Source organism: Piliocolobus tephrosceles, chromosome 1 (genome assembly GCF_002776525.5).
Source record: "Piliocolobus tephrosceles isolate RC106 chromosome 1, ASM277652v3, whole genome shotgun sequence".
In the NCBI taxonomy this organism is placed as follows: Eukaryota; Metazoa; Chordata; class Mammalia; order Primates; family Cercopithecidae; genus Piliocolobus; species Piliocolobus tephrosceles.
This window is the reverse complement of record NC_045434.1, coordinates 86,695,818-86,767,906: the sequence shown is the minus strand read 5'-3', so window position 1 is coordinate 86,767,906 and position 72,089 is coordinate 86,695,818. Positions and strand designations below refer to the sequence as shown.

Here is a 72,089-nt window from a genome sequence, read left to right as displayed (position 1 = left end):
AAGGCTCTCTAGAACATTCTTTCTAGGCTGCAGGATGGAAATTAATAATAACAGAATAATCGGCATGGCGTTGTTAGCCAATCCAAAGTCCTCTGGGCTGAAGTGGGGGTTTTTCACTTCAATGACATCCAGCCTGGGTACCTTCCATCTCAGCATCCCCAGGCACAGACAGGAAGTGACATCACCCATTTACATGATGTCTGTCTTTGTGGCCTGGGCCACTGGGTGGCTCACCTCAGAGGCGGAAATGCCAGAGATGGGTGTTCTGGGCATGATTAACAAAGGGAAAACTGAGAGCGTTCCTACTGAAGCCCCTTCTCCTTTCAGCTCCCACCCAGGTGGCCTGTCCCCACAGACCTTGGAGTGGAGACTTGAGCCACCACCTGTCGGAAGTGGAGGCTTCACAGGCACAGCCAGAGCCGAGAACCCTGGTGCCCAATTGTCTGTGACTACAACTGGATCAAGGGTTTGACTGTGGCTATGGCTTAGTTAGGCACCACCTGCAGCTTCACAGCCAACGCTGATCCTGGGAAGCAATGGCCCTTCCAAGGTAGGGAAGGAAAGGGGACCAGGAAGCTCTAATCCAGGTGTTGGTGATCATGGTGCTGTGAGGGGAGGAGGCAATGGGGTCTCTTCGTGCTCCCTCAGAGTCAAGTAGAAATCCACAATGTTCCAACCCAGTGAGGTGAGCAAGAGCCTGGGGTTTAGGATCAAATCTCTCTCAGGTCCTAGGTTTAACCCTTACTCATTATTCACCTCGGCCAAGTCATTTGTGGTATTGGTCTTTACATCTCAGTTCTGTCATCTGAGAGACCTGAAAAATAATATCTTCATTCAATCATTGTTGATAGCATTAATTATGATAATTTCCAAAAGGCTAATTCAATAAATATTGCTCAATAAATCTATGAATACATGTTATCTAATTATGTTACCTTTCTGTTAAATTAGCACTTAGGAAGTGACTTCACGTGCAGTTTCATCTGAGGAGGAGTAACTGTTAGGATCTCTACTTTCTAGGGACCCCCTTCCTGTGTTTTCTTAGAAAGTCTCTTTTGCCAGTTTTCTTCCCCTCCGTCAGCATCCCTTTTTAAGTCAATTTTCCCGTCAAGGATTTTCAGTAACAACCTATTAGGCACATTCAGTAAAAGTGCAAATCCTGGGCCCATAAGTCAGTCTCTTGCTTCTTGCTGTGTTTTCTCCCCTTGTTTTGAAATAAAAGAATAAAAGGGCGACCTTCTCATTTAAAGTATATAAATCTGTCTCTTTTATGAAACTCCATTTAGTTCATCATCTCCACTCATGTCCATGGCCATGTCCTCCATTTTCTTCTCACAGGGATCCACTTCTGCTCAGATTTCCTTAAAACCCTGGGTCGTGTTCATCCTTACTCTCTGTCCCACTCAATATCTCCTCCTGGATCCCTTGGGGCTGCCTGATGCTCACCTGTTAAGTGATGTCCCCAGCTGAGGAATAAGGAGACCCATGTCCTCAGGAGGGAGGGTCATGTAATGTAATGAGCACCATCTGTGTCCCTGGAGAGGACACATGGAAGACACTCAGTGAGTGTCAGGGGATGTGTAGTCCCTGACACGTGGCCTGATAACTTTGAGTATTTAAACTGATTTCTTCCCACTGATGTCTCTTTTGCTTCTTCATGGATTCCCACACCCCCAGTCAGGACTCACCCCGCTGGCTCCAACACTCTCACCTGCTGGCTTCCCCAGGAGTCGAGAGCACTAACCAGGCTCCAGGCAAGAAGACAGAGTGAATGCCCTTTGTTTCATTCTTCTTTACCTGGTGACTTCTCCCTGCTGTCTAATAGGGCATTTGTTTCTCACCACGTCTTCCCTCTCTCATTCGTCTTATTTTTCTAAATTTTTTTCCAATTTCAATGGACCAGATTATAATGGTAGTGACTATAATGTTAATTCAACATCTTCCACATCCCTATGTAATTTCTTCCAGTAGATTTTTATATATAAATATATGCATTTATGTCATTTGTCATATACATTATGCATATTTGGCATACGTTTTTAATAAAATGTAGATATATGCATTATACCTATCTGTATGATCATTTCATCAATATCCCATGTTTAGTGCATCCAATTCTCCTCTCTCATATGTTCATTTAATGTTGATTTTTAGAATCTCCTCCCTCCCAGAACACAGTCTGTATCCAGTGTGATTTCCTTGCCTTTGCCTTGTCTACCTGGAAGCTATTTGTGTTTATTAATCCTAAGTTTTTTGAATATGTTTGTCAGTTGGGATCACCTTTTCCTCCTGGCAATCTTGTCATTACTGGGTGATGCATGAAAAATCAACAATACAGAAAATACCAAAATGTCCTTCTTGGTTTCCCTTTACCGCTTGGACTTTCTTGTTCAAGGCCACTTTCCTTCTCTGATGATCCTCTTGGGTGGAAGAGAAAGTCACAGTAAGATCATCGATGACAGTGAGCACTGTTGGGTGTGGTTTCATTTTCAGAACTGGGTTTAGAGCCTCCTGGAATGAAGAACCCTCCCCAGCTGGAAGGTGATGCTCTTGAAGGCTCAACTGACAACACACATGAGCATCAAGTCATTGGCCACATTCATGTCTCAAGTGTCCTAAAACCAAAGATGATCAAAAGAAAACTGCCGTTCAGGAAGTGGAGACTGGCATGCAGATTCCCTGGCCTGCAAGCTTAGGGTACAAAGGTAATCACATCTATGGCTCTTAGCTGCACTCACTTCTTATTTCCCTGCCTATGATGACAGCTCCTTCCCCCACTGCTTTTCTCTTCCCTATTTGTTGTCTCCAGCAGCTGCTGTCACCTCTGTCTGGTCTACCTCTGTGTCCCATGGGCTGCCACCCTGCCAGGCCCTTCTGGTCCCCATCGCCTGTTTGCTCTCTGAACTCTGCTCTGTTCCCACTACTGCTGTCCTGAGAGTCCCTTTCAAGGCCGCAGGAGAACCCAGCCTCCTTATCCCCCTCCAAGTGCATGATGTGAGCTGCTAAACACAGGATTCTGTGCATGGAATCACACAGTTTGAGTGATTTGCCATTCCTTCCTCCATCCCAAACTCCATTGCCCCTTTCTGCCGGAAGCATTGCTTTAATACGCCATTTATACACAGAATTTTCTCTTGGGACAGTATTTGAGCAACCCAAAAAATCAAACTTTAACCCTCACCTTGTACATGGGAATGAGAAATGTTAAAACTGAGCACTAAGAACCCCAAATCAGGGGAACCGAGTTTGCGCGCAAGCCGGGCAGTGGGCGCGAACAGGGCCTAGGGCGCCCGGGAGCCATGTCAGGCGGCGGCGAGGAGCGGGCGCGCCCGGCGCGGGAGCCGTCGGCGGCCGCTCGCTGCGGGGACATCCCGATGGATGAGCTCTCCCCGCCAGGCACACGGCGTAGGGGAGCCTCGCTGGCGGCGGCGGCTGCTAGTGGGGCGAGGCTGGCCGCCAATTCCCGGGGAAAGAGGCGAGGGCGTCTGAGCTAGGCCGATAGCGGCGGCCTTCTCTCACGCGCCCCCGCCAGCCGAACCAGGGCCTGCCCCCCCCCGAGCCAGCGCCTGCCTCCCGCGCCCGCCTCGCTTCTCCCGTCGGCCCAGGCCATCCGCTCCCGCCGCGCCCACTGCCCACCTGGTGGCCCCGGCCGTGGCCGCCGCCCCCGCGGCGGTTCCCAGAGCTCGTCCCGGATGCGCGCCCGGGCAGCTGGGGCTCGGTGGCCACAGCTGCCACGGGGGAGCGAGGGCGGGAGGGTGTATTTGCGCGCTGTGAGCAGGGGGTCCTGGCAGGGCTGCAGCGGAGGCACGTTGGAAGAATGACTCTGGAGTCCATCAAGGCGTGCTGCCTGAGCGAGGAGGCCAAGGAAGAACGACGGATCAACGACCAGATCGAGCAGCAGCTCCGCAGGGACAAGCGGGTCGCCCGCCGGGAGCTCAAGCTGCTGCTGCTCAGGATAGGAGAGAGTGGCAAGAGCACATTTATCAAGCAGATGAGAATCATCCATGGGTCAGGATACTCTAATGAAGATAAAAGGGGCTTCACCAAGCTGGTTTGTCAGAACATCTTCATGGCCATGCAGGCCATGATCAGAGCCATGGACACACTCAAGATCCAGTACAAGTATGAGCACAGTAAGGCTCATCCACAATTAGTTCGAGAAGCTGATGTGGAGAACGTGTCTGCTTTTGAGAATCCATATGTAGATGCAATAAAGCGTTTATGGAATGATCCTGGAATCCAGGAATGCTATGATAGACGAGAATATCAATTATCTGACTCTACCAAATACTATCTCAATGACTTGGACACGTAGCTGACCCTGCCTACCTGCCTACGCAAGAGGATGTGCTTAGAGTTCGAGTCTCCACCGCAGGGATCATGGAATAACCCTTTGATTTACAAAGTGTCATTTTCAGAATGGTCGATGTAGGGGACCCAAAGTCAGAGAGAAGATAATGAATACACTGCTTTGAAAATGTCACCTCTATCATGTTTCTAGTAGTGCTTAGTGAATATGATCAAGTTCTCCTGGAGTCAGACAATGAGAACCGAATGGAGGAAAGCAAGGCTCTCTTTAGAACAATTATCACATGTTCCTGGTTCCAGAACTCCTCGTTTATTCTGTTCTTAAACATGAAAGATCTTCTAGAGGAGAAAATCATGTATTCCCATCTAGTCGACTACTTCCCAGAATATGATGGACCCCAGAGAGATGCCCAGGCAGCCCTGGAATTGCTTCTGAAGATGTTTGTGGACCTGAACCCAGACAGTGACAAAATTATCTACTCTCACTTCACATGCGCCACAGACACTGAGAATATCCACTTTGTCTTTGCTGCCGTCAAGGACACCATCCTCCAGTTGAACCTGAAGTAGTACAATCTGGTCTAATTGTGCCTCCTAGACACACACCCTGCCCTTCCCTGGTGGGCTATTGAAGATATACAAGGACTGTATTTCTGTGGAAAACAATTTGCATAATACTAATTTATTGCTTTCCTGGACTCTGTGTGAGCATGTCCACAGAGTTTATGGTAAATATTATGATTTTATTTAAACTATTCAGAGGAAATACAGAGGATGCTGAAGTCCCAGCACATTTCCTCTCTATCTTTTTTTTAGGCAAAACCTTGTGACTCAATGTATTTTAAATTCTCAGTCATGCACTCACAATGATAAGGCTTTTTCTCTCTCTCTCTCTCTCTTTCTGTCTTTTTCTTTTCTATGGAGCAAAACAAAACTGATTTCCCTTTTTCCCCGACCCCCAATTCATACCTCCCTCCTGAATTTTTCCCCAGGTTACAATGGGCTTTATCCTAGATCCATTCTTGGTCAAGTTTTTCTCTCCACTGATACAATCAGGACACATCGTTCGATTTAAGCCATCATCAGCTTAAGTTAAGTTTGTAGTTTTTGATGAAGGATTATATGTATTAATACTATGGTTTTAAATGTGTTGCTCTGGATACACACATAGTTTTTTTTTTTAATAGAATATACTGTCTTGTCTCACTTTGGAGGACAATGGATGCCTGTCGAACCATTAAGTGTCATTTCTTTTAGATGTTTACCTTCAGCTTGATTGCTCAGAGAAGTGTGCAGAAGGCAGGATCAAAGATACACAGGAGTCCTTTCTTTTGAAATGCCACGTGCCATTGTCTTTCCTCCCTTCTTTGCTTCTTTTTCTTTTTTTCACCCTCTCTTTCAATTGCAGATGCCAAAAAAGATGCCAGCAGACACTACATTACCCTAATGGCTGCTACCCAGAAACTTTTTATAGGTTGTTCTTAATATTTTTGTTGTTGTTCAAGCTTTTCCTTTCTTTTTTTTCCTTGGTGTTTGTGCCACAATTTTAAAATGACTTTTATTATGGATGTGTGTTGCCAAAGCTGGCTTTTTGTCAAATAAAATGAATAAGAACTTAAAAAATAAAAGCTGGTATCTTAAAATCTAAGAGCGTAAGACTGTGGAGCCTAAAATGGCTGGCTGAGAATGAACCAGAAATGCCCATCACCAAACAGTTGGTAACTGTAAATTTGACTCTCATGGTCCATTCTTTTCTTTGTCCTTAAGATGAGATGGTTAGTGTCCCTGTCCCATGTTCAGTGTCCAGACCGGCAATGTAGAAAGTATCCTGTGTGGTTTAACAGGAAATCTGTTTGTGTCTCTTTATTTGAAACCAGTTTAAATTCAATTAAGTCTGCCAGGAACATTGGTTGATAGTATTATTCTGACACCTTTAATTTCCAAAATCTGAAGTCCCTGCTAGTTTACTACCTTCAAGATCTTCTTGAACTGGTAACTGATTAGGTTGAACTTACGGAAGATTTGTGGACTTAACTCAAAAGTAACTTCTCAGTGTTCTATAGAACATGTATTTGTGTAACTGAACTTTCTAGGAGAAATGTTTGGAATTCTATATGTGCAATTTTTCAACAAATGCAAAGAAATACAGCACATGTATTGATGAGCTTCTGTCAAGCAGCTTGAGTTGAAATTTGATTTAAGAAAATAAATCATGGTTGTTTAAAGCTGCTGGGACATTAGATTTAGGCCATGATAACTGGTCTCATTTTAACTATAGTGGTATTTGGCACTAGTCTAAACTTCCATATAAATTACTTTTTTGGAACAATAAAGGGGGAGGGAGAATATTAATGGCCTGTTAGATGAGTACCAAAGACACCAAACAGTAATGAGATGCTCTCATTCTTGATTCTCCTAGCCTCAAACAACACAGGTTACTTTTTTTTCCCTTGCTCAGAAAACACCTGTAATTTAACAAACAGACTGCCTGTAGGTATAGTGCATTATAAATGTTCTAATCATTGTACATACATCTCTCCTGGTATTGCAGCATCCATACTGACTTTGTAATCATCAATTTTTTGACAGATTGAATGTGCTGTATTGATATGTATCTATGTAATTATATTGTATGTCTATAGCTAATTCACATTTTGAATAATGTTATTTTATTTACTTTTTTAAGAGAGGAGAATATGAATTTGTCAGTTTATTTCTGACTAGGGAAAATCATTTGCACGTTCCTGAGTAGAAGTATACTGATTGTAAGACTCAAAGGTAATGTCATACCAAAATACATAAAATCGGTCAGAGCTTTTATACAAACACGGAAACCAACTTTGTGGAACTTTTGCCGTTTGATCTAGAAATGGAATATGAGTTTTTATACAATTCATATTCTTATTTGGCAAATGCACAGTTTAGTATTACCTCTCTGATGGCCTTTACTAGAAAGGCAGTTTTAGAACTATTGTGATCTACTAAGGACGTGTTTCAACAGCTAGAGACCACTGCTTGCCTGAAAAGGAGTTCTTAAATTTGGTGCAGGAAAAAAAAAAGTAAACAACAACATCTGAAGGCCTACAGTATGTATAGAGAAAACCTCATCACAAGATCATGAGAGTCACAGTTTTAGAGAATCAAGATAGTCTATTTAATAGAGCTATAGTAGATATAGTCAATTAAACCTGATCTCAAAGTTTGAAGAAGCTGAGCAAAACAGGGAAAGATTGTTATATTTGTCTTTATGAAATTGGGATGGAATTTGCTATGTAGAATTGAGGTTTGTGGCTTCACTGTTCCTGTAGGGTGCATGACAAGATCCCTTCTCTTGAGAAAGGAAAAAATTGATCACCCTAGCAGCAGTGATGCATAAAAACCTAATTTTAGCCACACTAGTCAATCGAAACTAAAGGATTTTCTTTTTTGTTTCTTTGGGGTTTTATTGAAGGGGCTAGGGGCGGAATGGGATTCTTTTCAGTTTTGTATAAAAACAAAGTTTACTCACGCTTTAGATTATATTGTGATTGCAAGCGTTATAAGCGTGTGCCACTGGCTTCCTATTGTTGATACTTAGGTGATGGAGGAGGCCTGTGGTGAGTTTTATGGTGACTTGGGCATGTCTTATTCAAAAACAAAAACATAAAACACAGAAACCTTTCTTCAGCACACCAAGGCAAGCAGCCGTTTCATGACTCACTTAACACATTGCAGTGTACTATTTTACAGTTGCATATGCAGTTAAAATGTATATTTTACAGATGATTTCTCCCTTTTTGCATGACATGGCAGTTCCAAACCCCAGAGAATTCCTTCCTTGTAAATTGGAAGTTTCTGCTAACCCTTACAGAGCTTAAATTCAGAAGTTTGTGCCTCATATCTGAAACAAAGGGAAATAACACACCCATTCAAAAGTAAATAAATCTCCTAGAAGTTTTGGTTTTTAACATTTCCATATAAAGAGCTCTGTTGAATGTCATGAATAGACTGGGAAAAAAAATCTTAGGAACCTGCATATGTTGTTTACTAACAGATGACAACTACAAAAGGAATTTGAAGAACACGTGAAACTTGTGTTTTTTTTTTTTGATAGATTAACTAGCAGGCCTATTTTTAAAAGGTAATTCAGCTAAAGGGCAATTTACTTTTTTGTACTTCACACTATCTTGATTGTCAAAGTGTACGAACTGTAATTTTAAAATTTATACTGCCACGTGATTGTAAATTTTAGTTGTCTTAGGTTAGGAATTGGTGAAAAGCTATGCTGGATTTGGGTCAAAATGACTTATTTGCAAAAATAAATAAATAAATGAATGAATAAATAATGGGAAGAAAGGGCTGTATAATGAAATACTACAAGACTCACATATTGGTTGGAAATTTCCCTCAAATCACCTACCGATTACCCTTGATTTCCCTTTAAGTTTCTCAAAATGAATGAAATGAAATATAGCAGAATGTTAACCCATATAAAAATAAAGTGTACCCAAATACTGTAATGTATATTGCCACTCTTCTTCAAATTAAATAAGAGTTTAAAACCACTTAATTAGTAATCAACATTTCAGTGGATACAAATAAGGTCTGTTTGGTATACATTAATATTTTCTTCCAAAGATAAATCTTTGGTTAGAAACACACACAAAAATAAAACTAATAATATTGAATGTTTATCTAGCTCTACATATTTCCAGCATATGTAGCTTTATAGATCTGCCCTGGTAACTGTGTCTTTGGGCTTTCATTTTGGCTCCATCAAATCAGCAAAAGAAATGGCTTAGTTGTATATGATTAGTTAGACATTTTTGGAAACAGACACCTGCTGTTTAGTAGATAACTAAGTACACAGTCTAAACTTGTCATTTGTTTTTCTCACAGAATAGCCATTTCCTGCTGTCTTCCGAACGATCACTGTCCTTTCAATAACACTCTCACCTCTAGAATCATACTTTCAAAGTGTGAATACACACCTAGCACATAGTAGGTGCTCAAATATTAATTTCCTCCTTGCCTTCCTTATCTACCCCGTGTTCTCCATTTCCCCATATGATTCCAACCCAATAGCAAATGACATTTACATGTTATGAAAACATCTATTGGATAAAATCAGATCTTGGATAAAGAAATTCTGACTTTTATATAAGCTTTTGGTAGACAGAAAAAACAGGAAGGTATTGGTCAGTAGAACATTTTTAAGTTCAGGAAAGAACGCTGGAATAATACTATGTAACTTTGTCCAGGTTAATTTGACTGAAACACATTTTTGGTGGATTTCTTTTCCTCAAAGAACTCTCTAAATTCAACTCCTTGCTGGATTCCTCACCCATCATCCTGTCGGAAACCCTTACTAGACCTATGTATTTAGGGAGTTTTGTCAGAAAACATTTTTAACATGCAGTATTTAAAAGAATATTTACTGTTCCTAAAATGTCATTCAAATGCATGTAGTGTCTATTGTTTGGGGATGGGAACTAGTTTTGTGAAAAACACCTAATGTTGTATAATAATGCCCCAATGATCTTGCTGGTTAAAAATACAGTATTTTTGGCCATAATTTTCTACTATAGTATTATTCACTGTTGAGTTTTGCTTCTGTTGAAGTTGCCCAAGCCCCTCTCAGAATGTTTTGGATTAGCAGGAGTATTGAAATACATCTTGTTGGGAACAGTCCCCCCAAAATCTGGCCATAAACTGGCCCCAAAACTGGCCATAAACAAAATCTCTGCAGCACTGTGACATGTTTATGATGGCCATGACACCCACGCTGGAAGACTGTGGGTTTACCAGAATGAGGGCAAGGAACACCTGGCCCACCCAGGGCGGAAAACCGCTTAAAAGCGTCCTTAAACGACAAACAATAGCATGAGCAATCTGTGCCTTAAGGACATGCTCCTGATGCAGATAACTAGCCAAACCCATCCCTTTATTTTGGCCCATCCCATTATTTCCCATAAGGAATACTTTTAGTTAATCTATAATCTATAGAAGCAATGCTTATCACTGGCTTGCTATTAATAAATACGTGGGTAAATCTCTGCTTGAGGCTCTCAGCTCTGAAGGCTGTGAGACCCCTGATTTCCCACTCCATACTCTATATTTCTGCGTGTGTGTCTTTAATTCCTCTAGCACCGCTAGGTTAGGGTATTCCTGACTGAGCTGGTTTTGGCAAGAGGTGCCCAATTTGGGGCTCGAATCCAGGTCAAAGGGTCACCACAGCGATGGTTGGAGAATGTGGAAAACTAAGCTGGAGAACACCTGAGTATTGTTAAGGCAATCCCCGTGGTGAGTAAGAAGGGGAACTGGGAAGCATCAGGATAACAATGGGACAAGTGTGGGTTCTGGTTCATTTCACCTTGGAACCTTTTCACACTAATGATGAGGAGGAAGGAGAGTATAACAAAGTAACAGAAGAGGTTACAGAGCAGGTTTGTTTGCCAGCTAAAGCTAAAGCGGCAAAGGAGGGAGAGGTTGATCCCTACCCTTCTGCACCACCTCATTATTATTTTGAAGAAAAAGAGTGGCCTGACCCTCCAGATCTTTCTTTTCTGGAGGACAATGGGAGAAAAACAGTTGCCCCAGTGACTGTTCGAGCAGCACCTCAAGCGACCACTCTCAGTTCTATTCAGGCAGGAATTCAGCAAGCTAGATGAGAGGGTGATTTAGAGGCTTGGCAGTTCCCTATTAGAATACACTCCCCCCTCCTCAGATCAACAGGGAAATATTATAGCTACACTTGAGCCTTTTCCTTTTAAATTACTCAAAGAATTTAAACAAGTTATTAATCAGTATGGACCAGGTTCTTCTTTTGTAATGGGACCGTTAAAGAATATTGCTGTTTCCATTCAGATGACTCCTACTGACTGGGATGCTCTTACTCGAGCTTGTCTAACTCCTGCTCAGTTTTTACAATTTAAAACTTGGTGGACAGATGAAGCTTCCATTCAGGCTGCTCATAACGCCCAGGCCCAACCTCAAATTAATATAACTGCAGACCAACTTTTGGGGGTTGGTGGCTGGGCTGGTTTAGATGCACAAGTGGTCATGCAGGGTGATGCCATAGAACAGCTTAGAGGAATGTGAATTAGAGCTTGGGAAAAAATCACTTCAGGTGGAGAACAATACCCTTCCTTTAGTGCTGTAAAACAGGGACCAAAAGAACCATACGTGGACTTTATAGCTTGGTTACAGGAGTCTTTTAAAAAGGTGATTGCAGTTTTGGCTGCTCAGGATATAATGTTGCAGTTATTAGCTTTCCACAATGCTAATCCTGATTGCCAGGCTGCTCCACAACCTATTAGAGGGAAAGCATATTTAGTTGATTATATCAAGGCCTGTGATGGTATTGGAGGTAATCTGCATAAAGCTACTTTGTTGGCACAGACAATGGCAGGACTGAGAGTAGATAAAGGAAATACTCCATTTCCTGGAGCTTGTTTTAACTATGAGACGCATGGTCATACTAAAAAAGAATGTAGAAAAAAATCAGCGAGTCAGGCCACCAGATAGGGGAAAAAAGAAAACTGCTGAGCCTGAAATATGTCCAAAGTATAAAAAAGGAAAACATTGGGCTAATCAGTGTCACTCTAAGTTTGATAAAGATGGGAACCTGATTTTGGGAAATGCCATGAGGGGCCCATCACGGGCCCCATTCCAAACGGGGGCATTTCTGGCTCAGACCATTCCTTCACCCCTGTATAATGTCTGTCCCCTGCCACAGCTGGTAGTGCTGCGGTAGATTTATGTTGCCCAAAAGCTGTGAGCCTTCTGCCTGGGGAACCCCCACAAAAGGTCCCAACAGGAGTCTGTGGACACTTGCCAGTGGGGACGATAGGATTAATTATAGGAAGGTCTAGTTTAAATTTAAAAGAGGTACAAATACATACAGAAGTCATTGATTCGGATTACAATGGGGAAATTCAAATTGTTATATCTACTTCTGTTCCTGAAAAGCAGAGCCAGGAGAGCCACAGCTCCTGGTTGTGCCATATGTGGGAATGGGGAAAAGTGAAATTAAACAAACAGGAAGATTTGGAAGCACAAATAAACAACGCAAAACAGCTTATTGGGTAAATCAAATTACTGATAAATGTCCTACCTATGAAATAACTATTCAGGGAAATAAATTTAAAGGTTTGGTAGATACAGGAGCGGACACTTCAATCATTTCTCTACCACACTGGCCGTCCACGTGGCCAATTCAACCCACTCAGTTTAACATAGTTGGAGTTGGCAAAGTCACTGAGGTATATCAAAGTAGTTATATTTTGCATCGTGAAGGGCCCAATGGACAACCTGAGACTATTCAACCAATTATAACTTCTGTACCTACAAATTTATGGGGAAGAGATTTATTGCAACAATGGGGAGCACAAGTTCTAATTCCAGAACAATTATATAGCCCTCAGAATCAACATATGATGCATAAAATGGTGTATGTCCCTAGTATGGGACTAGGAAAAAAATTGCAAGGTTTGAAAAAACCACTTCAAATGGAAAGACAAAGTTCCCACCAAGTTTTAGGATATCATTTTTGATGGTGGCCATTGGTAAGCCTCCAGAACCTATACCTTTAAAATGGTTAACAGATAAGCCAATTTGGTTAGAATTGTGTACAAAGAGTAAAAAGAAACTGGAGGCTTCAGAGGACTTAAAATTGGCCTTTAATAGTCATAGATTTAAAAGACTGTTGCTTTACTATCCCCTTAGCTGAGCAAGACTGTGAATGGTTTGCATTTACAATTTCTGCAGTAAACAACCTGCAGCCTGCTAAGCATTTTCATTGTTTCACAGATGGGTCTAGTAATGGTAAAGTTTCTTATTGTGGATCAAAAGGTAAAGTTTTCCAGATGCTCTATACTTCAGCTCAAAAAGCGGAGCTTGTAGCTGTAATTGAGGTATCGACTGCTTTTGATATATCTATTAATATGATTTCTGATTCATCATACATGGTTCATTCCACACAGTTAATTGAAAATGCTTAGTTACAATTTCACACAGATGAACAGCTGATGACAAAAACAAAAAAGGGGGAGAAATAGGGATTATGGGACAGCCCATACACAATTGAATCTAGCATTATTAACTTTAAATTTTGGGGGCCTGCCCAAAGGCCAGATGTTACCAGCAGTGGAACAGCATCTACAGAAACCAGCTGCAAAGACAGAAGCAGAACAACTGATTTGGTGGAGAGATCCAATAACAAAAAGTTGGGAAGTAGGTAAAATAATAACTTAGGGTAGAGGTTATGCTTGTGTTTCTCCAGGACCAAATCAACAGCTGATTTGGATACTATCAAGACACCTGAACCTTATCATGAGACAGGTGCCGAGGAAGAGATTCCAGGAGGATCCAGAGGACCTCCTGGTTGCAGCCATGTTGAGGCTGATGCTGAGGAGGACCCCAACTGTCACAAGCACCACCCACTGAACACAGCCACCTCTCTGTGGACAGATCAAGAAGCTGTCACAGATGGTGGAAGAAAACCTGAGGAAAGCGGGACAACCAGTCACAATGAGTAATTTAATGGTAGCAATGATAGCAGTGATCACCATTGCTGTGAGTATTCCTTCAACAAAGGCTGACATGGAAAACAATTATACGTATTGGGCATATTTATCAATCATGGCTGGCAATAATGCCTGGATGTAATCACTCTATGACACAGTTACACATGCTTTCTGGTCTCAGTATTTACCATAATAAATCTACTCCTATAATTGAGGCATACCGCCCTCAAAAACCTATTCATAAACAAAATTGAACCCAGTTAGAAAAAATGAATGTACTTGTTTAGGAAGACTGCATTGCAGAACAGGCAAAGGTGCTGCACAACAATTCCTATGGAATCATTATTAATTGGTCCCCTAAGGGGATGCTTAGCTTGAATTGCACCTCTCAGTCTGCATGTCACGGCCACACTATGTTCAGCTGGTCTGAACAAAACAGTTAAATGGTAGAAATGATAAGAAGTACAGCAAGAGTTCCTATTACTGAAAAACATGGCAGTATAGTGGCACCTCAACCTCAAATGATATGGCCCGTTGTAGGAGCTAAACATCAGAATTTGTGAACACTATTAATAACTCTTAATAAGATCAAAATTTGGGAAAGAATAGAAAAGCATCTAGAAAGACACTCTACAAACTTGTCTTTGGATATTGCAAAATTAAAAGAACAAATGTTTAAAGCATCCTGGGCACACCTGACCTTAATGCCAGGAACAGGAGTGCTTGAAGGAGCTGCAGACAGATTAGCAGCTAGTAATGCATTAAAATGGATAAAAACACTTGGAAGCTCTGTGATTTCAATGATGATTGTGCTTTTCATCTGTGTTGTCTATGTATAGTCTGCAGATGCAGATCCTGACTTCTGCAAGAAGTAGCTCACTGTGACAAAGCTGCCTTTCCTTTTATCACTTTGCAAATCAAATAAGGGGGACATGTTGGGAACAGATGTCCCAAAATCTGGCCATAAACTGGCCCCAAAACTGGCCATAAACAAAATCTCTGCAGCACTGTGACTTGTTGATGATGGCCATGACGCCCATGCTGGAAGACTGTGGGTTTACCAGAATGAAGTCAAGGAACACCTAGCCCACCCAGGGCAGAAAACCGCTTAAAGGCATTCTTAAACCACAAACAATAGCATGAGTGATCTGTGCCTTAAGGACATGCTCCTGCTGCAGATAACTAGCCAAACTCATCCCTTTATTTTGGCCCATCCCTTTATTTCCCATAAGGAATACTTTTAGTTAATCTATCACCTATAAAAGCAATGCTTATCACTGGCTTGCTGTTAATAAATATGTGGGTAAATCTCTGTTCGAGGCTCTCAGCTCTGAAGGCTGTGAGACCCCTGATTTCCCACTCCACACTTCTATATTTCTGTGTGTGTGTCTTTAATTCCTCTAGTGCCACTGGGTTAGGGTCTCCCCAACTCAGCTGGTCTCTGCACATCTTTCCTTCAAAAAAAAAAAAAAAAAAATCAAAACCTAAATTTGAACCTGGATCACAGATGAGAGTTCCCTGCTAGCCTGGAGTTAGGTGTATTCATGGATGAAGTTTCCAGGGACTCAGTGTCTGTTCCTCATGGACTTACTTAGCTGACATTAACTGGAGAACATTTATGACATTCCAAAGGGACCTCAGCCAAAGGTAGATGCAGAGGGCAGGGCAGGACTTTGAACCTGCATAGACCATGAGGTACATTCTCCTTTTACTCACATATCTACTTCTACAAACTCAGTTAGAGTCTAAAGCACAACTAAGGTGAATCTTGAGGTCAGAGAAATAAGAGAGCATTTAATGAATTAACTTTGAGAGAAGTGAGTCCAGGAACCAGCTTTATGTCTACACAAGATGATAGACAAGAACATTATCTATAGGACAGTCTTTGCCTCAAACCAGCCCAAGTGAGAGATTTAACTGAAATTGTCAGAAGAAAGACTAAAATCCATGGAGCCACAGAGAATGAAGGCAATCATGAGATAAATGAGGATAGGAAAGAAAATGATGGGAAATCAGGTTGGTTCATTCATTGTCTCTAAATCTGCTACCGTGTAATAAGCACCTGGTGAGATTTTAATAAAGATGAATGCCTTAAACTGACATCTTGAGATTCTCCCTTAAATGGTCTGGGGTGTGATTTGAGCATCAGTACCTTTGAAAATCTTCCATGATATTCTAATACACAACTGAAGATGATAAGGACCACTGGTCTACTCTGACCTCAGGTTTTCAACATGGAGATGACCACATGTGTGGCTACTCCACACAAATGCTGACCATCCATCAGACACTGATGGGATCTGTATTCACCTCTCAACAATAGTATTTGTAGAACATAGAAAAAAATCAAAAAGAAAAACAAGAAAATAGATGGATTAGATCTATAGTCTTTCTACTTAAAGCACACTTGCTTAATTTAAATACAAGTAAAATAAGAAATAGTTATTTATTTATTTTTTTTTTTGAGATGGAGTCTCGCTCTGTTGCCCAGGCTGGGGTGCAGTGGCCAGATCTCAGCTCACTGCAAGCTCCGCCTCCCGGGTTTACGCCATTCTCCTGCCTCAGCCTCCCAAGTAGCTGGGACTATAGGCGTCCACCACCTTGCCCGGCTAGTTTTTTGTATTTTTTAGTAGAGACAGGGTTTCACCATGTTAGCCAGGATGGTCTCGATCTCCTGACCTCGTGATCCGCCCGTCTCGGCCCCCCAAAGTGCTGGGATTACAGGCTTGAGTCACCGCGCCCGGCCAAGAAATAGTTATTATGCTGAAACCCAGTATACAGAAAACATCTTGTTTTGTATATTACACATATTCAAATTTGTATATTACACATATTCAAATTTATTCTCTTTTCTATTTTATTTTATTGCATTTTATTATTTTTAGTTGAATATCAAAATATTTCCTTTTTATTTCTGCATCATAAATGTATAATTTTAACAACTTTGATCGTTAGCTAGTATAGTAATACAAAAAAAATGAGGAAAAAGATGTTAGTATTTTTCATTTCCATAAAGTGCAGATTTAATTTTCTATAACTTGCCTTAGTAAACATCGTCTTATTTTAGGTCCTCCCCTGCCCTCATTCAAAAAGGGAGGGTGTTTAATTTTTATTTAACAAATATGTAATACCAAGAAAAAAATGAAAGATCCAATAATGTTTTTTGCAAACATGTTTCCAGGTAAGATTTCCAAGGACATCAGTACTGAGTGAAAACAATCCCTTACAATCAACATGAATGAAACACTAACAAGCACGTAACTGAGGCCTCCATGCTGATTTGGCAATTTTAAGGTCTCCAGTTGTGAAAAAGGTACATAAATGAATACAAACAGTTGGCTTGACATGTGGTCAAATTACTTTCACCAAAGTTGTTGGAAGCCTTTCTCTGGTTTTGGCCCCTGTAGGAAGTTAATCTCATATTCCCTTAGCAATAAGATAAGGTCTCTGTGTCAGTCCTACACACTGTTACATTCAATGGGCTTCTTAGTTTACCACATAAGGACTGGCACCTTTTTCAAAAGAATATTGCTAACAGGGTTAAATGAGTGTTAATGGCTGAACGTTTACCAAATGCTTACATCTGCGATAGTATAAATATGGATTATTAAAGGTGTCTACTCAAGTATAAAATATATGCAAAACTCTCATAGGCAAAATGTTCAAAAGCCGGGAAAAAACTTTTTTTTGTTTGTTTTTTTAACTTTTACAAGAAAGTGCAACTGCAGGCTCTCTTGAATGATCTTCTAGACAGTTCCACAGAAAACTTAGCAGTTTGGCTCAGAAAGTAGAGTTCCTCAGGAGGAATTAAAGTTCTTCCTAGAATACAAAGCAACATTTCAGGCAGCTTTCTGAAAGTAAACCATTAGCTTATGACTACACAGTGAGACAAACTGGAACGTGTAATAATGAAGGCTTTCGCATTTGTCATGATGTGCTTTTTTTTCTTACCCCAGGACCTCTAGCTGTTTTGTAATGTTATATAAAGTAGTTACAGCACTTTGTCCAGCACTGAGAGCAAGCAGGAAACGAATCAGCTAGGAGAGAGTCAGAAGTGCGTTCGTGTGTTTCATTGTTTTTCAGGTCAAATCTCAATACCTGCAAGTAAATCTTTAAAAATATATAACAGTTTCTCTGTTATTTTCAGGACTTTATGTAGTTAATGGATAATCAGAGTGAAAGAGGGCTTTCTATCAGTCATCAGTGATACATTCTGTCACACAGTCAGATTTTCAGCATTTGTTCAGCTGCTGCTAGATGATAAAGGAAGTTTTCTGTTGCTGGTGGAAATCGTTTTTGCTTTAGTGCCTCCAAATTAAGGACTCTCTTTTCTCCATCCGCCGAAACTTCTGAAAACAGTGCTAGGTTGGTGAAGATTTCCCTTGTTTTTAGAGCAATATCCTGTATCACCTGGCTGTCTGATTTCTCTGAATCTTCTGCAGACTGAACAATTAGCTGACCCATTTCTTTGTGCAGTTTGCCCATTGCCATGGCCTCTTTTGCAAGGGGAGCAATGGTAATCTCACTCTCTGCCAGATTCACAAATACATCATAGAGGTCTGGTCTGTTGCTCACCTCCAAGTCTACAAATCCACCGATGTAACCTGTGCACATCTACAAGGCTTCCAGCTCATCGGCGTTGAGGTGCAGGTAAGAATGAAGGATGGTCCAGTCCTGTCGGTGTCACACCAGGGCAGGCAGAGTCCTGGTAAACTCCTGGACCGCTTCTCTTTTGGGGTGATACACTACAATCCTTTTCTTTAGCATCAGTGCTGTGTGTAAGATAATAGTTTCCATTCCAAACTGAGATACAATGTCTTTGATGGAGCCAGCCAGGTAGGCCTTTCGGACATCAAAATTCTTACTAAGGAAAGAGCCATTTTCTTCACTCTGGCATATCCCCTTTGTGAGAACTGCAACATAACTCTCCATCATTTTAACTGGGCTCCCATGTTTCAGGTACCTTCTATACAATATCCTAGTGAAGGCAGCATACTTCACTGGGTTAAAATCTTTGGTGGTCAGAACAATAGAAAAATGAGGCACCTTTTTCAAAATGGAAGACTCTGGAACTTCAATTGTTGTGATATAAAACCATGTTCTTCTGTACTGACCAAAGACAAAGTGATGGAGAAGTTTGTTTTCATCTGTAAGGCAGCATTTTCTCAGTAGCAGGTTCCTTAATGTGGCTGTCATGGAAGGGTAACACCACACCAACAGAATTTCTCCATTTGTGCCCTTTTGGATCAGCCCAACTCCAAGCATCAGCTGAGTGTCCACCACCTCGGCCGCAGCCATCTTCCACCGCCGCGGCGCGCAGCTCTGGCTGCCGCCTTTAGGACCCGCTTCGCACCCGAGCCCCACCTGTAATCCCAGCACTTTGTGAGGCTGAGGCAGGTGGATCACTTGAGGTCAGGAGTTCAAGACCAGCCTGACCAACATGGTGAAACCCCATCTCTACTAAAAACACAAAATTAGCTGGCCGTGGTGGCACATGCCTTTAATCCCAGCTACTTGGTAGGCTGAGGCAGGAGAATCGCTTGAACCTAGGAGACGGATGTTGCAGTGAGCCGAGATTGCAGCATTGTACTACAGCCTGGGCAACAAGAGTAAACTCAGAGAAAGAAAAGAAAAGAAAAAGAAAAGAGCAAAAGAGAGAAAGAGAAGGAAAGAAGAAAGAGAAAGAAGGAAAGAAAGAAAGGAAGGAAGAAAGAAAGAAAAAGAAAGAAAGAAAGAAAAAAGAAAGAAAGAGAAAGAAGGAAGGAAAAAAGGAAAGAAAGGAAGAAAGAAAGAAAACAAGGGTGGCTACATTAATTTGAGACAGAGCCGACTTCAGAGGAAGGAAAATTATGGGGATAAAGAGAGTCATTACATAATGAGAAAGAGGTCACTTCTCCAAGAAGATATGACAATCCTTAATTGATATATGCCTAACAACAGAGCATCTACATATGAGGGGCAAAAGCTGATAGAACTTCAAGGACAAATAGACAGATTCACTATTACAGTGGGAGACTTCAGCTTCAGTAATTGACAGATCCAGCAGGCAGGAAATCAATAAAGATATAGTGAAACTGGACACCACCATCAGTCACCTGGATCCAACTGACTTTTTTTTATTTTTATTTTTTGAGATGGAGTCTTGCTCTGTCGCCCAGGCTGGAGTGCAGTGGCCCGATCTCACCTCACTGCAAGCTCCGCCTCCCGGGTTCACGCCATTCTCCTGCCTCAGCCTCCCCAGTAGCTGGGACTACAGGTGCCCGCCACCTCGCCCGACTAGTTTTTTGTATTTGTTAGTAGAGACGGGGTTTCACCGTGTTAGCCAGGGTCGTCTCGATCTCCTGACCTCGTGATCTGCCCGTCTCGGCCTCCCAAAGTGCTGGGATTACAGGCTTGAGCCACCGTGCCCCGCCCCAAATGACTTTTTAGATTACTTCATCCATGAAGAGCAGAATACATATTCTTTTTAGGGTCACATGGAATGTTCACCAAGATCCACCACATTCTGACCCATAAAACACACTTCACCACATTTAATGGGATAGAAATCATACTAAATATGCCCTCCATTCAAATTATGGAACTGAAGTGGAAATCAATAACAGATAGCTGGAAAACTCCAAAATTGGAGATCAGACCACACACTTCTAATAACATATGGGTCAAGAAAAAGTCTCAGGGAAAATTACATATTTGGAGCTAAATGAAAACAAACATACAACTTATAAAAAATTTCTGGGTGCAGGAAAATTGGTGCTTAGAAAGAAATTCATAGTATTAAATGCATATTGTAGCAAAGAGAAAAGATCAATAATCTGAACTTATACTTTATGAAACTCAAAAAACAAGAACAAATTAAATCCAAAGTGAGTGGAACGCAAGAAAAAATAAAAATTAGAAGAGAAATCAAATAAATTGAAAACCAGAAATCAATAGAGAAAAATCAACAAACCAAAATGTAGTTCTTTAAATTAATCAATAAAATTGATAAACATCTAGCTGATGAACCAAGAAACAATGAGAGAAGATAAAAATTACAAATAACAAAAAGAAAAGAAAGTCCTCACTACTGATCTCATGGATATTAAAAGGATAACAGATGAAGATTATCAACAATTCTCTGCTCACAAATTTGATAACTTGATGAATTGGACCAAGTCCTTGAAAGACACAGTCTACCAAAACTCGCACAAGGAGGAATAGTTAACCTAAATAGATCTCTATTAATGAAACTGAAGCAACGATTAACAACCCTCCAGAACAAAGCACCAGATCTAGATGGTTTCACTACCAAACATTCAATAAATAAATGATACCAATTATCTCTAGAAAATGGAAGCCCAGGGAACACGGCTTATCTCTGGTCTAGGAGGCACTTTATTCTAGTAGCAAAACAAGACAAACGATTTTGAACCAGGATATTGAACTAGCCTGCACTGCTGAGCAGCTCCTGAAACTCAGCCCTGGAAGAACTGGAGAAGCAAGAAGGAAACATGGCTTATGGGACCTGTGAAAAATGGTAAACCTCCCTTAGAGACCAAGTCGGTTTTGGACTGGTGTGTGTGGAAGGTTGATGTTCACAGGTAGGAGAGAGAGCGACATAGAGAAAAGTGTTTTTGGTTTTCTGACTCCATTGCTATGGGCCAACTGAGGCTCTTACCCCTTCAGGAAAGAGATTTGTCAGCGGCTCTTTTTTTTTTTTTTTTTTTTTTTGTGAGATGGAGTTTCGCTCTCTGGCCAGGCTGGAGTGCAGTGGTGCAATCTCAGCTCACTGCAACCTCCACCTCCCCGGTTCCGGCGATTCTCCTGCCTCAGCCTCCTGAGTAGCTGGGACTACAGGCGTCCACCACCACGCCCGGCTAATTTTTTGTATTTTTAGTAGAGACAGGGTTTCAGCATGTTGGCCAGGATAGTCTTGATCTCCTGACCTTATGATCCCCCGCCTCGCCCTCCCAAAGTGCTGGGATTACAGGCGTGATCCACCGTACCCGGCTCTTAATCCGCCAGTGTGGCAGCTGCGATGTGACACCTGGACCCATATAAGCTTCCCTGAAGAAAAGAGTAGATGAAAACAGGGGAGGACAAACCAGATGATCCCGGGGCGTTCCTTTTCCAGGTTTCCTCCGCAAACCTCCAGAGGTAATGATTGTCATGGACTCCCCAGCACGCTGCTTAAAGAGACGCATTAAAAAGAATCCCCTAGACAGAAGATTTGCCCGGTGGAGTATAAAACAAACAGGGGTGATCTTAATGAGTTTTGGGGACGTGCTGTTCTGCACTCGGGGCCCATCCTTCATTTTGTCGAGACCAACAAAGACTGGGGCCTTCCTCAACAGGAAGGTCCGAGGCCCCTCTCCGCAGCCCCCTCATCTGCATGCGGGTTCCTCCCCACACGCCTCCCCTGTCCCTGGGCCCCGTTCCCCCCTCCCCACTTCCCCACTGCATATGTCTGACCCCACAGCTTCTCTCCTGGAAGCTCAAGGAATCCTGGAGACTCAAGTAATCCTGGAGACTCAAGGAATGTCATTTCTTGAGCCGCACTCCACCGCGAGACGTGGTCTGACAAGGTCCAGTCAGTGAAATCAGTGTCCAGGTGACTGTGTATTTCAGGGATCCGCCAGAAGAGACAATAAAAGTCCCGCCAGTTTTAGGGTCAAATATGCAAAAACGCAGAGACCAACCAGACACAGTGGCTACTTCAAAGACAGTCTCTGTGAAGTCCCTACTTAGAGAAATTCCACTCCGGAAAGAACCCAAAAGCTATACAGTAGTTACCTTTTCCTTCTCTTTATTATTGTGGCTGTGACCTACCTGAGGAATAGACAGTTATGGTAAATAAATGTAAAAACCACACTGTGAAGAAACGGTAAGCTGCACTGACCTTAAATCCAATCATGGTCTTCTGCGTGGGAGGCAAGAAATCTACCCACTGAACCACCGATTCATATAAATGGAATCACACAGGAGTATCAGACAGGTACATTGAAATAAATTTGTTTTAGATGTTCAAAGAGATGTTTTTATAGGCATCTTTTGCTAAACATTGTGTTTGGAGGGATTCACCCATGTTATTGTGTTTTTTCATACTTTGCCTGGATTTTTGTCGCTGTTTGCTTGTTTTTGTTTCCTGTGCATGAGGTCATTTTATGACTACATAACAATCAGTATTAAATTCTTCTGTTGATGAGGACTTACATTGTACCCAGTTTTTCCTTAGTATAAAAATAAGGTGGCTATGAGCATCTCTTGTAGAAACCTTGTTGGATGTATGTGTTCATTTCTCATGGGTAATGAATGAAAGTAAATTTCCTTCCTTATAGGGTAGGCTTAACTCTGTAAGAAACTGCCAAATATTAGAAAAGGTGTTGTGTTAAATTGCAGTCCAACCAACGTCACACAGCAGTATCATACACACTCTGGATGAGGAAGAAGGAGGGACAACGACTTTCAAAATCAGGTTTTCTATGTTTCCCTTCATTTTCTTGCAAATCTTTAATGCATTTTCGAAGGTGGCTATGGGGACACCAAGTGTCATCATTGGTATATTCAAGTCTTGCCACAGAGCCATGGAGAGATACCCCAGGGAAGCCCAGCCAAGTGTCAGGCTTATAAACACCAGGCAGGAATAGATGCCTATTGTCTTGTTTTTCTAAGACCAGCCGAGCGGGCGCAAAAGAACCAGCGGGTAGGCAAGTGTAACAGCAAAACTGCACAGTTTATTCTTGGTCACCTAAGGTGTGCGGGAGAAGTCTGTCGGCCTCCGGCAAAGGAGGCCGGCAGAATCCCCCGCGGTGGGGCTCTCGGACAGACTTCCCACAGTCCCGACATCCCGACAGGAGTGGGGCTGCAAGAAGGCCGCTGGGCTGTGAGAAGGCCACGCGGCTCAATGGCGGAGAGCGGCTTTTCTAGGAGTGGGAGGGCAATAGGTGGGGCATGGGCGTGTCAGGGGCGTTCCGCAGGTGCGACCAGGTAAATCTTGGTCTCTTCAGATTGACTTCACCTGGCGCATGCCCAGTTGGTCTGCACCCTCCCAGGCGCCGGCTGCCTTTTCGCGCGCCAGGGAAGAGTTGGTGGTGAAGAAGAACCCGGAAGTGCACCATCTTGCCTCCGTTCGTCCAAACACCTATGAAATGAGAAGGGTCAGGTGATCCCTCCCTCTCCTGTCATGTCTGTGCATCTCTTTGCAGCTGCCTTGTCACTAAAAACAATTGCTCCCACTTATTTTGTCAAAGATAAAGCCAGACATTAGTTAAAGCAGAGAAAACAGATTTTATTCAGTAACTACTGACAGTAGAGGAAAGGTTGGAGCTTGGTTCCCATTTATGCAGAGGTGATGGCATTATAGGGGGAGAGGGAGGAGAGGGAGAGGGCAGGGGGAAGGGCACAAGGGAAACATTACAAAAAGTTGCTCAGTGTAAACTTCTGCCTCATCAAGCCAGCTGTGTCTGCCAGCTGGCAATATTAGAAGATAGGATTCTCACTTCCCACAGAGACTGGAAGACAGAGGCTCAGTACTTTTTGAGGACTACAGTTCAAAGGAATGGCTTTCAGATCCTAGGGAAAGACACGCTGGAGTCCCTAGGAGATACACATCTCAAAGGGATGGAGGAAGGATTCCCTTCTTGCTAAGTGTTACAAGAAAGGGAGATCCTCAACTTACCATCATCAGCAAGTATTGGCTAGAACTAATAGCCATTCTCCTGGCAGCCTTGAGCTTTCTGGGGTAGGCATTTTAATGGAAGCCTAGGGCCATCCTTGGGACAAAGCCTTATGTTCCTAGATGCCATGATAGAGTCTGGTCATCTCTTAGCCCAGAGGTTTAAACTGAGTTATTGTGTGCTGAGTTTGGTTGCCATTCTCCCATTCGATGGCCTGGATTTTACTGGACTCTGTTAGATGGATAAAGCCGTTTTCAGTGGTTTTCAGGCAGCCCAGACAGAGTTATGGAGACCTGAATGAAAATAAGAAAACCCATGAGATTTAGAGTGGGCCCCACAATAGGTATCCATTATCCATATTCAAGGAGATGGACACAAATATTTCTAGGTTTTGTCAAAATGGAAAGTGGCTTACAGACTCAGGATGAAATTCAAACTTATATTAGCAAAGTATAGAGCTTATTGATATATTTTAAAATGAAAGCCATGACAAAATGACAATCCACAAGTGGCAATGGTAGGTAGGGATTTGGAAGAGCTCCATAATGTCAAAATTAACCTCATTTTGTGGGGAAAAGAAAGAGAGATCAGACTGTTACTGTGTCTACACAGAAAGAAGTAGACACAAGAGACTCCATTTTGTTCTGTGTTTGAGATGCTGTTAATCTGTGATCCTACCCCCAACCTTGTCCTTGCAAGAGACATGTGCTGTGGTGGCTCAAGGTTTAACGGATTTGCGGCTGTGCAGGGTGTGCTTTGTTAAACAAATGCCTGAAGGCAGTATGCTTGTGAAAAGTCATCACCATTCTCTTAATCTCAAGTACCCAGGGACACGTACACAGCCAAAGGTCGCAGGGACCTGTGCCTAGGAAAGCTAGGTATTGTCCAAGGTTTCTCCCCATGTGATAGTCTGAAATATGGCCTTGTGGGAAGGAAAAGACCTGATCGCTCCCCAGCCTGACACCCGTGAAGGGTCTGTGCTGAGGAGGGCTAGTGTAAGAGGAAAGAAGGCCTCTTGGCAGTTGAGATAGAGAAAAGCATCTGTCTCCTGCCCATGCCTGGGCAATGGAACATCTCGGTGTAAAACCCGATTGTATTGTTCTGTTTACTGAGAAAGGAGAAAACCGCCTTAGGGCGAAAGGTGGGACTTGCTAGGGCAATGCTGCTCTTTATGCACTAAAAAGGTTTATGGAGATGTTTACATATGCATATCAAGGCACAGTACTTTTCCTAAACTTATATCACAGAGATCTTTATTCACAAGTCTTACTGCTGACCTTCTCCCTACGATGATCCTATTATCCTGCCACTTCCTTTTTTCTAAGATGGTAAAGATAATGATCAATAAATACTGAGGGAACTCTGCCAGTCCCCTGGGCCCACTTTTTCTTTCTCTATACTTTGTTTCCGTGTCTCATTTCTTCTCTCAAGTCTCTCGTTCCACCTAACGAGAAACGCCCACGGGTGTGGAGGGGCAGGCCATCCTTTCACATTTTTTTTTTTTTTTTTTGAGACGGAGTCTTGCTCTGTCGCCCAGGCTGGAGTGCAGTGGCTTGATCTCAGCTCACTGCAACCTCCGCCTCCCGGGTTCACGCCATTCTCCTGCCTCAGCCTCCCGAGTAGCTGGGACCACAGGCGCCGGCCACCTCGCCCGGCTAATTTTTTGTATTTTTAGTAGAGACGGGGTTTCACCGTGTTAGCCAGGATGGTCTCGATCTCCTGACCTCGTGATCCGCCCGTCTCGGCCTCCCAAAGTGCTGGGATTACAGGCTTGAGCCACCGCGCCTGGCCTATTTTAAGTGAAACTTCCACATGTTGCTACAGTAAGGGAAAGGAAGCCAACATTATGCTGGAATATATTAATTATCATGGGATAAACAGGCAGGACATGATGCTACATTTATTAGTCACTTCTATTGATAATATTTGTGAAGGTTAATTTTTGCATCAATTTGACTGGGCCATGCGGTGCCCAGATATTTGGTTAAACATTTTTTCTCAGTGTGTCTCTGAGGATGTTTCTGGGTGAGATTGACATCTGAATGGGTAAACTGAGTAAAGCAGATTGCTCTCCCCAGTGTGAGTGGGCCTCATCCAACCCACAGAAGGCTTGAATAGAAAGAAAGGCTAGAAAGAAGTCTTTCTGCTTCATTGTCTTTGAGCTGGGACATCAGTCTTCTGCTTTATGCCTTGGACTTGGTCTTGAACTATATTTGACTCTCCTGGGTCTACTCAGGAGTAGACCTTGGACTTCTCTGCTTTCATAATCATATGAGCCAATGCAAATCTCTCTCTCTCTCTCTCTCTCTCTCTGTGTGTGTGTGTGTGTGTGTGTGTGTATCCTGCTCATTTTCTTTCTCTGGAGAACTCAGACTAATGTAGTAATATATGCCACTCGCCAGTCTTTGTCTCTATGCTTTTAAAAGGTATAAAATAAATAAATAAAACAAAACTCTGGAGGGTTCTCAAAGAAGAACAGCAAAGGAAATGAATTCTGGCAGATTTTGCACTAAGGACATTCAGGTGTGAGGAAAACATGAAAACCACTATGCTAGGGAAAGCAAATGCTGTTGAGAATGTCTCAAAAACATATTACACGTCAATAGGTAGGCTTGACCTTCAGGTTAGAAACATTTTCCTTTAAGTGCACTTTTTGTGCAACTTAAGATGAATCTAGGACTTTCACGATGGATGTGTGTGTGTGTGTGTGTGTGTGTATACATATGTACATATACATATATGTAGTGTGTGTGTATGTATGTGTGTATATATATATTATAGAGAGAGAGAGAGAAAGAGAGAGAGAGAGAGAGTGTCTTGCTATCTTCTCCAGCCTGGTCTCCAGAGCTGGACCTCAATCACAGGCATATATCACACAATAGAGTCATATATATTCAGTAGGTTTGGGGGAAAGGCCATACATATTTCTGAGGGGTATTGAGTTCATGTGCAATGGATACATATATGAACATGCACCCCATCTTCACATTGGGAAGGGATTTTAGCATTAAAATGAGGTGGAAATTGGCTCGTTATGTCAAAAGATGAACTACTGGACACGAAGTCGGTTTGTGTGCAGGCCCTGTAACATGGCTGAAACTGGCTTGAGGCCTGCAGTTGCTTATCAGGAGAGAATGGAAGGCCACTCCTCTGTCCCATCAGAGGTCTAGTGATCTGGGTTGTAAATCCAGTTGAGAATTGTTGGGAAGATTTTGACAATTTGCCTGCTAGCTCCTATTGTTAAGGAGTTTAGCAAGAGTGTGGTTTTTCTTGTAGCCATAGAAATTTAGGAAGTTGCTGTACCAGTCCAGCCTTGAATCCTTGACCTGTAGGTAACTTTTGTTTCCTTAACCTTAGAAGCTCTCTTAGTCTACAATGGCGCATCTATTTTCGTCCCTCAGATCATACCACATTCCTCCTGGACTGGGTGCCTGGCCAGCTCTGAAGTCCTCGAGCTCTGACTGAGAGAAACAGATGGGCAGTAAGTGGTGAATCCTCCTGAAATCTGGACCTTTCCACTCTTTGGTTGAAGGCCTGGAGTTTGCTTGAGTTGTCCTTTCCAGCCTTCCCTTCCTACAATGGAGGTTTTCTGTCTACCCTGTGGGTAAGAGACTTGAGTTTCATGAGGAAAAACTGCCCTTTCCACTTCTGCCTCAGGTCAGAAAGTTTGGGTCACAGTTAGGCAAAGCGCTGTGTGGAAAGCTTCTGCCTTTTCTGTCTCTGTCCCTCGTCAGGAAGGTCTGGGTCAAGGTATTGGCAGGTAGACATCGGTGGTTTTGTTTTCTGTAGCATGCTTTTATGAAAGTTCAAACCTAGCTTTTCATTTGTGACTAATTCTTGTTAGTTCTTTTTTTTTTTCTTTTTCTTTTGAGATGGAGTTTTGCTCTCATTGCCCAGGGTGGGGTGCAACGGCATGATCTCGGCTCACCGCAACCTCCACCTCCCAGGTTCACGCAATCCTCCTGCCTCAGCCTCCCGAGTAGCTGGGACGACAAACATGTGCCACCACGCCCAACTAATTTTGTATTTTTAGTAGATATGGGTTTTCTCCATGTTGGTCAGGCTGGTCTTGAACTCCTGACCTCAGGTGATCTGCCCACCTCAGCCTGAGATTACAGGCGTGAGCCACTGCACCCGGTCCTTGTTAGTCCTTGGCTGGAAAATTCATGGAGGTGTGTTCTCCAGCCCTGAAGAAAAGAAGTGATCTGCTTCCGCTGACCCATTCAGGTGCTCCAAGTGACCAGGGATGCTGCAGAGGTGTCACGATCACTACTCACCATGTCAAGGCGGCCTCATAGAGCATTTCCCTTCAGAAGAATGTCTTTATGAACCCCCTTTTCTGCTCTTCTGGGAGGGTGTATGTGGGACGGGTCCCCCAGAGCACATGCATTCTGTGGCCACCTGGTGGTTAGAAACAGTGGGAACCACTGAGACAGCTATACACAACTCCGGTGTTATCTGTAGGAGTGACTTCATAAGTACTGCACTTTGACCCAAATCACATTGCAGGCCTTGGTCATCTTTGCAAAGCTCCTGAATTATGGGAAATCAAGCTTCAAAATCTGAGCACACTTTGAAGAAACAACCGCCTTTAGAACCACCAGCTGTGTTTCTGTATAATACTTATGAAGCATCCTCTTGTAAATATCCGAGAAACCCGACCCACCTAACCAGAAAAACTAGTAAGTAGAATGGAGAAAACGGGGATCTTTTGAAATGTCTAAAATAATTTATTAGGGCACACAATTGGAAAAATTTGGCGTTAGAATCAGGCAAATTAAATGGGAGACTTACTTCCAATGATACCTAGAACTTTCTAAAAGAACTTCTGAGAAAATTGCCTCCATTGAGGATATAAATTGGGGATATCTGACACTTTTTCTGAATTGAGAAATATTGAGGAAGCTTTATCTCTTTCACCTCCAACTGCTCCTTCTCCTGCCCCTGCACCTGCATAGTCTTTCTTACCTGAGCCTTCCTGTCCTGCCTTGCCTCTTCTTCCATCAGCATCACCTGAGGAAAGTCCCTAGGGCTCTGGCCTCTTCCCTGAAACTTCTGTTCTAGCAGCCCCTTTCATGGTAAAACCCACAGGAAGAGGGGAGCCTACCATTGTGTATACCGCTTCACCATAATGTGAATTAAGAATATTGTAAAAGACTTCCCTTTTCTAAATTGAAATACATTTTCCTCTTCTCTTTCTAAAGCAGGCTCTGCTTTAGATTTAGATGTAGATTGGAGGATAATTCAGCAATGCACTTAAAAGGCCAAACAAATCTGTCATTGATATTTTAAATGGTTGAAAATAATTTATGTATGTATGTATGTATGTATGTATTGAGACAGGGTTTCACTCTGTCACCCATGCTGGAGTGCAGTGGCTCCATCATGGCCCACCACAGTCTCAAACGCCTGGGCTGTAGCAGTCCTCCCACTTGAGCCTACAAGTAGATGAGACTACAGGTGCATGCCACCACACCCGGCTAATTCTCTGACTTTTTATAGAGAGGAGGTCTCACTGTGGTTTCCAGGCTGGTCTTGATCTCTGGGCTCAATCAATCCTCCCGCGTCAGCCTAACATTTACACTGACCACAGAGATGCATTTGGAGAAGGTGATGATTTGGGAATGGTTTAGAAGCAACATAGATTTCTTATTTCACCAGGTCCACCCAACAAAAATTACCAGTAAGTCTCTTACCTCTTAGAAGCAATTTGAAAACCCAAATCTTTGGCCATCATCAAAATTACTGGTCATTCAAAATTAGATACTCCGGAGAGCAAGGACAACCGTTTTGCTGATGCGGCAGCTAAGAATGCAGCTCTGAAGGTGACATCAGACTCAGAACTTCTCTAAATGACCTTGCTGACTTATGACCCATTGAAAACCTTATTAGAAGAAGCACACGTGGGATCTCCAAAGCAGGAGATAGATCTCTGGAAAGATAAAGGGAACAAGCTCTGTTTTTTTTTTCAGAAACAGCATATGATATGGGCCCAATGATACAATGATCCACCCCTTAGGCTTCAATTACCCTTTTTAAAGTAGTTTTTAAGCTGACTTGTTGGAATTCAGACAAAATGATAGCATGGGAAAAGCAGTGTATGGAAAACCATCGTCTACGATTGCACAAAGGGTTTATTCTTGTGGTACTGTCTGTTCTGTCCCAAACATAATCCTGGAAGATCCCTTCATGGGTCACAGGGACATTGTATCTTTAGCACCCTTTGAGTCGTGACAGTTAGACTTTATCCAGCTGTCTCCATCTCAGGGTCACAGATACCTTCTGGTTGTAATTTGTATGTGCTCTCACTGGGGTGAAGCATTTCCATGCCGATGAGCCACAGCCCAAGCAGCAGGCAGGCTGTGATGAGAAAAAATCATTCCTCATGGGGAGTGCCATCTGATCTCCATAGCAACCGAGGAACACACTTTATCAGACAGGTAGTTGGATCCATTTGTAACATTTGGCCTACGTGCCAACGTTTCCATTGTGCCTGTCACTCCTAATTCTCTAAACTGGTGCAACTCAAAAATGGTACAGTAAACACTCAATTGACAAAGCTAACAGAAGCTTTTAACCTTCCCTGGCCAGAGATCACCCACTGCTTCTGGAAAACTTCCACTCTCTCCCTTTGAAATAATAACAGGAAGACCCATGCAGTGGTTAGATGAAGGCGCTTATGAACCGGCACTTCTTAAAGGTAACATTCTCCATCATTGCTAAGGTCTCACAAAACTTCTTACCAAGAGCTCCAAATTAATAAAGAATGGTTTTCATAATGAGCTGCTGGGAGGTGAAAATATCAAAAATTATGCATATAAACTGGAGATGTTGCTTACTGGAAACAACATCAAATAAATATTCCCTCCAAGTCCACTGGAGGGCACCAAGTAGGTATTATTAATAATAATTTTTTTTTTTTTTGAGATGGGGTCTCACTCTGTTGCCCAGGCCAGAATGCAGTGGCGCAATTATGACTCACTGTAGCCTTTAACTCCCATCTTCGTGCCTCAGTCTCCCAAGTAGCCGGGACCAGAGGTGTGGGCCACGGCACCTGGCTCACATCAGGTATTATTGCCCAATCTCTGTGGCAGTAAACATAAGGGCGTTGACACAAAGATTCATGTTTCTCATATCCCTACCAGAGTGGACATCTGTCAGTGGAGGTTTTCACTTAAAGGCGACCTGCAATATTCCTGACCAAGATGGCAAGTAGCTGACATCTGTTGTAGTCCACTTTTGCCAAACATACCAGCTGTATAACCAGTTATTCACAATTCCAGTGCTTACTGCAACTGAAAGCGTTGGTCTATTTTTCTATTGACTGGAATACGTATGCTGTTAGGGCCTCTTGAAGTTGTAGGGGTCCTCTCTTGTTGATTTTGGTAAAATCACCTTATATGTATATTATCTTAAGATACGGCACACTAGTTCTATTGCATGTGTGTGTATATACATATACATGCATACATGTACATATATAGCAAAATGCCTATGATCAGATTTCTGTTTTACTCTCCCTAATTAATTTGATTACAGCAGGAAGGGATAATTCTCTGATCAGAATCTCACAAACCATTGCCACTGTGGGAAATTTGACAAGGTGCTGAGTTCACCACCTTAAACCACCAACCATCTTTGACCATAATGATTCATTGGTACATCCTGTGCTAAATTTCACCAGTATTCCTCCTTATTGCACTGACAATGCAAATCAGGGTCACATCAAGCAAAAGCTGTTTTTCGAATCTGTCTGACTCATCCTAACCTTCCTGCCCCACGTCTCAGTTTAAACCATCATAATTGTACTGTCAAAATAACTGCCTGTAATCCCAGCACTTTGGGAGGCCGAGGCAGGAGGATCACTTGAGCCCAAGAGTTTGAGACTAGCTTCCTGGGCAAAATGATGAAACCCTGTCTCTACAAAATATACAAAAATTAGCTGGGCATGGTAGCGCCCACCTTTAGTCCCAGCTACTCAGGAGCATGAAGTGAGAGGATGACTTGAGCCCATGAGTTCGAGCCTGCAGTGAATCCTGATGACACCACTGCACTTCAGACTGGGCAACAGAGTGAGACCCTGTCTCAGAAAGTAAATAAATAAGCTGGGCATGATGGTGTGTGCCTGTAACTCCAGCACTTGGGAGGCTGAGATAGGATGATTCATTGAGCCCTGAAGGTCAAGAGGTCAAGACTGTACTGGGCTATGATGTTGCCACAGCACTCCAGCGTGGGCAACAGTGAGACCCCGGCTGAAAAAAAACCAAAAATCAGAAACAAAACCAACCAAACAAAAAATTGTTGCCTCACTCTGAAATGACAGTGGTAAACACCATGATGCTATTGGAAAGTTAAGAGAAAAACACTTCCTTCTGCTATCAGGATGCAACCTGTCCTCTTGCTCTAACATGTCTGACCATGGTTTAAATGCCAAAAGCTGATGTACCCAAATTATACTACACTTACCTGTTCTGCACCAGCATTTATTTTGTCTCTGGAGGAGATTACCATCCATGGCCCTCAAATATCTAAAGGCATGGAATGATGAAGTGCAATGTCTTTTAGGATATTTGGTCACCCCTATATATAGCTCTGAAGAAACTCAACATTGGATGAATGGCAAAGCCAAGGCGGGTGGATCACCTGTGGTCACGGTTCAAGATCAGCCTGGTCAACATTGTGAAACCCCATCTCTACTGAAAATACAAAAATTATCTGGGTATGATGGTGTTCACATGTACTCCCAGCTACTCAGGAGGCTGAGGTAGGAGAATCACTTGAACCCAGGAGGCAGATGTTGCAGTGAGCCAAGGTCATGCCACTGCACTTTAGCCTAGGAGACAGAGCGAGACTCCATCTCAAAAAAACGACCAACCAACCAACAAAACAAACAAACAAAAAAATTGGATGAGTATCCTCAAACTTTTCACTAGGCATGCCCACCACTCTATTTTATTAATAGATCGAGATCCTGTTGGGGGAAAATTTGCTAATTACCTGCCTGGCCATTAAGAAAGTAGCTCCATACATTTTTGGGGGGACACCCTTTTGCTTTGATGGGATGTTGCTTCCCATGGTTAGAAATCCTTCTTTAGCCTTAGGTAACATTGCTGATAAAAACTGGGCATGGTGGCTCTGGCCTATAATCCCAGTGATTCAGAGGCTGAGCTGGAAGGATCATTTAAACCCAGGAGTTCCAGGCTGCAGTGAGCTATGATGGAGACACTGCACTCCAGCCTGGGCAACAGAGTCACTCCGTCTCTCTGAAAGAAAAATAAAGAGTCCAGGCTTGGTGGCCTATGCTTGTAATCCCAGCACTTTGAGAGGCTCAGGTGGGAGGATTGTTTGAGCTCAGGAATTTGGGACCATCCTGAGCAAGATAGGGAGACCCTATCTCTTAACAAACCAACAAAACAAACAAACAAACAGAAACCAAAATTAGCCAGGTATAGTGGTGCATGTCTGTAGTCCCAGCTACCTGGGAGGCTGAAGTGGGAGGATTGCTGGAGCAAGGGAGGTTGAGAGTGCTGTGAGGCGAGACTGCAGCAGTGCAATGTAGCCTGGGCAACATAGCAAGACCATGCAAGACCGTGGAAAGAAGAAAGAAAGAAAAGAAAGAAAGAAAGGAAGAAAGGAAGGAAGGAAGGAAGGAAGACAGAAGGAAGGAAGGAAGGAAAAGAAAGAAGAAAGAAAGAAATATTGCTGATGAAATTGTAGCCTCTTTCACAGCTCAACAAAAAGCTAGTAAGGTTGTACTAGATAATTGCATCACTTTAGATGATATATATTTTCAAAGACAGTATTAGCCTTATTTAAAAATGGGTAGAACCTGGGCTCAGTGGCTCATGCCTGTAATCCCAGCACTTTGGGCGGCCGAGGTGGTTGGATCACCTGAGGTCAGGAGTTTGAGACTAGCCTGGCCAACACGTTGAAACCCAGTCTCTACTAAAAATACAAAAATTAGCCGGGCGCAGTGGCGTGTGCCTGCAGTCCTAGCAACTTGAGAGGCTGTGGCAGGAGAATCGCTTGAACCCAGGAGGCAGAGGTTGCAGTGAGCCGAGATTGTGCCACTGCACTCCAGCCTGGGAGACAGAGAGACAGTCTGTCTCAAACAAAACAAAACAAAACAAAAACAACGGGTAGATACAGCAGCACTTACAAGAGTTCATAAAAGGAATTGTACATTGTCGACTGATAGTGTGGAGAGAGCAGCCGTCTGCCCACCTGGTTGTGATCTCTGCACAACGCTTGCCCACAACCTCCTCTTCCACTTAGTACAACACAGCCCAGAACACACAAAGAGAGAGCCGCAGCCACAGCAGCCTCCACAGCCCGCTTTGGATGGTAGATTTAGCTGAGCAGGGAGGTGGATGTGTGCTGGTTACAACGTCTTGTTGCGTATAAATATATAAATACTTCCCATGAAGTAGAACTTCATCTAGAAAAAAATTAGAAGTCATTTGGCTACAAGAAATCATGAAAGAAGAACCGGGATGTGATGTTTTCCCTGATGGTTTTAGTTGGCTCCCTAATGGAATAGGAATAGGTTCCCTTACTGTTCTGGTCTACAGATTCTCTTTGTGAATCTCATTCTTGTGTGCATTATATGTGTTCTACTCAAATTATTAATGTTATATATTTCCTGTTTTACTTCTGAGAAAAGTGATTTTGTGGTATCTGAAGACTAGAGATGATTCAACAAGTGACAGCTGTAGACTTAACTGAGGTCTCTTTCTCATTTCCTCTCCTGGCCTCAATGTGGGAAAGACCATCTGGGAATGAGCCTTCCTGACAAAGAGGGACGCCTTGGCTGAGCTTTTGATCACCAGTGCTTTCAAGAAGAAAGATTTTTAAAAGAATTTTTATCTGAGGAATGTGAGCCACTTCACATGATCAGAGAGACATTAAATCAAGACAGCAACCACTTTCTGATTCCTTCCTTTTGAGCTATGTATTCAACTGTTGGAACTGCTTGCTATCACCCTAGGTAGCTGTAAATTAATCTAATAATGCCACACCAAACACTATATCCCACACCCCATAACAACGGATAGCCAAGCTGTCATCAATGCTATTTCTGAAAACCAATGAGAATTCCAGACAGGCACCTTTCTATCAGCCCATCGTGCGTCTTCCCTTTTGACCTTTAAAAACCTGCTTGTGACAAAGGCCAAAGGGAGCTCAGATCCAGGGTTCTTTGGCTGTGAGTCTTCCAGGCAGCTGTCTTCATGTTGGCTCAAGTAAACTCTAAATCATATTTTGTGCTTCAGCGTCTTTTTTTTAGGTCAACATGTTCAGCAACAGTAGAATAAATAAATAAGTTGGCCTATATTCATACAAAGGAATACACACAGAAACAAATAACCACATGAATAACATGAACAATTCATAGATGTAAGACTGAGTGAAAGAAGTCAAACCTATGCCTCTGCTCCTGAGACCGACTTTGCAAAAATTATAACTGGGACAATTATCACAGCAAAAGAGATCCAACCTAACTGACTCCACCTTGCTTCTAACGTCCAAGCTGTCCTTGTTCATTCCTGGGCACAGGCCAAAATAACTTTGAGAGGAACTTAGTTTATGATTTAGCTGTGAAACAAAGATGACAACAGCCCTTTCCCAAAACAAACCCCCTTCCTACCTGGGGACTAGACTGCCTTTGCAGGACTAACAAATTAGCCATGATGTTAGAAATGATGGTTTAGGAGTCACACAGCCTCCAGCTTATGATTCTAAACCTCCCCAAATTGTTCCTGGGGATCACATCACTATTGTAAAACATAAGATCGGTACATGAGATATTTTGTAGACACTACACTCGATGCATCAGCTGGCACCACCCAGATGGATAAACCAGCTCATCTGATCTTGTGGCCCCCACCCAGGAACTGACCCAGCTCAAGAGGATGCTTTAGCTCCCTCTGAGTTCATCTCCGACCTGACCAATCAGAACTCCCAACTCACTGGCCCCCACCCACCAAATTATCCTTAAAAACTCTGGTCCCAGAATGCTCAGGAAGACTGATTTGAGTAATAATAAAACTGGTCTCCCACACAGCTGGCTCTGGGTGAGTAACTTTCTTTATTGCAATTCCCATCTTGATAAATTGGTTCTGTCTAGGCAGTAGGCAACGTGAACCCATTGGGCAGTTATACTCCCCCAAAACCCACTACATACTTTATGATTCGATTTATATGAAAGCAAAGGACAGGAAAAACTGGTCTGATAGATTTGGAATCTGTGGAGTATTGTCCGAGTTTGGGGTTGTGTTCTACAGATTGAAAGTAATCAGTCAAGCACCTCAAATAAAATTTCCCCTCAATTTTTTTTTCCTCCAAATTTGGACCACTTTGTTTCTGTCTTTGCAGAATATAAAGTGCTAACATGACGTAAGTGCTAAGGTCTAGAGAAGGCTGTGGAAGAGATGACAAACTCTAGCACCATGCCTGAGTGTCCAGTGTGCTCTGCTGGCAGCATATTTGTACATTGCTGTATTTGAAAAAACCCTACAAGATTCATGAAATTGGACCACTGTCTTTATAACACTACTAGTGGTAACACAAGTAAGGATGGCTGGTTTGCAGTCATCTGAGCAGCCTCTCTAGTTTCATAGATGTGGTTTCTCTCTGATATTGAACGGCTTCCAATTTCAAGTAGAATGCTACATCACAAGAATAACGATGTGAAGAGAACCAGTTTCTTGTGTAATCCTACATGTTTTAGTCTGTGCTTTACAAGCCATTGTTTGAAGAACCGTGGACAGGCTCCAGCTGTCTGCCAAAGAGGTCCTGGCAACACAGGCTAAGAACTGGCTTCTGGGCAGGTGTGATGGCTCACACCTGTAATCCCAGCACTTTGGGAGGCGGAGGCCGGCGGATCACCTGAGGTCAGGAGTTGGAGATCATCTTGGCCAACATGGTGAAAACCCGGTCTCTACTAAAAACACAAAAATTAGCAGGGCTTGGTGGCGTGCTCCTGTAATCCCAGCAACGCAGAAGCCTGAGGCAGTAGAATCGCTTCAACTCGGGAGGCGGGGGTTGCAGGGAGCAGAGATCATGCGACTGTATTCCAGCCTGGGCGACAGAGCGAGACTCCGGCTCAAAACAAAAAACAAACAAAAAACTACAACAGAAACACCCGCTTCTTTGGAAAGATCAGGGGCGGAGAAGGGAGGTGAAGGGAGAGGCAGAGGTCACTGCCCCTGCAGGCTCTGGCAGCAAGTTGTTCGGCTGAGTGGCGGAAGATGGGGCGGAAAAGCAGACTACGACGGGAAAGGCCCTGTCGGTGACATCACGGAGAGAGCGACTTCTATGTAGATGAGGCAGCGCTGGGGCTGCCGCTTCGCCACCTGCTGCTTCGCCACGAAGGAGTTCCCGTGCTGTAGGAGCGAGCCCAGGACCGCTGGTCGGACCTGAGAGTCCCAGCTGTGTGTCAGGGCTAGTAGGGCTTGGGGATGCGCGGGGCAAGTGACCGTGTGTGTAAAGGGTGAGGCGTGTGGGGCTGTGGCAGGGCGGAGGTATGTAAACTCATGTTTACCTGACAGAGAAAATAATGTTCTGAAGAGGGTTTTGCCAGAACGAGGCTTTTCTATTGCACTCCCCCACGTACTGATCCTCGCGTTTTGCCCAACTGTGAAAAATTCGACTGCGTAGCTTGTGTTAGTGGGGGACTGCGCAGGGCTCTTCTCTTCCCTTTCTACGTGGGGTTTCTCTTTGCAGATGTTGCTTCATTGTCTCCAGTCTCTTAGGTTCTAACGCTCTGTGAAAACCTTCGTGTTTCTTCATAGCACCCAGAATCACCCTTCACACAGCTCTGCTTCTAACCGCAGCCCCCATAGGAGTTTGTGGGATTTCTGTGCTAGTGGGGAATGTGTTCTCACCTCATAGCGCCAGGCAGAAACTCGACGCAGTCGGGTGCTGTTCTCTGGGATGAAAGCAGGGCCTTTGGTGCTATTCTTTGGGATGAAAGCAGTGTCTTCCTTCGGTTGTAGACACAACACGCTTGCTTTCTGTAGGGGAACGGCTCTCCCCGCATCCAGGTGCCCTTGTTCATGTTTACGGAGGCCCGAAAGTCAGAACCGCAGTCTCACCTGTCGGTAGAATGCACTGCGATCTACCCCAGCTACCCGAACTACCCAGCAATAAAATGGGACACGTTACGGAAAGATGAGATGGCATGGATAATCTCAAAAACATTATGCCGAGTGATGAAGAGAGCATCCTGTGTGGCGCCATCAAGGCGAATTTCTAGAACAGGTGAAACTAACCTGTATAGTGACAGAAACTACATCATTGGTTGCTGGGGTCGGGGTGGGGGGAGGCGGGACTGACTGCAAAGGGCATGAGAGAACCTTTTAGAGTAATAGACACGTCATCAAACTTGAAATGGATGCGTTGTACCATAGTCAGCTCACACCTTACTCAACTTGGTTGTAAAAAGGAATAAGAAAACCACTCCAAATCTTAATGTCTTCTACTTAATTTAATGTATGTTTACCCTTTAGAAAATTCCTTTAGAAAAATGTCTCTCTAACTGTGCTAGGGAGTTCAGGAATTCCTTCATTTGTGTTTCCGTCTCTTTGTCTGCAGTTGAGTTGATGCATTATTAAATGGAATATTGGTAAAATAAAAATAGAGTCTAAGCTCAATTTTATAAAAGCATACATATATATGCTTATATTTATTTAAATATATAATTATATTTAATATATATTTTTATATATTTTTAAATATGTATTTTTTATTATTTTGCAATTTTTTCAGGTATATATATCCTTCTTTATTATTTTTTCTTATTTTTTCTTTTGTAGGGCCTAGGGGGACAGTCTAGCTAAAATATACATTCTCTCTGTAGATATACCACGATACCATGACTCCAGTGTTGCCCGAATGTTATGAGAAGTTATTTTTGAACTTTAGGTGATCAAGAATTTTACATATGTTTACATTTTCTCTACCGTTGGTACAGTCTATGCTTAGCATGTATAAATTTTTTTTAAAAAAAGACAATAGCTTAAAAATGATTTGGAAGAAAAATGTACAGATATGTTAACAGTAGTTAATTCCAGGAGGTGTGACTATGGATGACCAGTTATCTTCCTCTTTACGAATTTTTATATTTTTAAATGGAAAATCCTCAATGACCTGGAAGTGAAAGAACAGATTAGATATGGAAGGGGTGTGGAGCAGGTGAGAGGAAAATGTAAAGGGAAGGACAAACCCAGTTCTGGCAGGAATCATGTTTAAGTTGAAGGTTTCTGGGGAGAAGTTGTTGGGACAAGAAGGCTATGAAGGAGGCAGGAAAATCATGAAAATATTTAGGACAGTGTATCGCCTGTCTTACCGTTCCTCCTCCTTTTGTGTTTCTTCAAAAGAAATACACAGATTTCTTTTCAAGCATGCTTACCATTTGTGTTTCTCTTTTATTAGTGTAACTGCCCGGCAGGTTTATCTTGCCTGTTGCCCAGATAAACCAATGGAGCTGAGAACAGCAGGCTTTCTACAATAGAGAAAGAATTTAATGAATGCAGACACAGCGGAGGGACTAGGACAGGGGTTTATTATTACTCAAATCTGCCTCCCCCCAAATTCAGAGACTAGGGTTTTTTTGTTTTGTTTTGTTTTTTGTTTGTTTGTTTTTGTTTTTTGTTTTTTCAAGGACAGTTTGGCAGGCAGGGGGCTAGGAATGGGCAAAGCTGATTGGTTGGGTTGGGGATGGAAATCACAGGGTGTAAGAGCTTGTTTACTTGCACGGAGTCAGTCCCTGGATGGGGGCCACCAGAGCAGGTGAGCCAGTTTACTGGTATGAGTGGCACCAGCTAGTCCATCATAAGGTAGGGTCTGAAAAATATCTTAAACACCAATCTTAGGTTTGACACTAATAATGTTATATAAAGGCACAGTTGGGGAGCTTAGGAATCACGTGGCTTCTGGCTGCATGGCTCTTGAGGCATAATTTCTAATCTCATGCCTAATTTGTTAGCTTTGCTAGGGAGTTCTGATCCCCAAGATAGGAAGGGGTTTGTCTCAGGAAGGGGAAATCATCTTTGCTTTAGACTTAGACTTGGAACTAAACTCCTCTCACAGCCTGGCCTATGCCCAGGAATGGACAAGGGCAGCTCAGAGGTTAGAAGCAAGATGCGGTCAGTTAGGTCAGATTTCTTTCACAGTCATAGTTTTCCTATGCCAGGTTTTTCTCACTGTCGTAATTTTTGCAAGGGTGGTTTTGTTAGCAGCAGTAAAAACGCAGTGGTTCTGAGAATGTCCTCTGGAGCCAGGCTGCCTTCACTTCAAATTCCTGCTTTCAAATCCTCCTTGGCTGGCTGAGTGACCCTGGGCAGGTCAGTTACGTCTTTGTGGATCTCAGTTTTCTCATATGGAAGATGAAGGTGATGGTGTGACCTCTGTCTGAAGTAAGGACTAAATGAGTAAACATACACACATCATCAACTGTGCGTGACATGTGGCACTTTGTGATTCAGGCACAGTTGATGATGTGCATATGTTACTCATGTGCATGTTAGCTCTTGTATGTTGCCTGCAACACTGCACAAAGAGCAGATGTGACGAAAATCATTTGTACTGAGGTTACAGCAGTGATACTTTCCAGTGGCTGTGCACCCTCCCAGAGACATTGCAGCAAACCTCTCACCAAAAAATCACCTCCTGGGCTGGGAGATCCCAGTTAGGCCCCTTAATCTCCAGCAGGTTTGACCCTCAAGGAGCTTCAGGGAATGAGCTAGAGAAGTATTTCTATCTGGGAGGAGCTGGGAGTTTATTAGCTCATCTGTTCAGCTCATCCAAAGAGGAATAATGATTCAACTTCTTGCTTCAAATCTGCCCCAATAAAATTTTTATAGTTTTACAGTGGAAGACATTTCTACATGTAGGGGAGAAAATAGGACTTTTCCTCACCCAGCCTAGGTTCACTGCTGAGACCCTTACAGCAAAAGACAGACTAACAAGAGAAGAGCATATGTATTTATTTAATGTAAGTTTTACATGACAGGAGCGCCTTCCAAAGAAAATGAGGGCCCATGGAAACAGCTAAACCTCAGGATTTTTTTTTTTTTTTTAACTGTAGGTTTATCGAAGAATGGATGGTCATGGAGAAGTATGATAAGACAATAAAACTATGATCTAACAGTAACAAACTGGGGAAAACGTAGCCAGGCCTCTGTGTTCAGGCTCCTCTGTGTCCCTGGGTCTTCAGACTCCAGAATGCACCTTTCCTCTGGGTACAGAGAGGGCACCTCTCACATAAGGGTCTTATAATTGACTTTAGGGAAGAAGGGCAGGGGGAGGGTGACAGTGACCTTCCTGTTTCTATTGTTTATTCAAATTAATTAAACATAAAATATTCAATACCCCAAGATGTTATATTTTGGAGTAGCATGTCCTGAACCCCATCATGCACATGCAACAAAACCCAGAATCTTTGAAGAGTGATAACTACAAAATATTTAAATTCAAAATAGGATGGCCAAGTGGGGTGGCTGTTGGCTGTAATCCCAGCAGGGAGGAGCAGGAAGGCCCAGGCAGGCGGATCACTTGAGTCCAGGCATTCAAGAGCTGCCTGGCCAATATGGCAAAACCCTATCTCTACTGAAAATACAAAAACGAGCCCAGCACGTGGTGCACAACTGTTGTTCCAACTACTTTTAGCTGGTGGGGAACGGGTGGGCTGAGGATCAACTGAAACAATATCATATTTACAAATAATTTTTTTTCCTGTAAGGCTAATCAAGTGAAGCAGTGGAAGTGGAGAAGGGACAATGAAACCTGTAACTGGTTGTGATCAATTATTTGTAAACAGGAATGAATTTTTATGCACTATACACTGTTGTCAAATTTACATATGCTGCAAAGCTGGAGGTGAACAGCAGTGCCCTGGTCCCTTCCTACACTTATCTCTAGGGATAACAATTTTTAATGCACGCAGCCAAACTCTACATAAATACTGTTAGGCTTTGTCCAATTTTCCATCCCAGGCCCTGCAGTCCAGCCTGCAAGGGGAAACGGAGTTTGTGTGTTTCCTTGCCTGCCAGTCCACTCCAAGGACCAAGAAGGCGTCCTCTCCCACCCCCTCGTCCTCCAAACGGAGACTCTCAAAGACTGTGGTATTTTTCAGTCCTTCATAAATGCTCTCAGCCCCAAAATATGAAAATCAGAGGGATGGTCCTGAGTGTCTGGAGCGACATCTTAGTTCATTCCCAAGACCCATCAGGAGCCTTATCCCAAGTGCTCTGAAGAGCAGGAGAAAACGTTTCTTAACTGTGGTAGCGTCCAGAGGCGTCTTCTCCTTGGGGCAGGGTCCTGGCAGGACGAGGGGGAGCCCCACCGTCAGAGACTCGCCCCTCAGAGCTGCTCAGTTTCCTCTTTCCCGTGGCCCTGAGGGAGCCCGGCCGGGGCGACCGAGGATCACAACCCGCTCCCCTAGCCCGCGCGCTGGAAGAGGCCGCCACGCGGATTTCTCTTTCCGGCTGAGATCCTGGGACGAAAGAATAGATCTCCCGGAGTCAGGTTCCAAAGCTTAGTGAAACAGTGACTTCTAGGGCCCGCAATGGAGACGTAGGAGCTAGAAATTCGGCATAAAAATCTGAATATGAAGAACAGAATAAATTAACATTCAGAATCAGATGGGCCATCTGAATAAAACAGTGCTACTCCCAAGTTAGGTTTCGAACCATAGACCCTAAACTGAGACACAATCTCCAATGACTGAGCTAACCCCATCAACATTTCTCACGCCACCGTTTACTTTCCGAAATGGCTATCGGTGCCATTAGGAGATTTCCCGGGCGAAAGGAATCTCGGGGTCTAGGATTGAGGGGCGGCGGCCTTTTTGGTGGAGGAGACCGCTCACCCCGAGGCCCAGGTCGCCCTGAGAGGGGGTGGGGACTTGCTGGGTCGCTGGGTCCCTGGCGTAGGGATCCGGGCCTCTGATTGCTGGGTACCAGGAGGCTGGCCCAGGAAGGGGACCCTGCAGGCTCGGTCACCCCGACTGGATGATTCGGCAATTTCGCTGTGGTCGGGGCCACTGTGAGAACCCGGTTTCTGGGACAGGGAACACCGAAGAGGAAGAAGAAGAGGGGACGAAGAGCACCGGCGACATCGCGAGGCTCAGACAGAGGTAGCAGAAGGGACACGGGGGCCTGCAGCACAGAGCTTCTGAACGTCAGTGGAATCCCCATTCCATTTAGGGAGTAAAAGCTGACACTACCATCCTAATTAAACGGTAAGGTCCCGCCGAGACTCGAACTCGGATCACTGGATTCAGAGTCCAGAGTGCTTACCATTACACCATGGAACCACGCAATGCAAGTTTGTTGCAGTAGTCTGAATTCCTAATAAGTAGCAATAGTTCCCACCCACCCCTGTCAAGGCATTTCTTTTGATCCCACAAGCAACACTTGAAGAAGGTGGACCTGCAGGAAGGAGCCACCCCTCTTGCTTCCTCTCTGCCCTCTCCTTTGATCGACTTCTATCGTTTCATTTGCATCTTGGAAAATGAGGCAAAATCTACTCTACTGTGGGCTTAGGGCCAGAGAAGAGCCCTTGAAGCCTTGGTAACAGAGTTACCTGTACCGAGGTGAAATTCCTTCCTTCCTTCCCTCCCTTCCTCTCTCTCTTTTTCTCCCTTTCTCCCTTTCTCTCTCTCTCTCTCTGTCTCTCTTTTCTTCTTTCCTTAAAGCCTCGGTCGCAGTTTCCTGTGCCAAGATGAAATTTCTCTTTCTTTTCTTTTCTTTTTTTTCCCTTTCTTTCTTTCCTTCCTTCCTTCTTTCTTTCTTTTTTTCTTTCTTTTCGTTGAGACAGTCTCCTTCTGTTGCTCAAGCTGGAGTGCAGTGCAGTGGCAGTGGGCCATCTCCCCTCACTGCAACCTCCATCTTGTCGGGTTCAGCTGATTGTAATCCCCAGTATCTGGGATTATAAGCATTGGCCACCATGCCTGGCTAAATTTTGTATATTTAGTAGAGATGAGGTTTCGCCATGTTGGCCAGGCTGCTCTCGAACTCTTGACCTCAAGTGATTCGCCCGCCTTGGCCTCCCGAAGTGCTGGGATTACAGGTGTGAGCCACTGTGCCCAGCCCAGAGATGAAATATCTGCGAAACTTCTGTTATTTTCTTTATGCTTTCCGTCCTTTGTTTGCCCAAGGAGACCAGATGATTGTCAAAACAGGACATGGTACTTCCTGGGCACATTGCCCCCTTCCTCCCTGTAGTATATAATAGAAGACAGCAATCAAGTGAGATTGGGAAGCACAGAATCCTTTATTTTTTTCTTCATATTCTTCTATGTTTGCTTGGTTGGTTGGTTGGTTTTAACAAAATTGTCTCACCAGAAATGGAGATTTGTTGGATTTAAAATAAAAGCAATCAGCCATGTTATACATTTCTATAAAACACTCAAACCAGGCCATACTCACCTGCTATGACTCAAAATCAGCCATATACTGTCCAGGTCAGGAGACAGGGCCCTGATATTTAAGCCCAGTGTGTTTTCTCAAAATTGGCCAAGTTGATGCCATTCCAATTTCTCAATATATCATGACCCATTAATTGCAGTCTTTAAAAGCACACATGTATTGTTACTGAAAGCCCAGGAGTTCAGTCGAGGCCCTGCTTCTCAGTTCACAGAAAGCCAATCATTGAGACATCGAGTATTGCTGAGGAAAAAGGCTTTAATTGGGTGCTGCAGCTGAGGAGATGGGAGATCAGTCTCGAATCAGTCTCCATGGTCAACTAAAGTAAGGGGTCTATGTAGCAGGGAATAAACATAATTGTGAGTGGGAAAAGAGGAACTAGGGAGGGGTGAGGAAGCGCTCATGATGAGTGAGGTGACTGACATCTCATTGTCTGGAGGCTGTAATCTGCTGAGTTTCAGGTCTGTGGTGCTTTTTGAGAGCCCTGAGGGTCCTTTCCTGAGGAAGGAACTCAGATAAAACAAATGTAAATTTCAAGCTTTAAGACCAGAAGGGTCAATTTCTATGTCTGTCCAAAAACACTGTCTGTGGGACTATTGGGTCGATTTCAGTCCCCACTTTCTATTTGTCAGTTCCTCGATCATGGGGAATCTAGTCATCGATCTTTCTGGCTGCGTCATGTGGAGAAGCGGCATCCTGGGCAGCTCCACACCATGGGTGACTGCATGGCCACCCAGGAATCAAACATTTATCTAATACTGTAGTTTCTCCTGAAACACAATCTTCCTCTCTCCAGTCCCCCATTTCCACTAAAGACAAAACACAGTAGGACCAACGTACCTGCAAAAGAAGCTTCAGTCCCCTATACTTGGCCTGATTACCCACACAAAGTGCAGCAAGAATCATTGTTCATATAGGCTTTCCTAAACGGGCTTTGCTGGAACATTTCACAACGCCATTTCAGGCAAAGCCCTGGGAAAATTATCAATTCCTCCACCTGTGTCCCATTATAAAAGAAAACAGAATCTTATTGAACTTATGCAAACAAACACATTGCCACGAGTTAAGAATATTCAGTTTACAAATTCTGGAGAAAATCAGCAGAGAGAAAAATATGCCTCAAATTCTGTTTAGAAGACTATTCTACTCAATTGTTGCAGGCTATAAATAGCTCAAAAGGAAACAAGTTCTCCAGACTCTGAAGAATCAACAATGTTTGAAACAAAGGCCGTAAAAACTTATTTCAGTCCTCTATTAGTTCAATCCATGCAATCAATTCCTGCTCTGCCTCAAGTTCGGCTAGCAATCTCTATGAACACATCAGCCTATCTATTAGTGCCCTGGAAATTTTCTCTTTAGTTCAATGGCACGATCTCCAAAGTTACCAGAAACCTGCATCTGAGAGTCCTTTTTATGGACTTCCCCCAAAGAAGCAAGGCCTGGACTGTAACTGATTATAACTCACTTTTTGAGAAGAATCAAAGCAAAACAACAATTGTGGATGACAAAAGCCTTAAGACAGCCATAGTTATAGACACAGCTGACAAGGGAATTGGGTTGTTTCTGTGGCACACAACAATTTAACATAATAATCATAATTATTACTGATAGCATATCTGAACTCTAGGAATCTCATACAATCCTGGAACACACATTAACAACACATCTGAGTCAACAGAACCCAAAGTAAGTGAAACACCACCTCAGATTTGACAATGCTTCGTGCATAATTCTAGCATAACAAATAAGCCTAAGAAACTTAATATATCTCTCTTGAGCTTCAAGAACCTAAAATATCCAAAAAGTTAATTTGAGGTCCAAAGGGCTGAATTTACAAACTTTACTCGTAGAAAGTTTGCCAGATATCAAAGTTTTGAGACACTTGATACCACAAAATAGGATCACAGGTCACCTTAGAATAGTCAATCATTTCGACAAAATGATAAAACAAAAATGTTCACCCTTTGCTAGAAAGGAGGCTGAGTTTTCTAAACAGTAAGTGCTAATGAAGACAACATGAGGCCATGTGTATCTGTCTCTCCCCTTCCTTCTTTTGCCCTGCAGTTTACTTTGAAAGTAAGCAAAAATATTTTATCTTTTATTGATACTACACAAACATTTTGATCAAAAGAGAAAACCAAATTTTACCTTTGTGTGGTGTATTAACATGTTAAAGCTAATTTTAATAAAACCTTATACACAAATTTAATTATAATCAGTTTGACCATGAGGTAAGAGTTCCAAAAACCTTTCATAACCTTTCATGCTTTTCAACTAAAGAGTAGATAAATGCTCTAGAAAACCCTGATATTTGGATACATGGGCCCAGATGCTGGCCTTCCATCAGTGTGCTCCCGAGTGTAATGTCTAATTTACAGAAAATCTCTGAATTTGAGAGGCCAGGGTGGGCAGATCACTTCAACTTAGGAGTTTGAGACTAGCCTGGGCAATATGGTGAAATATTGTGTCTACCAAAAACACCAAAAAAAAAAAAAAAAAAAAAAAAAAGGAAAAGAAAGAAAGTCTCTGAATTAAACTAATCCCTCAAACTCTGGCCTTATAATTCTCATGTGCCCATCTCTTCCGTCTAGAGGAAGAGGGGGCATGAGGTGGAAAAGGGGACATGTGGGATTGTTGGGCCTAGAGGGATTGAATGGTTTCAATTTCTGGTTCTGTTTCTCATGAAAGCAGTTCATTTTAATTGTCACCTTCCCCAGGGTCTAAAGATGAGGCATTAATTGGTGTCAATATTCAAGATTTAGCAGGAGAAGTTGCCTTTTTCAGACCCAGGAGTCAAAGCCCTGTAAGCTAACAGCACAAGGATTAGGTAATAGGACATTTGTACTGCAGAAGGTTCTATTTCTCTCTCTCATGTCACCAATAAAAACACTGTGATTTGGTGTCCAGTAGTAACTGCCTGCAGCGCTTCAAACCACTGTATTAAAGTGGTTAGGATACTCCTTGCATGTAACTAGTTGCCAGCATTCTAATAACAGAACTGTGATTGAAAGCATCAAAAATGTGACAGAACCTATACCAAACTTTCCAAAGTAAGACAATTAAATTTTCTCTCCATCATTTAACAAAATGCTAAATGCAAATACCAGTTTTGGAAATTCAGTATAAGGATAAATAATCTCCTTTTATTTAAATACTATACAACAAAACAGGAACAAAGTGAGAATAAACACACAGTCATTTTTTTTCCGCTATTCTATTTATTTATTTTGAGACAGAATCTCCCTCTGTTACCCAGGTTGGGGTATACTGGCAGGGTCTCGGCTCACTGCAACCTCTGCCTTCAAGTCCTGGGTTCAAGGGATTCTCCTGCCTCAGCCTCCCGAGTAACTGGAATTACAGGCGGGCACCACCACGCCCAGCTGATTTTTGTGTTTTTAGTAAAGACGGGGTTTTGCCATGTTGGCCAGGCTTCTGGCCTTAAACTTCTGGCCTTCAGTGATCTGCCCGCCTTGGCCTCCCAAAGTGCTAAAATCAGAGGAATGAGCCACCACACCCGGCCTTCTTTTCAGCTATTTTAAAAGAGCATAATCACATATTTCCAAGATTGGTTTCTAGATATGGTACTGATTACTGATTAGGTTGCTTTCACCATTAAAATCTTCAAACCAGTGCAACAATTGTACATGTTTTGTTTTCAAGTACACACATGAAGGCCCAACAGTGATACAAGGCTTGGGATCAAAAATCACTAGAAATTCTCACATCTTGTTTTTATTACCACTTAATCCAACTGAATGTCGCTTAATTTTAATAACGGTAAACACAACTTAAGGAGGTTGAGAGAAATCCCAATCAATATAATATCCTTAAGGACAAGGCCAATCTTTCTGGACCTGGAAACTTTGTACCCACATCACAGGTTTTCCTCATTAAAGGAAAGGGTCTGCAACCAACTCGATTGATTGAAACCAGCTCATATTACTGATTGCATTGAATGTGTACCAAACCTCAGGCCATTGATGCCTGAGTCCTAGTGTTCCTGTGACATCCCCTTGGGGTATTGGAACACTAGCTTTCAGTGATGGGAAGTCTTGGGCAAGAGCAAGTCTCCTCCCCTTGTCCAGTATAGACAGATTTTGTGTCTAACTCTACCGCAGCAGCTGGCCTATACCTGGGGCCAAGGGTTGGAATGGTTCCTTGCTCCAGCATCGGTGGTGGATGCCTTTTGTTTCATGCGAGAGAAGCGACCAGGTATTGTACCTGTACTCTGGTGGTGGCTGATAATGACCTATATGCCTACATCACTGTGGCAAGCTCAAGAAATTTGCTTTCCCTGCCACGTATGTCTTGTCAGCACTTAGGATGTGAGAGGAAAGACCCAGCAAATGGGCAAAAAACATGCTATGTATTTGGGACTCTCAGAGATTCTAAGCTGTCACAATAGTTCACACTTGGCCTTTAAGAAACAATGAAAACTTCAGAGATTATCTCCAACCAACATTTATGGTTGCCATCTTTTCCTTCCATTATCTGTCAAAGATGATGAACTGCTTCATGTGTTTGTCCTTCTATAGGGGGGTGTCTCATGCTTTGGACTTCACTTGACCCAGGTGCTTTGCAACTTCAGCTCTCTGGTGAGATCAAAACACATGATTTCTCAGACCATACAGCTTTTTCTTGTCATTACAGTGGGAATAACTGTCTCTTACAGATTTCTACATCTTTTTTTTTTTTTTTTTTTTTTTGAGGCAGAGTCTCACTCTGTCGCCCGGGCTGGATTGCAGTGGCCGGATCTCAGCTCACCACAAGCTCCGCCTCCCAGGTTTACGCCATTCTCCTGCCTCAGCCTCCTGAGTAGCTGGGACTACAGGCGCCCGCCACCTCGCCCGGCTAGTTTTTTTGTATTTTTAGTAGAGACGAGGTTTCACCGTGTTAGCCAGGATGGTCTCGATCTCCTGACCTCGTGATCCACCCGTCTCGGCCTCCCAAAGTGCTGGGATTACAGGCTTGAGCCACCGCGCCCAGCCATCAGATTTCTACATCTTAAACTACTGTTGAATCACATGTCTGATTTAAAAAAATCCTTATATTCTCCTCTATTTCTGGATTAATTTCCCTTCAGAATACTACAGAAATTCTGTTAGCTGATCACTTCTTTTGAGGCTCTGAGGTAGACATAGTGAGGACCTTGGCGATCCCTGCAAATGAGCCTGTTCATTAGGTGCTCAAGGGAAACCTGGGCCCAGACTAGTAGGAGACACACAACTGTCACCCACAGCTCTAGTTGAATTTTTATCGTGAGGCTCTTTCTCCTCAATCAGCATACTAGTCTTAGAACAAGATTGAGTCTGGGTAATCTTAAGTTTGGGTCCATCTTAAAACAGGCTTTCTGAGCAGCTACTAAGATTTGCTGGAACTACAATTTCTGGTCAAATGTGAGCCAACAGAATAAAGACAACACTCTTGACCCAGGAGAAGGCAACAGTACATGGATACACCACATTTTTCATCAACCTCAGAACAGTTATCTCAATGAATATTTAAATTGGTGATTGAAATACTTGTTTCCCCAAGCATGTGAAGCTGAAAATTGGAAAAGTTGCCTTCGTTGTCTAAATGATTGTGTGCTCAGATTGAATTTGGGGGGGTACACAGGTGCAGCCTCCAGTGGAAAAGATTCTGAGAACTGGATGTGGGTAGAGGATGTAATTATGGAACTTGGTATCTTTCCCACCTTCTTTTCTTTCTTCCCATTTTGACTGGTCTTGTAATGCTAGGCCCAGGCATCAATACACATACAACTAAAAAATGCAATATTAGTGCAAAAGACACAATGTCTATACAACAAAATTAGATGGTGCCTATTGCTGAAGTTACTTTAATTTCACATTGTGTAGCCCAATAAGGTGAACGTCCCCCACCTACCAAGGGTGTTAGTCAGCTCAGGCTGCCATAGAAAGATATGAAAGGTTGGGTGGTTTAACAACAGACATTTTTTTCCCTCAAAGTTCTGAGGGCCAAAAGTCAGAGATCGATGTGCTCGAAGAGTTGGTTTCTGGGGAAGCCTCTCTTCCTGGCTTGCAGAAGGCCACTTCCTAGCTTTGTGCTCCCATAGCTTTTCCTCCGTGCCTCTGTGGAGAAAGAGAGAGATTCTTTGATGCCCTTCCTCTTCTTATATGGACACCATTTCTACCAGATTAGGGACCCACTTGTATGGCCTCATTAACCTTAATTACCTCCTTAAAGACTCTATCTCTAAATACAGTCAAGTTGGGGGTTAAGCTTTCAACATATGAATTCAGGGGAAAACTATTCATTTTATAACACCAAGCAATAGGGCGATCCTATGATTCTTTACCTATTAAATCCTATGACATTTGCCTGGTGGTGGCGCCAGGAAGAAGTTGTTAGTAAGGCTGCTATTATTGCTAATTCCATGATTAGGAAAGCACACCTGAGCTGAAGTGCCTGCCATATGGGAAAGAGTGCAGGTCAAACAGATATGAAATGAAAATTGGGGAAAATGGTAGCAAACAAAAGCAGTGCTTTTAAATCCAGGAAGGATTGAAATTGTACAATTTCATGGAAATCCTATTGTCTTTATCAGGAGAGTGACTACACAAGGTTTATTAACTGAGGGGAAAGGATGATGTGGATTAAGGACCACACCTGATTGCTCAGCATAATATGAATTCTTGACTAAACAGCTATAGGGTGTGAAGGAAAGATCAGCAGTCGAAGAAAACTCAAAGATTTTTGGACTGAGCATATGGAAGGATGCAGTTTCCATCCACAGAGGTGAGAAAATAGCAGGTGTGGCAGGTTGTAGGAGGAAAAACAGAGATCAGTCCAGGGTCCCAAAACTTTGCTTGAAAGAGTTTTCCATTTGCCCTGTCGCCATTTCTGCATCAATAGATCAAGACCATCTTGGCCAACACGGTGAAACCCTGTCTCTATTAAAAATACAAAAATTGGGCCAGGCGCGGTGGCTCAAGCCTGTAATCCCAGCACTTTGGGAGGCCGAGACGGGCGGATCACGAGGTCAGGAGATCGAGACCATCCTGGCTAACATGGTGAAACTCCGTCTCCACTAAAAAATACAAAAAAATTAGCCGGGTGAGGTGGCGGGCGCCTGTAGTCCCAGCTACTTGGGAGGCTGAGGCAGGAGAATGGCGTAAACCCAGGAGGCGGAGCTTGCAGTGAGCTGAGATCCGGCCACTGCACTCCAGCCCAGGTGACAGAGTGAGACTCCGTCTCAAAACAAACAAAAAAAAAAAATACAAAAATTAGCTGGGCGTGGCAGCGCGTGCCTGTAATCCCAGCTACTCAGCAGGCTGAGACAGGAGAATCGTTTGAACCCTGGAGGCAGAGGTTACAATGAGCTGAGATCGCACACTACACTCCACCCCGGCGACAGAGCTAGACTCTATCCCTAGATAGAAGATTTGCTAGACAGAAGATTTGCCTGGTGGAGTGTAAAGCAAACAGGGGTGATAGAAATGAGTTCTGTGGATGTGCTGCTCTCCACTTGGGGCCCATCCTTCATTTTGCCAAGACCACCAAAGACTGGGCCTTCCTCGACAGGAGGGGGTCCTCTCCACATGCCTCCCCTTTCCCTGGGCCCCAGTCCCCCACCACTGAGTTGTTTGCCCAACCCCACAGCTTCTCTTCTTTCAGGAATGTCATTTCTTGAGCCGTACTCCATTGCAAGATGTGGTCCAATGGTCTATCCAAGGTCCAGGCAAAGAATCAGTGATCAGGTGACTCTTTGTATTGCAGGAATCTGACAGCAGAGATGATAAAAGTTGCGCTAGTTTTTGGGACAAATATGTAGAAACGTAGAGACCAACCAGACCCACTGGCTGCTTCAAAGACAGTCTCTGCAAAGCCCTGCTTAGATAAATTCCACTCTGGGGCCGGGCTCACCCTGTAACCCTGTAATCCCAGGAGTTTGGGAGACCGAGGCTGGTGGATTATGGGAGGTCAGGAGTTCAAGATCAGCCAACCCAACATGGTGAAACCCTGTCTCTACTGAAAATAGGAAAATTAGCAGGAAATGGTGGCACATGCCTATAATTCCAGCTACTTGGGAGGCTGAGGCATGAGAATCGCTTGAGCCCAGAAGGTGGAAGTTGCAGTGACCCAGGATTGTGCAACTGCACTCCAATCTGGGTGGCAGACTGAGACTGTCTCAAACAGAGAAACAAACACAAATTTAAAAAAAGAAAGATAAATTCTGCTAGGGAACGAACCCAAGGACTATACAGTAGCATCTTTTTTTCTTTATTAGAGAGGCTGTGACCTCCCTGAGGGACAATTACAGTAAGTAACTGTAAAAACCACAGGGCACAAAGACAGGATGCTGCATTTGTCAGAAATGGAATCCAGGTCTCCCGTGTGGGAGGTGAGAATTCTACCACCGAACTGCGAATGCCTCCTGACCCCGAGCTCTGCAGCCTTGGACACAGTTAAGGCACAGACTTGGGGAAAGGAGTCAAGATTTTCACCATGTTCTCTTTGATGCGGCTACCAAAAGAGACACCCAGAGCAAAGGCTCACAGTGGAGATTTGCATCAGGCAACATCATAAAGTTATGGCTTGACATTAAAAGAGCTGACTTGAAAAAGCCTTATTCTGAGTAGGCTCTGTGCAACTGGATAACAAACCTCTGTAGGAAAACATCAGAAATTCACCCAGTTTCTTGTCTCTGTTCCTATATCCAGTGTGAGCCTGTGGAAAGTTCTTGCCTTGCTCCTTGACGTCTTCTCTTTGCCTCACCATTGCTTGGTGCCTCACAAACCCTTTCCTCCCAACCTTGACACGAACATCATTACTTCCTGCAAAAAAGGCCATCAGAACACAGGGACCCCAGTTTGGAAAGCTGAACTCTTGGAACTATGCTTGGGATACTCCAGGAAACCAGGGTGAAAATTGAACTTCTCTCCTCCTACACCTCCTTCAAATTCCTGAAAAGCCCTGCTTTGAATATTTAACCCTTTTCTGCCCATTAAACCATTAGAGCTGGCATTTCCTTTTCTATCCAGTCTGAGAGACTTAAATCCATTATAATGAGCAGTAATTAGTGTTATGTTGGAGATGATGGGCATGGTTAGTCTCATTCCCACCACCTCATTGTATGATTTCTGTGTTTTTGCTTTGTTTATAAAATCTCTTCCTGCCTTTCTTAACTAGACTGGTCTGTCTGGGTAAATGTTTTGTTTTCCTGTAGTGGTTTTGAAATTCCATGTTCCTGATTAGTTAATGTATTTTCTTAGATCTCAGGTGCACAGGGAAAAGGTAATCATGCACCTTAGCTCAGGGCACATTATGGTGGCTGCTCTGAGCAAGGCCCTTACTGTCTTTCCTTCTTTTGTTTATCCCACTCCCATTTCCCTGCCCACTTTCAGAAACTCGTTCTGAGGAGTTTAGTATATGCTCTTTTATCCCACACTTTCTCTGCATATTTCAGTAAGGGAATGTCTTTGGAAAACATACATTGTTCTTTGGGGATGGGGGATATTAAAACAACTTTAAAGTGTGAATTGGTTTCCAAAAACCCATTCCATCCTCTTTACTCCATTTTGTATACTATCTTCTCAACTTTTCTATTCTAATAGAAAAGTTTGTGTATAATGTGGGGAGGATAAAAGAGTCAAGCCAATTTAAAATAGGCAAAACACTTGAACCAAAGATAATTTACCAGAGAGAATTTCTTAATGGCCAAATGGCATAAGAAAGGATTCTTGGCTTCATTACTCATTCAGGGAACACAAATTTAAAATGCCATGATACACCACTACACACCCATCAGAATGAGTAACATTTAAGAGACAGGGAAAACCACTGGCTTATAAAAATGCAGAGCAAGTGTAATTCTTGTTGCTGGCAAGATAATATAACAGTACAGCAGGGAGTGGTGGCTCACACCTGTAATCCCAGCACTTTGGGAGGCCGAGCTGGGTGGATCACTTGAGGTCAGGAGTTTAAGACCAGCTTGGCCAATGTGGCGCAACCCCGTCTCTACTAAAAATACAAAAATTAGCCGGGTGTTGTGATGGGCACCTGTAATCCCAGTTACTTGGGAGGTTGAGGTTGAAGTAGGAGAATTGCTTGAACCCGGGAGGCAGAAGTTGTAGTGAGCAGAGATTGTGCAATTGCACTCCAGCCCGGGTGACAAAGTGAGACTGTCTCAAAAATAAAATAAAATAAAATAAAATAAAATAAAATAAAATAAAATAAAAAGATAAAAGAGAATACAATAGTGCCACCATTCTAAAATACTGTCTAATAGTTTCTAATACAGTTGAAAAGACACCTACTTCATGACCCAGCCATTCCATTACTAGGTTTATACTCAACAGAAATGAAGGCACAGACCCATAAAAAGGCCCATAGTAGAATATTTGCAAACATCTTATTCACAATAGCCAAAACTAGAAATATTCCAATTGTCCATTAACTCTAGTATATTCATATGTTGGAATAGCACTCATTAATAACACCAAAGAGCTGAGATACATGCCATAAAATGGAAGCATCTCATAACCATTGTCGCATTTAAAAAAAAAAAAGAAAAACACAGGCACAATCAGTATAGTCCTTTATGTGATTTCTACAAGAAGCAAAAGTATACCACAGAGATAGAAATCAAATGGTGACTGCCTAAGTGGGGATGGGGTGAGGATTGACTGAAAAGGGGCTCTCACGACTTTTTGGTCTGTTGAAACTGTCCTGTAACTTGATCTAGGTAATGGTTTCTTTTGTCAAAATGCACTGGGCCACACACTTAAGATTGGTGCACTTTAGTCTCTGTCGATTATACTTCAGTCATTTACTGATAGCAAAATAAATAAATAAATACAAACAAAATTTAAAATTGGGGTTGGAGATTGTCATTAACTTTAAATTTTGTTGTATTCTTTAGGTTTTATTTAAAATAGCCAGTTAGAGTGCGAACTCTCATCTTCTCTTATTCCATTTCTGATTTGGCCTGAAAAGGCCCCACGGATTTTTGAAATATCTGAGCCAGAAAAACAGGTAGGGCCACATCAGGCCAACAGTAAAAGATTCCAATAAGGCTGACTAACAGGGGGTACCTCACCTTTTGGGTGTTGTACTTGCTCAGAGAGGAAGCAAAAGCCTTTCAAGATAACTGGACCCCTAGGCGTGCAGGGTAGGAGTTCCCTCTATTCTCGACTCTACCGAGAGTTCTAAGCCACAGGAAAGTTGTGACCTCTCTAGCCGCAGGTCAACGGCGCAGCCTAGGCTCAGGTTGGAGGCGAAAGGGAAAGAAGAGCGCTGCACTCAAGAATGGACGTTGCCATGATGCGGATTCTAGCCAAGCCTCCTGCGGCCACAGCGTAGAGTACTGAACACAGTATGATAACAGCGAACCACAGGAGCTGAAGCGCGCCGGGCTCTTTCTTTAAACTTAATGCAGGGCTGCTTCCGTTTTGGAGACCTAAGGGTCCGCGTAGATTTCGTTCTTTCTTGCTGTCTCTCCGTTTTTCCTCCCTTTCTTCCCCATTCTGCTACAAAAACAAACAAACAAAAAACCACTTCTCACGTCTCCCTTGTGCAGTCCTTACTGCACAAAGCTACTGAGAAGTTCAGTCTCCCGGGTCCACGCCTCTATCGACTTCCTTGCCCCCCTCCTCGCAATTCCCTGTTGGATTCAACCCTTGCCCGGCTCCAGCCTCCTGCCCCAGACAGGCACACAAAAACAGCGCAGCTGAGCCCCGGCAGCTCCCTGCCTCAGAGCGGGAAGAGAGGACACTGGAGGCCTCGCCCCTTGCGCGCCCCACAGGATGCCGAGAAATCAATCGGAATAAATGCTTTTTAAAAAGAGCTTACTTCCACTTCGTGATGAACCTCCGCAACATGTCGAAATCCTGTCTCTACAAAAAATACAAAAATTAACCCGGCGTGGTGGCGCGCGCCTGTCGTCTCAGCTACTTAGGGACTGAGGTAAGAAGATCACTTGGCCCCGGGAGGTCGAGGCTGCAGTGAGCCTTGTTTGCACCACTGCACTCCAGCCTGGGCGACCAAGTGAGACCCTGTCGCAAAACAAAACAAAACAAAACAAAACAAAACAAATCTTCCCCATAGAAAAATAGTTCATGATTTACATTCTCAGGACTCTTCAAAGGACTAAAAGCTAAAGGCGACGACCCTGGTGCATGGCAGACCCTGCTCCCCGCGAGGGGACCAAGAGCGACTCTCATCACCATCCCTGCCCTGGTGGAGCCCACCTGCGGACACAGGATCCGAAGACGGCAGCGAAAGCTCCGCAGCGGCCCCAAAAGCGACTGGGCAGGTTGGGCACAGGCTCCCTCACTGGGTGAAGGCGGCGCAAAGAACGAGAAGAGCCATCCTGGGAGCCCACCAGGCGTTCAGCTTCCCTTGGGCCCCCAGGCGGCTCGGGCCCGGGTCGCAGACGGGGCGTTTCGGGGGCTTCTGAAGCAGGGGAGGGGCAGGGCTGTGGAAGGCCATTTGGCGGTCCTTCTGGCTCTAGAATCTCCCAACCCGCGGGTGTGGAACGTGATCAGCGCGACTCACCGCTCTAATCTCTCCAGTTTTCCCTGCTGACGGGCACGCCCTCAGGACAGAAGGGATGGGGAGAGTTTGGTGAGTGTGCTCTGCATGTAGCGCCCAGTAGAATCAGTAGTAGTGGTCTCTGTGGCGCAATCAGTTAGCGCCTTCCTCTGTTAACAGAAAGGCTGGTGGTCCCGGGACTCCTCGCTTTGTTGTTTTAACCCGTTTCTGTTGATATACAATCAACTCCAGCCTAATCAGGAGACATACATGTCCTCTTCCCCACCTTCTTAGGTCTGAGGTTTGGCAAGGTCCATGGTGCCTTGTACCTGTCAAACTCAGGAATCCCAGAGACCTTAAACAGGGACTCAATTCTAGTGTGATAAAAATGTTCTTTGCTCCCGTGGAAGGCTTGGGGGAGTAAAGTGCCTCGACTTTTTCATGTTTAATAATAGGAGACCTATTACAGTAGTATTCTGTCCCCAGGATGTGCCTGGGTTTAGTGATTCTTCTATCAATAATGTGACCAGTGGAATCAGTCATCCTCATGGTGATCCTTGCCATTGTTTGTGAAAACAGCATTTCTTCCTCAGTTTGTGCATGATTTAACCCTTTTCAAGATGTTTTTGAAATGAGGTGGGTTTCATGGCTTTAGGATTACAAATGATGCTGCAATCTCCACTATTCTTGTACACATATTTTTGGTCACTCCTGCAGATATTTCTATAGTGTAGAGAACAGGATGTGCCAGTTTTACATTACAGCATTTATGTAATGCTTCTAATTTGAGTACATTCTACAAATTTATCTTCCATGGGAGCAGTACCAAATCATATTCCCATTTGTTTCCCAATTCTATCAATGTCCCTTTTGTCATTTACTTGCTGGCACAACAAACTTTCTACACATCGATGTACGATATTCCACTGAGGGGAGAGGCGTCCTCCTGGCTTAACTGAGGGGGTGAGCAACTGAAGGACATGGTGGACATTACACACAGAGATTCTGTGGCATGGGATGAGCTGCTAAACTTCTAGGATGTTTTAAAGTCTTCCAACATCTGTAATTGTTTTCTATGGTGACCAAGCCATGTGGGTCCAGATGCGCCACAGTGACCTCTTTGACAGCTTTCTGTCAAGTCGCTTATCCAAGGGGAGCAAAATCACAAAGGTCCCAGATGATTTTTTTCTTCTCCCCTTTCCTCTTTTCTTCACAAATCTTGGTTTTGCTTTTGTTTGACCAAACCAATCCAATGCCTGTTCTCCCTCCTACACAATGGTAAATCAACACGCAAATAGCTATCCCTTTATTATTCTTTGATAGATTTCTGCAGCGGCTATGTCCATAAAAATTAGCCCTTTTGAGATCCATCATTGGAGCCAACAGAACCCTGCACACAACAGCCACCTTGTGCAGACCTGGGCCCTTACAGCTATTGGCTCATGTTCCTTCAGTTCTTCTACCGAATATTATGAGTAGAAACTGAGCTCTTTGGCTTTTACCCACTACTATGGCTATAGTACATTTTCTGTCTCTCGTCTCTCTCATTTTGTATCATGATTTTCTGCCATCAGTGGCACCAGTGTGGGTTTCTGGTTTTGATGTTATCGAGTGAACTTCTGGGATTGTTTTATGAGTATATAACAGTCGATATTAAATTCTTCTGTTGATGAAGACTTGTGTTGTACCCAGTTTTTCCTTAGTATAAAAATGAGGTTAATAAGGACATTTTTGGTAGAAGCCTTGTTGGATGTATTGTTCATTTTATGGGGGTAATCAATAAAAGCAAGTGTGCTTCCTTTTCAGGTAGGCTTAACTCGATGAGAAACTGCCAATTATTAGAATAGCTGTTGTGCCAAATTGCAGTCCAACTAACATCACACAGCAGTATCATACACACTCTGTATCAGGAAGCGGGAGAGGCAACAACTTTCAAAATCAGTTTTTCTATGTTTCCTTTCATTTTCTTGTGAACTCTTAATGGCATCTTTGAAGGTGGCTGTGGTCACACCAAGTGTCACCACCAGCCTATTCAAGTCTTGCTGCAGAGCCATGGAGTGATACAGCAGGACAACCCTGCCAAGTCTCAAGCTCATAAACACCAGGCAGTAATTGATGCATATGAAATGAGAAGGGTCAGATGATTCCTCCCTCTCCTGCCATGTCTGTGCCTCTCTTTGCAGCTGCCATGTCACTGAAAACAATTGCTCAGGCTTATTTTCTCAAAGATAAAGCCAGACATTAGTCAAAGCTGTGAAAACAGATTTTATTCAGTAACTACTGACCATAGAGGAAGGGGCTGAGGTCCATCGCATTTGTGCAGAGGTGATGGCATTCTAATCAGAGAGTGAGGCAGGGGAGAGGGCGGGCCACAAGTGAAACATTACAAAAGATTGATCATTGTAAGCTTCTGCCTCATCAGGCCAGCTGTGTCTGCCAGCTGTCAATATTAGACGTTAGGATTCTAACCTCCCACAGAGACCAGAAGACAGAGACTCAGTTCTTCCTAAGGACTACACCTCAAAGGAATGGCTTTCAGATCCTGGGGAAAGACACACTGGAGTCCCTAGGAGATACACACATTTCTCAAAGGGATGGAGGAAGGATTCCCTTCTTAGTAAGTGCTATAAGAATGAACCTACCATCATCAGCAGGTATTGGCTAGAAATAAACCAAGTTCCCCTGGCAGTCTTGAGCTTTCTTAGGTAGGCATTGTCATGGGAGCCTAGGGTAATCCACGGGACATGGTCTTATGCTATTAGAAGCCATGATAGAGTCTGATCATCTCTTAGCGCAGAGGTTTAAACTGAGTCTTTGTTTGCTGAGTTTGGTGGTTCTCACTTTCCATCCCCCCATTCTATGGCCAGGATTTTACTGGACTCTGATAGATGGACACGGCCATGGGCCATTTTCAGTGATGTTCAAGCAGCCCAGGCATAGCTATTGAGATCTGACTGAAAATAAAGGAAAGCATGAGATTGAGAGTGGGCCCCACAATAGGAATGCATTACTAATATTCAGGAGATAAAAATATTTCTAGGCTTTGTCAAAATGGAAAGTGACTTATGCAGCCAGGATGAAATTCAAACTTACATTATCAAAGTATCCAGTTTATTGATATTTTGTATAAGAAAGCCATGGCAAAATGACAATCCACAAGTGGCAATGGCATGTACAACTCCATAATGTCAAAATTATCCTCATGTTAAATGAAACTCCTATGTGTTGCTACAGTAAGGGAACAGAAGCCAATGTTATGCTGGGATATATTAATTGTCATGGGATAAACAGGCAGGACATGATGCTACATTTGTTAGTCACTTCTATTGAGAGTATTTGTGAAAGTTAATTTTGTGTCAATTTGACTGGGCCAGGGGGTGCCCAGATACTTGGTTAGACATGATTTCTCACTGTGTCTCTGAGGGTGTTTCTGGAGGAGATTGACATTTGAATCAGTAAACTGAGTGAAGCAGATTGCCTTCCCCAGTGTGAGTGGGCCTCATCCAACCCATGGACGGCTTGAATAGGATGAAGGGTTAAGAAAGAAGTTTTTCTGCTCCACTGCCTTTGAGCTGGGACGTCAGTCTTCTGCCTTAAGCCTTGGACTTGGTCTTGAACTATATTGGACTCTCCTAGGTCTAGAGCTTACTCAGAGTAGAACTTGGGCTTCTGTGTGTGTGTGTGTGTGTGTGTATCCTGCTCATTTTCTTTCTCTGGAGAACTAATATAGTGTTATATGCCAGTTGCCAGTTTTTGTCTTTATTCTTTTGAAAGGTGTAAAATAAATAATTAAAACAAAGCCCTGGAAGGCTCTCAAAGAAGAACAGTAAGGATTACTAGAAGTTTTAAAGTTTTAGGAAAAGCCCTAAGAACAGCTTTTGTTAGAACTGTCTTTAAGAAAATAGAGGGTGTTGGGAAAAATATTGTTGCTTTAATGTTTTTAAGCAAAGGCATGATCAGTCAAGGAGAAATATACTTGGGATTTTTAAGTTAATTTTTACATTTTAATAATTCACATACAATCTTAAGAACTCATAGAGAAGAAGAGAGGTCTCTTGTACCCTTTACTCAGGTTGCTCCAATGGTAACATCTTGGTAATGTTTCCAAAATTGTAATATTTGCAAACACTGCAAATGTATTGCAAATGCAACAGTACCAGGAGCTTGACATTGATACAAGCAAGGTACAGAATATTTCCATCAACACCAGGACTCATGTCGCTTTTTTATAGCCATGACCCTGTATCTTCAGTGCTGCTCCTCCTTCCCACCTTAACCCCTGGCAACTACTAACCTATTGCCCATTCATATATAATTTATTCATTTCAAGAATGTTACATAAATGGAATCCTACATGTCACCTTTGGGATTACCCTTTGTCCACTCAGCATAATTCTGTGGAGATTCATCCAGGTTATTGTGGGTATCAATAGTTTGTTGTTTTTTAAAAAATTATTGAGGACTATTTGATGCTATGGATATATAACATAGTTTAACCATTCTCCTCATGAAAGTCATCTATACATTGTTTCCCCAGTTTTGCCTATTAAAAACAAGGCTGCTATAAACTTTAAGTATACAGATTTTGTGTGAACATAAGGTTCTATTTCTCTGTGATAAATGCAGGGAATGCAATTCCTAAGTGGTATGGTAGTTGCACATATAGTTTTAAAAGTAGAAACTATACAGATATTCCCAAGAGTGGCTGTAACCTTTTACATTCCCACAAGCAATGTATGAGTGATCCAGCTTTCTCTGAATCCTTGACAGAACTTGACGTGGTTCTGCTTTTCTTTGGTCATTCTGATAGGTATGTAGCAATTTTTCATTGTGATTTCAATTAGTATATCACTAGTTGCTACTAATGTTCTGATTTCAACATGTGAATTTGGGGGAGGGGGCTTGGCACAATGCATCCCATAACTGTGTATTCTGGTGTGGTTGTGTGTTCTAAAATTGTCAATTTAAGTCCTGCTGGTTGATCATGCTGTTGGGTTCTTCCACATTCTTGTTGATTTTCTGTCTGCTTGTTGTATAAATTGTGAGAAAGGGGGACATTGAAGCATACAGCCGTATTTGTGGATTTGTCTAGTTCTCTGTTCAGTATTTTCAGTTGTTTTTGCATAGACATTTATGACTTTTGTCAGGGGAGGAGTTGGTGGATTGGTTGTTTCCTCATTATCTAATGTCCTTCTCTGTCTCTGATTAGTTTCTTTGTTCTGAAATATACTATATCTGACATTAATATAGCCAGTCTTGCTTTCCTTTGTCTAAGGTTTTCATGATATATCTTTTCCCATCCTTTTGATTTCAACTTGCCTGTATCATCATATTTGAAGGTAGTCTCTTTGTAGCCAGGATGTAGTTGGGTCATGTCCATTAACCTACTCTGCCAATCTGTGTCTTATAATTGGTGTACTTAGGCCATTGATATTTAATATGATGATTGATATGTTAGGGCTTAAATCTGCCATTATATTTTTCCTTTTGTGTTTGTTCTCTCTGGTGTCGTTTTCTGGATATGCTTTCTTTTCCTTACCTTCCTGTGGTGACTTGAACATCTTTGAGAATGGTGTTTTGCCTTATCTGTAGTGTTTTTGAGTATATCTGTTTGCATAGCCCTCTTGATTTTTACAGACATTCATATGTCTGTGCATCTATATCTGACGACACAGTATACTGGTATCATTGTTGTATCAGCTTCAGTGAATGATAGACGAGTTACCTCCCTTGTACGTCTCTTTACCCTCTCAGTTTATAATTGTTTCAAACATTTTCTTTAAGGAGAGTTAGAACCACATCGAACGATGCTACAAATTTTTCTGAAACCATCAATCATAGTTTAGAAAACTCAAGAGAAGGAAGGCCTATTTTGCTTACCATATATTTTTTTAAAATTTTCTTTCTGATGTCCCAAGGTTCCTTCTTTAATCATTCCCTTTCTGTCTAGAGAAGTCCCTTTAGCCTTTCCTTTAGGGTAGAACTGCTGGTCAGAGATTCCCTTAGCTTTTCTCAATCTGAAACTGTTTTGATCTTCCCCTTAATTCCTGAAGGATGTTTCTGCTGGAGAGAGGAGTCTGGGCTGACAATTGTTTTCTTTCACGGCTTGAAAAGCACTGGGCAATTTCTTTCTGCCTCCATGGTTTCTGATGAGAAATCCATCATCACCAGAATTGGTTTTCCTTTCTAGGTAAGGTGTCACCTTTCTCTGTTGCTTTCAAGATATTTTCTTTGTCTTTCATTTCCGACATTATATGTTTTTCATGTGTCTTGCCATGGACCTCTTTGGGTTTTATCCCATTTGGGATTCTCACGGCTTCTCGAACCTGTAGGTTTACGTCTCTTCCCAACTCTGAGAAGCTTTTAGCCATTTATTTCTTTATGTTTTCAGCCTTGTCCTCTTCCTCTTCCCCTTCCAGACATAGATAACAACATGAAAGTGAGACCTTTTGAGGTAGTTTCACAAGTCCCTGAGGTTCAGTTCACTTTCTCACCCAGTCTAGTTTTTCCCTGTTAAGATTGTGTAATTTCTTTTTTTTTTTTTTCATGTGCAGTGGATGGATTTCTTTGCTGTGCACCATCCATTCTGCTGTTCAGCCTATGTGCCGGACTTTTTATATTTTGGTTGTTGTATTTTCCACTTCTAATATTTCCATTTGGTTCTCCTTTAAATCTTGTGTTTAATTGCTAAGGCTATTTGTCCATTGATTTCAAATGTGCTCATAATTACTAAAGCATTTTCATCAGGCTTGCTTGCTTTAAAGTCTTTGTCAGACAATCCCAACACCTCTCTCATCGTATTGCCAGTGTGTATTTGCTGTCTATTTTCATTCAGTATGAGATTTTCCTGGTTCTTGGTATGATGAATGATTTTCAATTGAAACTTGGACTTTTGGGTATTATGTTATCAGACTCTCGATTTTATTTAAACCTTCTGTTTTAACTACCTTTTTCTGAGTCTGCTTCTGCAGGGGAAGGGGAATTGCGCCATCTCATTGTAGCCAGGTGTGTGTAGAAATCCAGGTTTCTCCCCTGACCTACCTCTGTTGACACCCTAAGTGGAGGGCCCGCGAGGAAAGAGCAAGGATGAGGCCCCTTGGCTTGGGTGAAGGGTGGGCAGGGAGGGTCCTGCGGCTGCTGGGAGGACCAGAAGGATCGAAACCCTGTGAAAGAATGAGCCCTGATTGCCGGCGCCAGGGAAAAGGCCCCGAGGCGGGGTCTACAGCCTTGGAGGGGCGGTGTCCACACTCCTGTGCGCCCGGGACTCGGAAGCTCAAAACCCGCCGGCTGCTGCAGCTTCTGGGAGCCGGAGAGTGTCAGCGGGGCGAATCCCGCACACCGGCGCTTAGTTCTGGAACTGGATACCCCGCGGAAAGAATCGGGATCCCGTAGCCCGGCTATGGGTCTCCAGTGTCTTCATTTCGGGAGCAGGCGGGGAACCCTCAGCCCGGGCCTATTGCAATCCACAGTCTTCTTACCTGAGGGATCGCAGGTGCTTCCCGGGGCCTTTTGCCAGCACTTTCCCGGGGCCGCGGGAATGTCGAGATGCAGTCGAATTTCATCCGTCATAGGCAGCAATACGCAGTTGCCCAAGGCGGCGCCTAAGGTTTTCGTGGATGTGTCCTCAAGGGGCGGTGCTCGGGTCGTTTAGCTAGAGTGGGGTCAGCAGGTTTGCCTCACACACGAAAGGTGGCTTTCATAATGACCTTTTCTTTTTCTTTTTTGTTTTTCAAGGGAGGGGAGTGGAGCTGAGGGGTGGGATGGGGGAACTTAGCTGCATCTTTGATCACAAGAAGCACGGGAGGAGTTCCATTACTACCTGAAACCCCGCTGAGCACTAGGAACCAGGCCTGGTTTGCCCGCCGTGAGTTGATCGGAGACGAGTGCCGGATGAGGTGGACGTCATGTTAGCTTTAGATCCAGAAATTTCCAGTCTTCTCATCTATCGCCGAAATCTTCTTTCTGAAGATTTCAAGCTGACAGCTACAATGTCTCTGAAACCAAGGAGGTCTTTCCTGTGAAGCCCACTTGGCTTCCTCGCACCCCGACCTCAGTTGTGGAACCGGTTGAATTGCGTGGCGGAACAAAAGAAAACGAACCTAACTCTGCACCTGGAGCTCGAGCCAAAGACCCCTCAACTCAGTTTCATGCTCTACGAATTGAGGGAACCCCTACACATGTCTTTATCGGTAGAGCCCCTTGAGCCAGTTCAGAGATCAGGAACCAGAAGGACTCAGCTCATAACCCGCTGAGAGCCAAGTCTGCACTTTGGTGGCAAGGAAACTGAGGCTCAGAAAGAGAGCAAGGGTTTGGCTCTGCCTCACACCGTGCTACAGCTAGGCTAGAATGGAACACCGCTCAGTTTCCTTGTGGCCTGGTCTCAATACAGCCCAAAGCAGCGGCCAGGCTGTCAGAGGTGAGAGGTGTTGAGCAGCTGGGCAGTGATTGCTTGGAGCCCTGCAGTCCTGCAGCCTGCTTGGGTCACAGAGAGCCACTCTCTGTTGGGCTCTCCTACTCTTAAAAAGTTAGTATTTACCTCCTCTTTTTTTCTTCAGACAAGGACATTGATCTTTTTGTCGGTTTCCCTGGTGGTCTAGTGGCTAGGATTCGGCGCTTTCACCGCCGCGGCCCGGGTTCGATTCCCGGTCAGGGAATGTGTTTTGCAACATCCCCAAATTGTATGCGAAGATTTGATAGAGAAACACACAGGTGATGATTAAAATGCAGAAATATGTTCCCAGCAGCAATATTTGTAATAATAAATGTTCATCAGTTTGGATTTGTTATAGGTTGCAATCCCTCCATACCCTAAAAGGATATGCAATTATTTCAAAGATGGATGTAGATAATGATAATAGCTGCGATGAGACCACTGGTGATGATGATAGTGATAATGACTAATGCTCTTGGAGTGTTTACTATGCATCAGGGCGTGGGCTCAATGTTTTACTCCGTGTCTTATTTAAACTTGGAACAACCCATTTTGAAACGCATTCCTATTGGGCCCATTTTACAATGCAGAAATGGAGGCACAGAAAACCTGAGTGACTTCAGAGTCACACCGCCACGGAATGAGGCTATCTGCTCACGTCTACAGCTTCATGGAGAGAAGAATCCAAGGTTCTCTTGTTCTTCTGCTAGGGATTGTCATCTTCTCAGAGATGTGCAGCCTGAAGAATCAGTGAAGGCAGGTGCGGCGAGGAGGGAGGGAGAGAAAGGAGGTGCGTATTGGGCTTGGGATAGGTAGATTCTGGAGCTCCAGAACTGAGCTTTTGCCTAAAATGCACCTTTTGTAAACAGCATTTACTTTTCTAACAAACCCTTAAGCCTTCAGGCAGGATTTTCATCATCTAACTTGAAGCAGATGGACAACAAAGACCCCCATATATCTGGACGTGGAAGAATGAAGGTCAGAAAAGAATAGTTACAAGGTTAACTACGCCTCTGTGTGGAACAGGACGAGTAGTCTTTAGTTTTTTTGCCGATGACTACCCTGATTGCTCCACAAAGAGGCAAGTGGTGCCTGGAAGTCTGACGACATCTGCCTCAGACACCTGTCCATTATTAAATGCCCCCCTCCCCAGGTTGTGTATCCTCACTTCTTTGTGCCATTGCAAGGTTCTGGATGCTTGAGGGTGTGGTGACACGGAGGCCAGAAGTTGTGTGGTTGTCATGTTTCTGAGTTGACACCAGGCCGTGTGAGTAAGGGCAAGATGCAGGAATGCCAGATCCAGGACATTCTCCCCGGCCCACACTGCCTCCTGCCTTCCCCTATGGGAAGCCGCCCCACCACCGCCCCACCACACGTGCCTACCATAGCCTCTTGGTCTGAAGTCACCCACTTCCCTATCCTTTGCTATGCTTAATTTGTCGTGCTCACCACTTGCATTCCCTGTGCCCGAATGGGGAAATGCTTGTGGGGAGGACACAAGCCAGTTGTGTTCCCACTGCCCAGTCCCTTCTTGATGCCTCCAGATGTGGGCTCGGTGGGGCAGGACTTGGTCACCATGCAGCTCCTCACCTAGAGCAAGGCTTTACACCTCATGAGCACCCAATGCTTGGTGAATGAAGGCGTTCCAATGCAGGTTTCTGAGAGACATCAAGAATTCTACTGGATTTCCCACTTTTAGTCCTTTGAATAATTCGGGTAATGGGAAGATAGAAAAAGCTTTTCAAACCTGAGTGTTCTTTGTAAGGTTTATTCCAAGTCTAGAGGGCACCTTCTGGAATGAGCTCCCCTCTCTGTAAGGAGGCACCCCCTCAGCCTGTGGGACTCTGTAGGTAGAGAGGAAGGTAAACCCTGAACACTGAAGAGAAGGAGAAGAAAGTGGGTAATACTAGGGGCAGCCTAGAGTACGACAGACAGACAGACAGACACAGATGGAGAGGTTGGAAAGGCTGGGCTGGGTCGAGGAGGCGTCAGGAAGCAAAAGGACCTATATGTCCAAGAGCCAGATTTAGGGTGTAAAAGTCAGAGTTCAGTTTTGCTGAAGAGAGTCAACAAAAGAACGAAGACAAAGGGAGCCAATAACTCCAAGAATCCAGGTCTGCATAAGAAGTATAGTCAGGTGCAGGATCCTATGGCTCCAGAGATTTGTCTCCAGTGAGATGAGTTTTACAGAAAAACAAAGCAAACACCGTCAAGGAAGGAATAACACAGAGGTAGTTATTAGCATGCTAATTCATCCTTGTCTAGGAGGGAGAACAGTCCGTAGATCGTTTGCATTCAACAAAAGCAGAATGCAATTCATAAAGAAAAGAGAAGAGGAACAAATGTCTAGAAGGAGCCATTCTTTCCTCTCCTGTTTGATTAGCCTCTTGACAGGAAGCAGTTTAGAGTCCCTCCAGCCAGTTTTCTCTGGACTCAGTTAGGTAGATTACCAGAGAAAATAATTACAATTATTGGAAGACTTTCTAAACATCTTGGAGGTTTAGCTGTGGAACACGTGCCAGAGAGTATCTCTGGGCAGTCAGTGTCCACCATGTCTTTCTGCTGTGCCTCCTGCTTAGGTAAGTCAGGCAGGACACCACCCCCTCACTGGTACATTAGACTGATATATGGAAACTTTGCTGTGCTGGCAAGAGCATGAAGGAAAAGGCTGTCTCACTGAGTAGGAAAAATACATTGGAAGATAAATTGGCACACCTCCTGTTGAAGTCAAACTAAGAACACATAAAGAGATGCCTTCGGCTCCTGGCAATGTTGGAGTAACAGATGCCCAATTTACTCTCCTACCTGAAATCTGCCCACTGCTCCTCTCTGCAAACAAACAGGTGCCTGTAATCCCAGCAGTTTGGGAGGCCAAGGTAGGCTGATCTCTTCAGCTCAGGAGTTTCAGACCAGACTGGGCCACATGACGAAACCTCATCTCTACCAAGAAAAATTGAATAATTAGCCAGGCATGGTGGTGTGTGCCTGTAGTCCTAGCTACTCAGGAGGTTGCAGTGGGAGGATCATTGGAGTGTGGGAGGCAGAGGTTGCAGTGAGCCAAGATTACACCACTGAAGTCCAGCTTGGGCTACAGAGTGAGACCCTGTCTCATAGAAGGAAGGGAGGGAGGGAGGAAGGAAAGAAGGAAGGAAGGAAGGAAGGAAGGAGCCGGTGTGGTGGCTCACAACTGTAATCCCATCACTTTGGGAGTTTGAGTCCAGTAGATCACAAAGTCAGGAGATGAAGACGATCCTGGCTAACATGGTGATACCCCCATCTCTACTCAAAATACAAAATACAAAAAATTAGCCGGGCGTCGTGGCACGTGGCTGTAGTCCCAGCTACTTGGGAGGCTGAAGCAGGAGGACTACTTGAACACAGGAGGCAGAGGTTGCAGTGAGCCATATCACACCAAAACCACAGTATCAGAGATGAGAAATTCGCTGGATGGGATTAACAGCAGATTAGATGTTGCAGAAGAAATGATCAGGGAACATGGAACCATGAATAATTGAAAATATGCAAAATGAAACTCACAGACAAAAGATTTTTTTTTAGTGAAAAGATTGTCAGTGAACTGTCGGGCAGACTTAAGAGGCCTAATTTACGAGTAATGGGAGTTCCTGAGAAGGAGCAGGGAGGAAAGAAAACATTTATTTTCTTTCTATGTTATTTTTATTAGGAATGGGGTCTCAGTACATTGTCCAGGCTGGTCTTGAATTTCAGGCCTCACTCAACACTTCCCGATTTGGCCTCCCGAAAGTGTGAGCCACTGTGCCTGGCCAATGTCTGAAGAAACAATAGCTGAAAACTTCTCAATCATAACAAAAATTATAAATCCAGTGACCCAAGGAGCTGAGGAAACCAAAGCACAAGAAACAGGAAGAAAACCACTCCTAGACACATCAAAATAACATTGCTCAAATCCAACCAGAAGAAAAAGACATTGTACATACACAGGAACAAAGATGAGGATTGTATCAGCTTCCTGTCTGCTCCTGCCGGCCTCTACCAGGAGCAGCAATGCGCTTGAGCAGAGAAGCAACATCTTTAAGGTACTGAGGGCAGGGGAAGTTAGCCTAGAATACTATGCCAGAAAAAATAAATTCCCAAAACTGGAAGTGAAATAAGGACATTTAGAGATGTACAAAAGCTGAACGAATTCACTACCAGCTGACCCACACTACAAGAAACGTCAAAGGAGTCCTCCAGGCAGAAGGAATCCAATACCAGATGAAAATCCAGATCTACACGAGGAAATGAAGAACACCAGAAATGGGTAACTATACAAGGTATTTTTTTATTTTGTAAATTTCTTTTGTAAAAATTTGACTATTTAAACAAAAGCAATAACACTGTGTTGTTGGGTTGATAACATAGGTAAAAGTAAAGTACATGTCAGCAGTAGCCTCAAGGTCAGAAAGCGAGGTGTAATATCACTTGAAGGTTGACTGTGATCAGTTAAAAAGGTTTGCTCTAAGCCCTAAGGCAATTACTAAAATAACAAAAGAAAGAGTTATAGCTAATAAGCCAACAGAGGAGAGAGAATGGAATTATATAAAAACCGTGTGAACACTATGATAGAGTAATTGCTCTTCCTATAGTAATTGAACCTCTATGCTGTAGAAATACACCAGTGGCTGAAAATGTCCATACAAGAATGTCTAGGGCGTTGCATGTTAATTGTAAAATCATGGAACCAATTTAACCTCAAAAGCGTATGGAAAGGGCTAAATGAATGACAGTTAATGGGAGAGAGAGAGAAGAGCGCGCCAGGCGTGGTGGGTAATCCCAGCACTTTGGGAGGCGGAGGCAGGCGGATCACGAGGTCAGGAGATGGAGACCACCCTGGCCAACATGGTGAAACCGTCTCTACTAAAAATACAAAACTTCACTGGGTGTGGTGGCGCGTGCCTATAATCCCAGCTATTCGGGAGCCTGAGGTAGGAGAATTGCTTGAATCAGAGAGTCGAAGGTTGCAGTGAGCCGAGATCGCGCCACTGCACACCAGCCTTGCAACAGAGCGAGACTCCGTCTCAAAACAGAGAGAGAGAGAGAGAGAGAGAGTTTCCAGAATCCTAGCGGACCTTGATTTATGTCCTCATGTGGTATGCGAGACACGGAGGAGAGGAGGATAAAGTTGGTCTTGCTCTGTCGCTCTGCCTTTCCATGAGAGCATGTGCTGGATAGAAGAAAGTTACCAGCGGTTTAAGCATTTTTAAAATGCAAGAAACGCTCCATAGAACGGGCTCGAACCACCCACCTCTAGACTTGGAAGCAAGCACACCACTGGACTGCGACACACGGACAGTCAACTCTTACTCTGGTATTACCATGCAGAGCAAGCGCCCATCCAACGTGAGGCGGAGCCACTGCCTTTTGTAGAACAATTGAGCAGGCTCCAAAGCCTCGGAAAACCGGAGAGGCGCATCTTGCTGGCTACGGTTGAAACCTGTGCATTGAGTGATTCCGAAGCCGGAAGCGCAGGGGAATGGCCATCGCCGCGTCCTGTCTCTCGCAGGCGTCAGACCCAGCATCCCAGGAAACGTCCGGGTCCGCAACTCCCTGGGCCTGAGCAGCGTGGGTCCCAAGGAAAGCAAGCAGAACGCCCTGTGGGCTCTAGTGATGGCTCTTCCCGTTCTTGGCACCGCCTTCACCCGAGTCTTTGCGCTGCTTGCACTCCTCTCGCTCACCTCGGCTTCGGTCGGTGGGGCGGGAGAGAGGAAGGGTGAAAAGCAGAAATACGGAGAGGCGGGAGAGAAGCAGAGGAGGTGCGGACCAGGACAGAGAGACCTCCCGAGAGAGGCTGGTGCAGGGAGGCCCAGGCTGGAGTGGAGGAGATGAGAATTGTTCTCATCACATATAAGGATTGGGAGGAAGGGAGGGAAAAGCAGAGCAGGCATAAAAGAAAGAAAAGCGCCAGCCCCCCCGTGGCTGTCTGGGAACAAATCCGCTTAATAATCGAAATCTATTGACGTCAAAATTACTAGAGCAAGCTCAGACATTGCCACTTGGCTTGTAGCTCGCCGTGATCGTATAGTGGTTAGTACTCTGCGTTGTGGCCGCAGCAACCTCGGTTCGAATCCGAGTCACGGCAGCGTTGTTCCTTCGGGCTATCGCTTTTTGCTCCCGGCAACCAGGCGCCTCAGGGGAAGGAAAAAGGCCTCACAGCTCACTAATCTGGCAAGGAATCCAAAGGAAGCCTTGGACGTGCTCTGTCCTGTTTCTGAGCCTCATGCAACAAATAACCCAGTCAGCCCTGTTG

General features: G+C 43.6%; 4 non-coding genes and 2 pseudogenes across 4 annotated transcripts; 4 read left to right on the top strand and 2 right to left on the bottom strand.

The window, feature by feature from the left end:
• Positions 1–3,817: 3,817 nt before the first annotated feature.
• LOC111544003 lies at positions 3,818–4,893 on the top strand (annotated as a pseudogene).
• A 13,059-nt stretch (positions 4,894–17,952) lies between these two features.
• LOC111543578 lies at positions 17,953–19,112 on the bottom strand (annotated as a pseudogene).
• Positions 19,113–38,004: 18,892 nt separating this feature from the next.
• On the top strand, positions 38,005–38,165 carry LOC111544016. The gene has a single exon (XR_002732002.2). It is a non-coding gene; the product is annotated as a U1 spliceosomal RNA (small nuclear RNA).
• Positions 38,166–43,715: 5,550 nt separating this feature from the next.
• Positions 43,716–43,787, bottom strand: TRNAQ-CUG. Its single transcript has one exon. It is a non-coding gene; the product is annotated as a tRNA-Gln (tRNA).
• Positions 43,788–65,975: 22,188 nt separating this feature from the next.
• TRNAE-UUC lies at positions 65,976–66,047 on the top strand. Its single transcript has one exon. It is a non-coding gene; the product is annotated as a tRNA-Glu (tRNA).
• Positions 66,048–71,849: 5,802 nt separating this feature from the next.
• On the top strand, positions 71,850–71,921 carry TRNAH-GUG. Its single transcript has one exon. It is a non-coding gene; the product is annotated as a tRNA-His (tRNA).
• The last annotated feature ends 168 nt before the right edge of the window (positions 71,922–72,089 follow it).